Source organism: Periplaneta americana, chromosome 16, assembly GCF_040183065.1.
Source record: "Periplaneta americana isolate PAMFEO1 chromosome 16, P.americana_PAMFEO1_priV1, whole genome shotgun sequence".
Taxonomy (NCBI): Eukaryota; Metazoa; Arthropoda; class Insecta; order Blattodea; family Blattidae; genus Periplaneta; species Periplaneta americana.
In genome coordinates, this window is record NC_091132.1 from 189,480,709 (window position 1) to 189,552,797 (window position 72,089).

At 37.2% G+C, this 72,089-nt stretch overlaps 4 non-coding genes across 4 annotated transcripts; 3 read left to right on the plus strand and 1 right to left on the minus strand.

Annotated features, from left to right (window-relative positions):
* The first annotated feature begins 12,586 nt into the window (after positions 1-12,586).
* LOC138692311 (U1 spliceosomal RNA) lies at positions 12,587-12,748 on the plus strand. The gene has a single exon (XR_011330063.1). It is a non-coding gene; the product is annotated as a U1 spliceosomal RNA (small nuclear RNA).
* Positions 12,749-16,875: 4,127 nt separating this feature from the next.
* Positions 16,876-17,038, minus strand: LOC138692296 (U1 spliceosomal RNA). The gene has a single exon (XR_011330049.1). It is a non-coding gene; the product is annotated as a U1 spliceosomal RNA (small nuclear RNA).
* Positions 17,039-31,918: 14,880 nt separating this feature from the next.
* On the plus strand, positions 31,919-32,080 carry LOC138692304 (U1 spliceosomal RNA). Its single transcript, XR_011330057.1, has one exon. It is a non-coding gene; the product is annotated as a U1 spliceosomal RNA (small nuclear RNA).
* A 10,930-nt stretch (positions 32,081-43,010) lies between these two features.
* LOC138692309 (U1 spliceosomal RNA) lies at positions 43,011-43,173 on the plus strand. The gene has a single exon (XR_011330061.1). It is a non-coding gene; the product is annotated as a U1 spliceosomal RNA (small nuclear RNA).
* Positions 43,174-72,089: the final 28,916 nt, after the last annotated feature.

Consider the following 72,089-nt stretch of genomic DNA (forward strand, 5'->3'; position numbering starts at 1 on the left):
TTATGAACCGACTAAACCGGAAGCAACGTTCTGTTGGTCTCTTTCTGAGCTCTGTTGCCACATAGTGGGGCGAGATTCAAAGCGTGTTCAGCGTTTGTAACCGATATGTTTAAAATAACTACTGTATATACACTGCCGAGCAAAAAAAATAAAACGCAACACTTGAATAAATTTGAAATATCAATACATAATATAAATTATAATATTACTGTGTGCTTCTATGGACCTGTTTATGGTAGGCAATTCATTAATTCATGTTTTGGGAAGGTAAATGGCGGCCGGGGAGCTCAGTTGGTAGAGCAGCTGGCTACGGACTGGAAGGTCCGGGGTTCGATCCCAGGTGGTGACAGGATTTTTTCTCGTTGCCAAACTTCCAGAACGGCCCCGAGGTTCACTCAGCCTCCTATAAAATTGAGTACCGGGTCTTTTCCGGGGGTAAAAGGCGGTCAGAGCGTGGTGCCGACCACACCACCTCAGTCTAGTGCCGAGGTCATGGAAAGCATGGGGCTCTACTTCCATGCCCCCCAAGTGCCTTCATGGCATGTTACGGGGATACCTTTACCTTTACCTTTTGGGAAGGTAAATATACACATTGGGGGATTTGTGACACCCTCTTTTGCATTTCTTGTCCCTCACCCTATGTTTATTGCTATGCCATTAAAATTTACAACCGTAAACACAAGCTGCTAAAACAAAGTTACAACACTATTGTTTTCTTTTTTTGTGCTTAATGGAATTCTGTGATATTGAACTCAGTTTTAAACAATATTTACTAGAGTTAAGATGACGTTAAGCCCCGAGAACGCCGCTAGAGCAGTCATGTTGGAAAAAGATGACCGCAGCTTACGTTATGTGGCTCAGGTGTTGCATACATGGCCCCGTAGCTCTTGAAGAGTATCTGGAGCATATTGGCGGACATTCCTTCTTAAAATGTCCTACAGATGATCAATTGGGTTAAGATTCAGACTACGTGACGGCCATTGCATGAGTTGGATCCCTACTTCATTGAGGTACTGGAGGACATAACGCACCATACGAGGACGTGTATTGTCCTGCAAGAGCACGAAATTGTCACCAATAAATGATGCAAAAGGAAGAATATGTTGCCCAAGGATTTCTTCAATGTAGCGATGGGCAGTAAGAAACCCATCTTCCACAAAACAAGGTTCGTTCGTGCAGTCAAAGTGATGTCTCTCCACACCATCTCTGAACCGCCCTGAAATACTGTCCTTGATGAAAAGTTGGATGGAGAATACCTTTCTCCAGTCCTCCACACTCTTTATCTTCCATCTTGGGATCTGAGGCAGAATCGGGACTCATCGGAGGACAAAACTGTTCCCCACTGTTTGTCAGCCCAATCCTGATGTTCCCTTGAAAATTGTAAGCGAGCTTGACGATGTTGTCTTGTAAGTTCTGGGCCAAGGACAAATCTTCTGGAGATCAGGCCAGCCATCATGTAATCTCCTCCTCACAGTTCGCTCACTGACATTCACATCTCGCACTTGATCTAGTCGATTTCTGGCTTCGACCGCAGTGGTGTGGCGGTTACGCAGCACTTGAAGGCGCAAGAACTGGCCATCTATAGCAAGTTGACCTTTTCCTACCATATCTCGGTCTTCGAGAATATGAACCAAGTTCCTTGTACCTTTGCACTGTACGTGAAACCGTCGACGGAGTTGTATGCAACACCTGAGCCACATAACGTAAACTGCGGTCATCCTCTACCAACGCGACTGCTCTAGCGGCGTTCACGGGGCTTAACGTCATCTTAACTTTCTTACATGTTGTTTAAAACTGAGTTCAATATCACAGAATTCCATTATAAGCAAGAAAAGAAAACTATAGTGTAGTAACTTTGTTTGAGCTGCTTGGGTTTAGGGCTGTAAATTTTATTGGCACAGCAATAAATATACAGTACGGGACAGGAAGTGGCAAAGAGGGTGTCACAAACGACCCAATGGTACACTTTTCTTCCCAAAACATGAATTAACACTTGCCTAACACAAACAGGTCCATAGAAGCACACAGAAATGTTATAATTTGTATTACGGATTGATATTTCAAATTTATTCAAGTGTTGCGCGTTTTTTTTTTTGCTCGGCAGTGTAGTTCTCGATAATACTATCAACAATATTAGTAATTATAATTACTGTTTTTAAGAAAGCACGAGCTAATGACGCTGCAGCGCGCTGTTGCTACTCGTATTGCACGTGGTACTCCAAATCAACTGGGAAGTTTGGCTACACTGTCTCCGTGATTCCGTTGCCAGATTTTCGTTAGCAGATGACATTTTCACGTGAGATCCAATGAAAAGCTCCGTTTTCCTTCCCCCCTCCACCCCCGACGCTCAACGTGTCATCGCTGTACAGGCTACCCCTCTAATCCGCACTTTCCTCTCGCCCTGCCAACTACTTCCTGCTTAGTCGGTTCATAACCTGGCTTTTAGTATAGTGATGTATGAAGTTGTTTTTTTTATTGAAACAGTTCCGGTTCTGGAAAAATTCAGTGTTCCGAAATAACAGTTCCAAAGTATAAACGAGCTGTCTCTTTGACTCTTGCTTCTTTTGAGGAGTCGTGCTTAAGAGCGGTACAGTACCCTCCCTCTTCCCCAAGCAGCTCCCACACAGCGTTGGAGCACTCGTGCTCGGACTCCTCTTAAAATACGTTGTCTGCATGACATACCACACATGCTTCTCAATAGATGACATTGTACAGCTGTCGAAATAAAAAGCGGCTGCTCTCTAGGAACAAAGTTCCCTTCGGGTATTTCCACTACAATTCGGAGACAGGTCATGTTACATGTTTTTGGACCACGTTGCTTGATATCTACAGTTATAATTAGACTTGGTTGACTTGCCACACGCAGCATGCAATCAGGTTGCCGATGTACGGTAGTATAGAAGAGGCGAGCGACCGCCCGGTCTCGTAGTATAAACAGTTCATGTTAAGAGATGTGACCGGTCCAAATAGATAGAGCAGCTACAGCTAATTTATACCTATGTAAGCACTTGTTTTTGCATTACTGTGGTTGTTCAGTGCAGACAAGAATTCAATCAAACATACTACAAAGAGAGTGTTGCTGTTCCAAACAATTGCCCCTGGAATACCCTTACCCCCGCAGCCAGTCTTGACCCGTTGGAAAACGTGGTTGGATGCTGTTAATTATTATGCAGAATATTACGGCAAAATAATGGAGGTAATTGATGTATTGGATAGCATAGACAGTTCCGCTGTTGCAGCAGTAAAATCATTGCCTTCTGAACAGCTATTGGAAGATATTCTGTTCATTGATTCTAATTTTAAAATCGTGTCCAAAAGCATCATCCTGTTAGAATCGTCTAAACTACAACTCTCAGAAGCCCTTAATATAGTGAGTAAAGTATTACAAACCGTTATCCAAAATAACAATTCACTAATTTCAGAAAAAGTAAAATGTAAGTTGAGAAACGTTATTGCTAAAAATTCTGCTGCCTATTCACAACTTCGTATTATAAATTATGTACTATCAGGTCACGACAAGACGTCTGAAGTTTGTATACTAAAAAGTAGTGACTTCCTGTTCTTCAAATATGCATCTATTACATCGTGTGATGTTGAACGTACATTTTCCCCAATATAAAAACTGTTTGAGCGACCATCGGAGGAGGTTCACTTTGCAGTCGCTCAAAATGTACGTAACTCTTCACTGCAATGCATATATTCAAGGATGATTTGAGTGCATTACATTAAATTTTAAGAGTTAATATATCTCACTACAAAATAATTGTGTATTTACATGTTTATACATTTCCTAATTCAATGATCATTCATTATATTTCTTGAGTGCAGGATACAGGTTTTATTGTAACCGCAGTATACTGCTCAGTGTTTACATCAGAGGCATACTCCATCCTTTGCACGTCCCCTTCTCATACAGTCTATACCGCGTGCGTAGTAAACCTTACGATTCTCGTGGCAATTCCACGAAGTCTAGTTATAATTAAAGTATTTTCCGTCTTCTGTCGTAGCGTAATGGTAGTGTTTGGGCTGGTACTCGTGAGGTCGTGCGTTCAAACCCAACCTCGTAGTTTTTATATATTTTTGTTTTTAAGAGAGATAAAATATAATTGCTCCTGTCTCTTTTATGATTGTTTTAGTAATTAACATCAGGTTCATGGATGTATTATGCCATGACTTTATCATTATTTATTATGACATTAAGGCTGCAAATGGATAGGAAGAAGTATTACATTCTCAACAAAAATATATTTCGTGACATAAACAAGACAAACTTACTGGCGTCTGCCTTAGAAAATTCAATCAATTAAAAGTTCAAAATACAAAACAATATTTAGTCCATCTTCCTCACATCTCGATCACATCTTGCAGTCGAGTGGGCATGGAATCGATTAGTCTTTTCAGTTCTCAGCATCGCCATCCTGGACGAGTTTCCATAAATCATCAGGACGTCTTGGAGGGGGATTGGGTCAATTTTTCCGCATATGTTTCTTTACTTGTGCCCCGTAGCTCAGTCGGAAGAACATTGGAAAACGTTGGAATTTAGATGTCAATGTGTAAGGTTCAAATCCTCGTCGCTCCTTTTCATTTTCTTGTGTTACAGGATAATAATAATAATAATAATAATAATAATAATACTTACTTACATACAAATGGCTTTTAAGGAACCCAAAGGTTCATTGCCGCCCTCACATAAGCCCGCCATCGGTCCCTATCCTGTGCAAGATTAATCCAGTCTCTATCATCATACCCCACATCCCTCAAATCCATTTTAATGTTATCCTCCCATCTACGTCGCGGCCTCCCTAAAGTTCTTTTCCCCTCCGGTCTCCCAACTAACACTCTATATGCATTTCTGGATTCGCCCATACGTGCTACATGCCCTGCCCATCTCAAACGTCTGGATTTTAAGTTCCTACTTACGTCAGGTGAAGAATACAATGCGTGCAGTTCTGTGTTGTGTAACTTTCTCCATTCTCCTGTAACTTCATCCCACTTAGCCCCAAATATTTCCTAAGCACCTTATTCTCAAACACCCTTAACCTATGTTCCTCTCTCAGAGTGAGAGTCCAAGTTTCACAACCATACAGAACAACCGGTAATATAACTGTTTTATAAATTCTAACTTTCAGATTTTTGGACAGCAGACTGGATGATAAGAGCTTCTCAACCGAATAATAACACGCATTTCCCATATTTATTCTGCGTTTAATTTTCTCCCGAGTGTCATTTATATTTGTTACTGTTGCTCCAAGATATTTGAATTTTTCCATCTCTTCGAAGGATAAATCTCCAATTTTTATATTTCCATTTCGTACAATATTCTGGTCACGAGACATAATCATATACTTTGTCTTTTCGGGATTTACTTCCGAACCGATCGCTTTACTTGCTTCAAGTAAAATTTCCGTGTTTTCCCTAACCTTTTGTGTATTTTCTCCTAACATATTCACGTCATCCGCATAGACAAGAAGCTGATGTAACCCGTTCAATTCCAAACCCTGTCTGTTATCCTGAACTTTCCTAATGGCATATTCTAGAGCGAAGTTAAAAAGTAAAGGTGATAGTGCATCTCCCTGCTTTAGCCCGCAGTGAATTGGAAAAGCATCAGATAGAAACTGACCTATACGGACTCTGCTGTATGTTTCACTAAGACACATTTTAATTAATCGAACTAAATAATGATAATAATAATAATAATGATAATATTAATAATAATGATAATAATGATAATAATAATAATAATAATAATAATAATAATAATAATAATCCGTGGCGCTACAGCCCACGAAGGGTCAAGACCGACCAGCCGGCTGCTGGCCTCACGGCCACATGTCGAAGCAGAGGTGGACGATCATCCAACCAGAATGGAGGTATCGTGTGGATAGCGCGTTATAGCCGTTATAGCAGGTGTGCGTAACCGGATTTCGCTACCTATCGTAGCTCCCCAAGTGCATCACGATGCTGGGTGGGCACCGGTCCCACACACTGGCCGAAATTTCAGGAGAAAATTTCTTCCCCCTTGAGGACTCGAACCAGCGCGCATTCCGTAATACGAGTCCGAGGCAGGATGCCTTAGACCACGACGCCACGGCGCGGGATACAGGATAGTATAGGCCTAATGTAAAGATTTAAGAAAGAACATTTCATCTAAATGAGAGGACTCAGGGAAGGATGCAAGAATACTTGTTGCTTTGCCGCGCTGAATGGCGATACCAATGCGCTGCCGTAGATATTGACTGCTTCGAGGGTCCCCAGAAATCTGCACTAAACTTCTGCCTATGGTGGAGATGAGAGCTTTGGCTTCACTACACCATGATCCAAACGTTTCAACTGCAAAAGAGATAAAAATATAATTATCTGCAAGATGCAAATCAAGCTTTCAGGTATGACTCCCTGTAAAGTTAATTTGAATAATTTCGAGGGAAAAATTGTTCCGGAGCCGGGTATCGAACCCAGGACCTTTGGTTAAACGTACCGACGCTCTCCCAACTGAGCTACCCGGGAACTCTACCCGACACCCATCGTTGGTACGTTTAACCAAAGGTCCCGGGTTCGATACCCGGCCCCGGAACAATTTTTCTCTCGAAATTATTCAAATTAACTTTACAGGGAGTTATACCTGAAAGCTTGATTTGCATAATACACGTCACTGTACGTAAAGAAAACCACAATTTAAGTCACACAGAGTTAGTGTGCACTCAATGTTGGTTGCTTGACGGTTGACAGCCCACTTTGAGGTCTGTGGATATAGAGGGAAAAATTGGATCGGTGTCGGGTAGAGTTCCCGGGTAGCTCAGTTGGGAGAGCGTTGGTACGTTTAACCAAAGGTCCCGGGTTCGATACCCGGCCCCGGAACAATTTTTCCCTCGAAATTATTCATATCTGCAAGATGTTTATGTTCATGGTGTTTACTGAGAGCGGCACTTTCTGCTGCAGATCCTGGTGTCTTAGAGCTTGAAGACAGATGAGAAGGGGCCTGTGTATCCATACATGTGGAATCCCAAATTAAATATTTACCTACACGCCACGGGACTAGAGTCAGACCATCTGGTCTTTTGCCCTCTGAACGGCTGATCCCGGAAGGTTCTAAGATGGATGGAACCCCTGAGAATGTTAATGCTCTTTAATGATATCATTAATCAATGAATGACCAGAAAGACGGCCCTTATTCATGACTAGAGACGAGAATTTCATGCACTATAAAATCCCAAAATATGTATGCATTCATGCACTATCAAACCATAAAACATGCACGATCAAGCGAAAAATATAGCTATTCAAATATGCTCTATAATTTTTATTCCAAATACCTTACTTTACTTCACTTCTTTTGCACAGTTAACAACGTAACAACATTTCTAAATCAGCATCTGTGAGGTTCCTGCGTTTGTCACTCAATATGTTTTTGTAGGCAAAGAATGATGTCTCTACATCGTAAGAAGTTATGGGTGCAAATTTGAATGAACATATTTGTGACAGTGTCCGGTCAAATTCTTCATTCAAGTTTTCGCAACAGATAACCCTCTTCACCGGGTTCGCATTTATGACCCTCTCCAGTTTGTTTTCCGCCGCTACACCGAGTTCCCCACGGTATAACTGAGGGATATGTGAAATTCTTTGCAGATTGTTTCCTTTTTGGCATTTTTGCAATATGTGAAACACATTTGACATGCTTGTCGACTTGGAATCTTTTAGTAAATTTATCTGAAATTATAATAGACCTTACGGTTACCTAGATACGATTTTAAAACGGGCATCATAATTTAATTAATTAATTTAAACAAGTTTTGTAACTTTTGCAAAGAATCACTGTCATAGAAGATATTCAGAAACTGAATAGCAGTGCTTCTTTACTGCAACAATCGCAGAATATGACAACCCCATCTGATCTAATAAAATCCTATCCTTTAATCCACTGTGCAAAGAGTAAATTTTTGGAACCTTTTTGGAAGCATATTAGAACCACATTAACACATGCAAACAGAATAAATAAACACATTAACCACTTATGAGGTTCACACATGCAAAGACAGTTTAGCGAATGATTGCAATTTTAGAAGAATCTAAATTGCTGCCAGTGCTGGAAAAGGGAGAGAATTTACGACCTCCCTGAAAGAGGGTGCTTTTGACCTAAATTATTTGTTGGCAGTTTCCTTGAACTCTCTGTATTTCTTCTATAGTTCTATACTATTCTCAAAATATCCAACGTAATAAATCCATTTATGACACACAATCTGTAGACGGTCGTGGATAAAATTTTGTAAAAGTGCACTTCCGTCCAGAGAAAGGTCCACCAACATCTTATTGTGGAATCTTAACAATTTATTTCATTCCTCTCTTACTTAGTTTTTTCTTTTCTTTCTTCAATCTGATCCTGAAGCTAAAATAAAGGACATAAAAATCGAGAAATTGAGGTGTCCCTCAAAACCATTTAAACCTGCGTTTAAACTGAATATAATGTACAGGGACATCATTTTGTTTTTACTTGCATTTTTGTTGTCCTCTCGGCTCCACAAGTAAAGAACCCTGGCCTCATACCACTTCTACACAGATGACAGTGTTTGACAGGCCAGTTAGGGGAAGTAAACTTGCTAAAACTTTCAGCTGTTGCCATGTTTGCGCTTGTCTTGACTCTTTAAATGTATTTTCTTTTGCAACTGGTTGGATTCTTTCAAAAATGGAAAATTCACAACACAGCATTCTCGGCGGTCTCCTGGCGGTATCTTTGTCCACAGTTTCACTAATTGGGGGAGCGTGTCAGTCAGATTTATGGCTTCCTGTACCCAACCCTGCAACGAAGGTTCTTTACTTGTGAAACCAAGAGTACCTGCATTTCTGAATGTACTTCACTCTCACCCCTTCACTAATGTCCTTGCTCCCGTCAGACACACAAACTTACGGCCGCTGTTGCATTCGAAGTCTTCAAGCAGTGAAGTAAACACTGCAGTGTATAGTGTGTTTCATAAATATGATTGCGTTTTCTATAGAAGAAAGAACCTATATTAATAATATCGTACTAAAAAATTATATTCAAGAAACGATAAATTCAATTTCAGAGAATATGCTTCAAAATGTTTTTAATAATATGCGTACTGAATTGAAGCCTGCATTGTAATGAACGGCAACCATTTTCAGCAACTTGTTTAAAAATTCAGATTAGCTTTTTTTTTAATTGAGGTGGCTAGAAGCAAAGGAATGCTAGTGACATTTGTAATAACATGAGTTAAGTGCATCCAGTGTAAGCAAAAGTATCTAAAACTTTAGTGGCAAAGGGATATTTTAATCGCATCACACATTAAAATTTAAATAAAGATGTCACCGATTTTACGAACGCTTAAATATTTAAACCCCATTTTCTCAAAAGTAACTTAAGTGCACTTACAGCCCTTTACTTATGTCCCCCTCAATTTAAGTGCACTCTCTATATTGTATGTTAACACCAATAATTAATATGCTAAGTAAAGTAGACATTGCATAACGAACATAGCCGCCTGAAAAGTTGAGTTTTTGAAAAAAAAAAATGTTACTACTCTACTGTATTTTGATAAATTCCGTAAAAGTGATGATCAAACTGAAAATCGTAATATCGTATTTCCCTACAACATAAATGGATACACTACTTTTCTCTCCTCCTATACCTAGTAAAATGATTTGTTTACATATTGCACTAGTAACATCAAACTCCTGTAATGGAAGAGGGCAACAGTGTTTGCGAGTATAGCCAGGTTAATGTTAAAAATGTTGGTAAAAATAAAGTGATGTCCCTGTATATCTTATGCATTATTAAGCTAAAAATGGCTTAAATATGCATTATGCATGTTTTTATCCCCAAAAAGGACAAAACATCCAAATATGCACGGAAAAAAGTACACATATTTGGAACCGGAAAGTAATGAAATGGATAAGTACTAAGTTTGAGCTATGTCCTATGTTCCTATAAAAACATGCATTTGCATGGAATTCTCGTCTCTAGTAATGACACAACTTAAGGTATGGTGGCCCGGTATCACTGAAGCAAGGTCTGATACCAGGCCGATACCCTGCGGTTGAGGAACACTGACTTAGAGAATCCGCCACTTCACAGAAACATATAAGAATTTCCCTGTTTATCGTCCGGGTCAGCTTACTTCATACCGTAAGGGTGAAACCTAACCATTTTTCCCACATTACTCTATATGCTAGTGGATTGTGGTGATTTTCTAGTTTGTAGGTTGAATTTTCTTTTGCCAACTTCGTTTCGAATTTCGATATTGAGAAATACTACAAATAGTAGTGATTTTGTAACTGGTATGTTGGTAGCTGAGACAAAGGTTGTCGGTACTGGAGTTCCACGAAATTAAAATTGTACTACATTTCTTAGTCGGTTACTGGAAGCTAGTGAAATTTGAACATACTAATAATTAATATCAGTATTAACATAATAGTTATTTTATGTGTTGTGTTGTGGTTATAATTCAAGACTACAGTCAGGCAAGTATTCGAAGTGAGTACTGATAATTTCATGTGGTCAAACAAAATACATTTTTAGGTTAGGTCTCGTAAATCAAACCAATGAATTTCATATTGCCAGACAAAATACCTAACATGTTGATCCCTTTTTCGTATAGTTTTCCTACGAAAATATGTTATAAATTATTTAATTATTTAGAATAACCTTCCAACATAAAGATAAAGTACGTTAGGTAAATAAGTCATTCAGTAAGTAGGATCGTGTAATATCTGGTAACAGTTGGCAACACTGACAAGACGGCAATATTTGCTGTTTAGGAACTGTTCCTACGTGACACTCACTATACAATGCGTCGACTTACTTGTAAAACTTTTTTTTGACAAGTGGATCTTTTAACACTAGGCAGGTTGTTACACATTGACTGTTATATCTGCAGTGCTTGGGAAAAGTGACACAAGTCAGTTTCCACAAACCTTTTTTGATAATTTATTGACAACTTACGGAACATCTGCTCGCTTGGAAAAAAATACATAAGTATTCCTCCCATTACAATAATTCATACAGAAAAAAATCAAATCGACATAAACCAGTGTAAGTTGTCAATAAATTATCAAAAAAGGTTTGTGAAAACTGACTTATGTCACTTTTCCCGAGCACTGCAGATATATAAGGTAACGTGTGAAAAATACTTTTAACACTGACATTAAACTGTTTGCGTTGATTGTCAGTTGTCTCGCATCAGATGTCACACAGCAGTAATCGCAACCGATCAATGAACCGGTTCAACAATTGCAGGCCTGCTTTTAAAATTACTGTTTTTGGTTAAGAAATGCAGCTACATAAATTAAATAAAATGTTGCGAGAATTGATAACTGTATGAAGCAATTAAGAATTAAATGTAAACAAAAAGTCAGAGGACACCCGGATTTGAACAAGGTCTCTCGGTCTTCAATCTAAAGCTCTACCGCAGAGCTATGCCGCAGCTTGTTTGTAATGTATCCCACTATTACAATAAGACGAAATATAGCAGTGTTTTGCCTATTTTAGAAAACCTCAGCCTGACAATCAGAATTGAAGAGTCCACTGCAAGAATGATGGATGTCACTTTCTTGTCGAAAATGAACCAAGACTGTCAATGCATAGCTTAAGACATATAGAATGTACATACAGAGTTATGTGGCATTAACACTGATAGTCATTGTCCAGTAATGATCGGAAAATCACAGTTAAGCTTTGAGCGCTAAGCATTTCAAACTTTCAATTGCGTCTCCTGCAAAATGTATTCCAAATGATATCCGTCATTCTTGCAGTGGACTCTTCAATTACAATTACATTTTTCATATCGTGGGAGGACCTTCTGAATTAAAAAAGGATCTTATCTCCAACAAAGATAGCCAATTCCTCATCGCCACGTAAAGAAAATTTGAGTAGCCTACTTTGTAGAAGCAATATCGGTAGTCTAGCACTAGCAGTAGTGGTAGTTTCATTGGCAGCAGCACTAATATAAACAATAGTTGCAGTAACAGTAAGGGCAGCAATAGCAACCATAACAGCAACTAGATTTATTGACATTAACAAATTTAATATTGAGTCCAATGAATTTATTCCCAAAACAGGAAAAACATACACTCTGAATTTTATTGTTTGCATTAGTTGTTGAATATAAGCTCTGAATGTGAGACGAATTAAATTCGGTAAGAGATAGTAGTAGTAGTAGTAGTAGTAGTAGTAGTAGTAGTAACAAGCTAACGTAAATTGTGGTTCTTTTTTTTTTAGCAAGCAGACAGATGATGGTCTGTGCTTGATCACTGGATCAATACCGGTTAAGTCCTCATCCCACAAACTCCAGAACGCAACTTCACATCCGACGGTAGAACTCGAAACTAGGCCGCTAGATGGCAGTTTCTATTTAATTCATGTTACGAATATAGCAGATTAAGTATAATAACTGAGAACTGTATGCAAATTATGTCAAACTACGTTACGTTCATCAAGAACTACATTTCATACAACGCTTGTGTAAGATTTTCGGATTATATTGGACAGTTAATTAAATATCAATGAATTGTGTAAAGAAATCCAGTGAGTAGTTAAACGTAGGGCAGACATAAGAGGGCTGAGTGAGGATAGCTCGGCATACTTACCTGGCGTAGGGGTTACCGTGATCATGAAGGCGGTTCCCCCAGGGTGAGACCCTTCCATTGCACTGCGGTTGGGTTGACCCCTGCGATTGCTCCAAATGTGAGTAACTCGGGCGCGTAATTTTTGGTAGTCGGGACTGAGTTCGCGCTGTCCTGGTGTTAATCTAATAAACCAAGTAGTTGGGTTTGAAGAGATGTAGTAGTGACTGTAATGCATTTGAAGAGTTTTCCGTTGCGAGATAATTCGAAGATTGATAATATGGATTCAAATGGACGTCCACGAAAGAGAAGAGATTCTTGTTCGAGACAAAAACCTCGAGCGAGTTTCTCGCTGCAATCGGTAGCTCAGCGAATTTTTTTGACACATTTATCAAAGATGTTTGACATTTGTACTCTTTATGACGATTGGATGTAGAAAAATATATCACAGGTGGCGAATTGTATTGTTTTTATTTTAAAATGAGGAAAGATGGCTGATAATTGTAGTCAGAAACTTATCGAACTTGTACGATGTCACCCGTAGGCCTATTTATATGATACATGGGATGAAAATCATAAAAACACGAAACTTAAAAGAAGAAATCTGGAGACAAATATCAGATACATAGCAAAGACTCTTCTTATCATATCATGAATGGCAAAAAACTGTGGTCCATTCAACCTGAAATAACGTCTAAACGTATCATCATTCAAATCTAAACCAGTGTCCAAAACTCGCCCTTATTTTCGTAAGATGCAATGTGATTTTCAGATATTTCTGGCTTTAACTTTAGGCCTACCTTTTCTTTTCATGAACAAAATATGTTCATGTAACTCCATTTCCTCATCATCTGAATACTCAGATTGAACATAGTGTTCGTACGTAATTTGTAAAGTACGACAATATACTTACAGGTTATATATTTCAGTACGGCAATATACGTAAATACATAACCTATAATATTTCCCCCAACGAGTCATTACTATAATCATAAAAATGCTTTCTGCATGAAGGCAGTGCATAGATGATCATAGCGAGGTGTGATCTGTGATAGCGAGAACTCGCCAAGTGTGTGGAGGAAGGCTCTTCGCCTCTTTCTCGCAACACATTTCTCGCTAGCGAAAATTCTTCAAGTGTGTTACGGGCCTAAACCTGTTTGTTTTAAAGATGGGACATTACAGGAGCGTTGCGATCGGAAAAACAACTGAATGCTACATAGCGTGGTAGGCCTGTTGCTATGGTAATGGTAAAAACGATTGAGTTGTGAGTGCTTAATAGATCTCTGGGCGAAATTTATTGTGCGCACAAGACTTTTACACCCAGTTAATCTGAAAAAAAAAAGTTATAAGTTCAAGAAATTGAGAATAATTTAAATCATTGTGCTTCTTACTTTCAAGTGAATCATAGTTTGAGATATATAATTTTTCGAACCTGGATGGCAAATTCAGTTTATTTCTAAATAATCTATATTTATGCATCATTTGAGCTCTGTACTTATTTCCTGTGAGAGAAATCAATATTAGTAGCCTCATAAACAGAGACGTCATTTCTTCTTAGCCTGGGGGGACAATACTTTTTATCGCAGATCTATTTCCTCAGAAATTAACTACTGTATTTTCCATACCATAAATTGGGGTAAACTCGACAGCTGATGTAAACTTGGTAATAAAATACGACATTTAACTCATAAGAGATGCGCTGAATATGTTTTGAAGTTCACTTTTTTATTTCCTTCTAAGTACCGGCATTTTTTATTATTTTAAGCTACAATTGTATTATGGTTTGTTATGGTAAGTTTACCGCAATTTGCAACTTATCCTACTTACACGATTCACTTACATGCATTTACTGCTAATATGACGTACGTGCAAACAAATGAATACACGGGTTTGATGAAGAAATTTTAATTTCAGTTAACAAATAAATTGTAGCAATAGGTCGTAGGATTGCTACCATAGATCAATATTGCTAATGCCATTTAACTCATAAGAGATGCGCTGAATATGTTTTGAAGTTCACTTTTTTATTTCCTTTTAAGTACCGGCATTGTAGCAATAGGTCGTAGGATTGCTACCATAGATCAATATTGCTAATGACATTTAACTCATAAGAGATGCGCTGAATATGTTTTGAAGTTCACTTTTTTATTTCCTTTTAAGTACCGGCATTTTTTATTATTTTAAGCTACAATTGTATTATGGTTTGTTATGGTAAGTTTACCGCAATTTGCAATACATGTTCAGTTTCCACAAGTAGGCCTACTTTTAACTTATCCTACTTACACGATTCACTTACATGCATTTACTGCTAATATGACGTACGTGCAAACAAATGAATACACGGGTTTGATGAAGAAATTTTAATTTCAGTTAACAAATAAATTGTAGCAATAGGTCGTAGGATTGCTACCATAGATCAATATTGCTAATGCCAGCACGTTCTTATGAAAAGGGCGTGAGTTAATAACGTTTTAATAATATCTCCTAATGAAATAAATATTTGTAGTGCTGTAAACTGTAGTAACAACAAACTAAAATCTCTCCGAGTCTGTAGTTATTCAGATTCCCTAAAGACCAAGAGAGTTATAAAATCATAACTCATAATCATAACCAACACGGTAGTATCACAGACTAGTATATACAGTCACGAAGCTTGAGTTGTGAGGGACTAGGAACAATAAACTGTGCCGGGACTATTACGTATTGTGTGATGAGGCGATAGTAGCGATCCTAGTGGTTAGAAACTATCTATGGATGCATATTCCCTACGTATCGAGCTTCGTGACTGTATATACTAGACTGTGGTAGTATTAAGTTCTATAAAACACTTATTGGTTATCAGTTACAGTACCTATTCGTATGTCAGAAAGAATAGTTTGAATACATGAGGAAAAAGATGAAGTAATACAGGTTATTTGCCTTTAGGCCTACTTGTCCACCAGGTCTTCTAATTTTTTTTTCTTTCAGGAGTAGAAAATACTGATAAGTTTTAGAAGATTAGATTTAATGAACAAAAATTTCGATTATTTTTATATGTAGGCCTACAATATCACACTTCAGTGGAATGTTACATCCACGTTACTTGGCATCGCCATTACTGGGTGTAAAAGTTTTGTGGGTTACTTACTTACTTACTTACTGGCTTTTAAGGAACGCGGAGGTTCTTTGCCGCCCTCACATAAGCCCGCCATTGGTCCCTATCCTGAGCAAGATTAATCCAGTCTCTACCATCATATCCCACCTCCCTCAAATCCATTTTAATATTATCTTCTCATCTACGTCTCGGCCTCACTAAAGGTCTTTTTTCCTCCGGCCTCCTAACTATCACTCTATATGCATTTCTGGATTCGCCCATACGTGCTACATGCCCTGCTCATCTCAAACGTCTGGATTTAATGTTCCTAATTATGTCAGGTGAAGAATACAATGCGTGCGTGATATGCCATTCCCATCTAACCTAACCTCTTGTACTCCCACGAAGTCTATTCTATATCTAGCTAGTTCTTTTGCTACTAATGTTACCCCTCCTGTTCTATAAAGACTACTTACGTTCCATGTACCAAATAATTTCGGCTTCCCCTTCAAAATTTTCTAGAGCTCCTTCAGTGGAGCAGCGTAACCCGGAGTGAGACTAGTGGTCAACAGGCTTGGAGCTCACATATTTAGTTTTGTACAGCCCCCAACCCCTTGCAAGGACGCGTTCTGCGTACCTTTTAAATTTGTCCTCCCAATTCTCTTTCGATTTTTTTCGATGTACCAAATCTTATAACCTTATTCCTTTGCTGTGGTCGTGCCGAGAAACAGTCCCATTCCGAGACTTATTGTTACGTTTCGTAACAAGCTGTTTTTTACGGTGATGGGTTGTTAGCCCTTCGTCCAACCCCCAAGCTGGAGGACCATCCCTTATCGGCTGTCCACGACTGCTTATTCAATATATTCGCAGCTACCCTCCACATCTGGAGGCCGTCTCTTCTATCAGCAGGTTGTAGGTTTCTAAAATAAAATTAATAAGAACCATATACAGTTACTGTTGGGAGGCCGAGACGTAAATGGAAAGATAATATTAAAATGGATTTGATGGAGGTGGGATATGATGATAGAGAATGGATTAATCTTGCTCAGGATAGGGACCAATGGCGGGCTCATGTGAGGGTTCCTTAGAAGCCAGTAAGTGTACTATAACATTTAAATTCTATTTCAAAACACACAACCACTTTAAAAATTTAAGCGAAATACCTTGCCTATTTCAAGTAACAGACACCTTTCAAATTGCAAGTTCCACTTGATCTATCACTAGAAGTTAATACCGGGACAGCGCGAACGCAGTCCCGACTACCAAAAATTACGCGCCCGAGTTACTCACATTTGGAGCAATCGCAGGGGTCAACCCAACCGCAGTGCAATGGAAGGGTCTCACCCTGGGGGAACCGCCTTCATGATCACGGTAACCCCTACGCCAGGTAAGTATGCCGAGGTATCCTCACTCAGCCCTCTTATGTCTACTCTACGTTCAACTACTCACTGGATGTCTCTTTACAATTCATTAATATTTAATTAACTGTTACAATATGATCGAAAACCCTTATACAAACCTTATATGAAATATAATTTTTCATGAACGTAATGTAGCTTGACATAATCTGCATACAGTTCTCAGTTATTATACTTAAACTGGTATGTTCTTAATATGAATTAAATAGACACTGCCATCTAGCGGCCTAGTTTCGAGTTCTAACGTCAGATGTGAAGCTGCATTCTGGAGTTCGTGTGATGAGGACCTCTCCGGTATTGATCCGGTGATCAGACACAGACCTTCATCTGTCTACTTGCTAAGAAGAACCACGTTACCTACTACTACTACTACTACTACTACTACTACTACTACTACTACTGCTACTACTGTCCAAATTTCACGAGAGGATCCCTGCGAGGGCAGCATGGTCCTTGCGGGGTAAGAGGAAAGAGTAAGCCAGTAAATCGGAGTTCTTGAAGGAGCAGGTGTATGGGGGTGATGTAATTGGCCGGCTGGGACAAACAAGGCTCAGACAATGGCCGGCCGGTTCCGTGTTGGGGGTAGGTTATAAGAGTGGGGGAAAAACTCGCATTCCTTGCTCGGATCTTCTCGTGAAATGCGGACAGTACTAGTATCTCTTCCCGAATTTTATTCGTCTCACATTCAAAGTTTTTAGAGTCCCTTGAGACGAGGCCACTTTTAGAAGCGCCACTATCGCGCTGCCGCTTGTGAATAATGTAATTAAATGGAGGCCTTCACACACAGCCACAACCACAGAATAGTCGCGCTGCAGAAGCTCTGAGTGTTTGGCATCGCCGCTGGTGGCGGCCATTAAAAGTGGTGCTTGTCGCGATACATAGAATTAAATGGTAGCTTTCAGACGTAGCTACAGCAGCCATAGCCAGGACACTATTTTAGTGGCGCGTGAGTGACGCGTTCGTGGCGCTGCTAATGGACGACTAGTGGGCCACCAATTTCCTGCACCTACACTGTCACGACATACAGGCTATGTTATGACAGAATAATATAGAATGGCAATAATAATATAACCATAGACTAGACAACTAAATAACTGGACTAATGCGAATTACGGATATATTATTTATGTAGTAAAATCTCCTTTATTTCACGTTAAAATCAAATAACGTATATAAAATAATGTAAATAAGTTAACTAAGAGATAAAAAAAACTGATCTCAGGTTTGAACCTGGGTTCAATTACACCACGGCCTATGACTTTACCATTACACTACAGACATATTTGTAGTATATTGGTTGTATGATGTGCTATGAATGGTTTTATGTTTGCTACCTATTATGTTTAATTCTGAATTCTTAAATAATAAACAAAAATATGTTTTATGCCATATCGTCCCTCATTTCCGTAATTTTAAATTAATGTTTTTTATCGTCGTGATGTAAATCATCGAACAAGGTATGTAATAGTCCTCGATCCAGTCTTTCCAAAACTAATGGATGAACACAAACTCTTCTTCTGTTTTTACGTCTATCCTTTCTTCGTATGAGCAAATTTGCCAAAAGAATATCTCCTCCGACATCCATGTTCACAGGAAGACTGAAAAATGTTCTACAAAAATTTTGTGTATTATGCAGCTCCACTAAAGTGGCCTCGTCTGCCTCACACCTTCGAGGCATGCTCCTAGTCAGTCTACACACCTCTACTTGTGGTATGTTCTCCCATTCTTCGATAAGAGCATATGCAAGCTGTTGAACAGTCTGAAGTGTTGGACTTATTTGTCTAGCTTATCCCATAAATGCTGAATGGATTTAATGTCCGGATTCATAGCAGGCCAGTCCATGGTTTGAATTTGGAATTCCTGTAGACTGGCCATGGTTGCTGATGCTGTATGCTCTCTTGCATTGTCTTGGTGAAAAACAAATTGGGGCCCATTCCAACAGCAGTGGGTATTAAAATAATGTGTTTAATCTGTAACTACAGTCAGTGTATTGCTATTAGTATCTCTTTGTTGTTACCTATTGCTTTAAAAAGGACGTGTTTAATTTGTAATTTAAGTCATTTTTTATACTATTCCTTTACTGTACTGTTTACACTTGTTTTTAAATCTTTTTTATTGCCCCTTCAAGAATTTCGTTATTCGTTAGTTGTAAGTCATTATTTGTGTTACTATTTTCATTATTGTACTTGTTCCTGAATCATGTATGTAACTTGTAACCGAAAATCATTGCTTGTAATATCTCTTTATTACTTTTAACTGTTTCATTGTTCATGAATTAAATATTAATTTGAAAGTGAAAGTCAAACTTTGTTTTATTAAATCTACTATTGATTATCTTTTTAGGCCGTGTATTTACTCTGAAACGGTTAGACATTCTTGTATATCTTTTACATTGATTATTCCTCAAACATCTCATTGATCTTTAATAGGAGCCATTCTTTCACTAATGTGCATGCTTCTACATAATTCATGTGAATTGTAACTGTGACCACTATTTTATATTATCACTTTACTGTTGTTTAGTGGTTATAAAATATGTATTTTGATGCCAACTATAACCCTAATATACCTCAGGGTGAAATAGGGTTTATTAAATTGGATAATAAAAAAACAGCAGTGGGTATAACATGGCCTCTATAGTACAATCTCAACAATGTATAATTTGACATCTTCAAGTGAAACCCCGTAAAACACACCAACTTCTGGAATCTCTCTCTTTCTTTCTTCTCTCTCCCTCGCTCATCGTCATTCAGTCACCAATCACCACGTAAATATCTGAGAGGGTGTCGCGACCAATAGAAGAACCACTCTCCAGTATTACCACAATAACGGATTCCTCATTTTTGCCTCGACTGTCGGCTAGGAAGGTTCCATTATGCTAGCATTGCAGGCAACTAGTCAACCTTTTAATGCTTTTGTTAGCAGGTTTGACAAACTGTGAGTGGACCTGCAAGTACATAGTGCATAGTGCTCTCTCCCTTCCCCCCCGTGCTTTCTCACTTGCTCCTCCCCAAGACAGCCAGCGCTCACGTAGTAACTCGGTCAGGGTTTCAGTTCGATTTGTCAGTCTATACCTGGAAGCATTAAGTCTGTTTCCCATAGCCACAAGGTCCGTTCGAGCATCTATAGTGATGCCATCCCACACTATGACTGACTCATGTCCAAATCTGTCCCTTTCCTGGACTGCTGCTCTGTATAACGGTCACCATGGCGACGATACACACACAGACGTCCAAAGCCTGCAAATCTGGGAAGGATTTGTTTCAAGTAAAGGAAACCAAGAAAAAAAGATGAGAACGATAAAATGGATAGAAAACTCAAGAGAGAAGAAAGTAAATTGAGAACAAAGAAGCTTGAACAACCAGCTGATAATAAAAAGAAATAAGGACTTCCACTTGTGCTTATCACTGATATCTCCGCAATTCAAGAGGAAATGAACAGTAACTTTGAAGAGGAACATCAATAGCCGTCAACCTCAAAATCATGCATTGGTACCCAAGGCAGTTCAAAACCTACATCACATGTTAAAGAAGGAATGTGCTTTGTATGCACGAAAAACATTATAAATACGAATCTCGAGTGTTCAATTCTAACAAATATGATATCGTCGTTGTTCCTGTATTAACTCCTATGTGCAAAATATAAAATCTTTCAGGAGGAAGGAAAAACACATTTATTTATCCTATGGCAGCCGTACATAGGAGATGTGAATTCTTACATTTTCGAAGCAAAGATATATAATTACATATAGGACATTTTATTATTTGCTGTATCACTATATAAGCTATTTAATAGAGAAAAAATCTAAAAATCGATAAATATGTCACATAACAGTTACTGCAGGAACAACGACGATATTTTATGTCTGTCTTAAATGTATGAATTATGCAGACAGCAAACCTGATTATTGGCATATATCTGAAGATTAAGATTATGCTAGATCAGCTATGCCAATAACTATAGTGCCAACAACTATTTTTTAATCTAGTAGGTTATTTTACGACGCTTTATCAACATCGTAGGTTATTTAGCGTCTGAATGAGATGAAGGTGGTAATGGCAATGAAATGCGTCCAGGGTCCAGCACCGATAGTTACCCAGCATTTGCTCATATTGGGTTGAGGGAAAACACCGAAAAAAACCTCAACCAGGTAACTTGACCCAACCGGAAATCGAACCCGGGCCACCTGTTTTCTCGGCCAGACGCGCTAACCGTTACTCCAAAGGTGTGGACGCCAACAACTATATATGTAGGTGCCAATCACTGATATATATATATATATATATATATTGTTTTTTTTTTTTTTTCAGATTCTGTGTCCCGGCATACATAATAAATTCAATATGTTTAATGAAAATGTTTCAAACCTATCATAATAATCCCTGAACTATTCCCTACACAGCCACCGGCGTGGCTCAGTCGGTTAAGGCGCTTGCCTGGCGGTCTGAAGTTGCGTTCGGGCGCGGGTTCGATCCCCGCTTGGGCTGATTACCTGGTTGGGTTTTTTCCGAGGTTTTCCCCAACCGTAATGTGAATGCAAGGTAATCTATGGCGAATCCTCGGCCTCATCTCGCTATCACCAATCTCATCGACGCTAAATAACCTAGTAGTTGATACAGCGTCGTTAAATAACCAAAAAAAAATTCCCTACATATTCAATAATTAAAATGAAAAAAAAATTACATCAATGAATAAGGATAACAAATAAAAGCTTATTCAAAATATCTTAACGGTGCCAACGACTGTACAGTTCACCCTATATCGTTTTGCTTGCCTACTTTTTTCGACCTCAATGACAGCATTATCTTCTCAGGGGTGTAACGACTGGAAAAACCTTAGTACTCGTCTAAATTCCATAAAAACAGTCCAGATTATTCAGATTTAATTCAAGATTTCGGTTCAATGAAAAATAGAAAAATGAAACGAGTTTTGATTTCTTGTAGAAACATTTCAGTTCATTTAAAAATATATTTAACCTACGGTAATAGATTACTGTGATTTGTCAGTGTGTAAGAAGTTTTTTTGTAAGACTAAAAATAAAAGCATGGTCAGAATTCAGCTACATAATAATTATGGTGAGTAGTTTAATTACTATTACTTCTATTATTATTATTATTATTATTATTATTATTATTATTATTATTATTATTATTATTATTATTATTATTATTGTCATTATATTGATATACGACCTTGAATACAGGTTTCCTAGGGCCTCGCAAATCCTAGCGCCGGTACTGGCTAAGACTGAATGTCGTATATTGCTTACACCAAGTCGAAATGTTGTACTATTAGTAGGATTCCCAGACATATTGGAAAAAAAATACGGGATACTTATCAGTTATCACTGAGTAAGTTAGTATGCACACCCATCAAATATTCCAATCTTTCAAAGTGTGTGTAGTAAAGTTTACTACACAAACACTTTACTAATTAAGGGTAAGTAAACAAATGGTAAACAAAATTGTTAGGGAGCATATTTGCATTAAGTTTAAGCGTCTTTATGTAAGTTGCTTTCAAATTGTTTTTACTTTCAGAAATAGTCAGAAAATACACTAAGTTACTCACATGACAATGTTCTTATCAATCAATCCGCCTTGGCCTTGCAATATTTCTCTAAAAAATGAATTTCACTTAATAATTGTTTATTTTGAAGAATCATGTCATGAAAAGCAACACAGTCCTAACTTACGAATGATTTTACTGTTTTTATAGACAATTTATTTTTCTCATCAGTCCATAGAGCGTTCACGCGAGAAAATAATCTTTCGACACACGCATTTGTTTCAGGGATACACATAATGAACTCCAGTACCCTCTTCAAATTTGAGAGTTCTCCTTCAGCACTTTTAAAAAGATCCACCCAGACTTCATCTAAACCAGGGCCGGGCATGAGAGCGGCTCCATTTAGTCGGCCAGAGCTGCTCTCGCTCCGCAAGGCACTTCAATTCCAAGCCAGAGCAGAACGCTCACGCAGTGGCGGACTCGCATTACAGCTACCTTCCCTGCATTAATGTAACAAGAGCCACGGTTGTTCTAGTCATTCAGTCTGTCAGTACATAATAGTTTATAAGGATATTACATCAAATCATTGTACAGTACAGACTTTATAACACTCTTATTAATTTAATGAAATAAACTTCGCTCTATGCACACACACAAAACATTAGGCTTATTTACATAACCCATACGCACATACTGCAATATCCTCACCACGGTTCTACGAGACAGGCGTATGGCTTCCACTTCCCCTACTTGCTGTGGACAGAGTTCATCTGCCAATATAATTAAACATCGCTTGATGAAGTTACCTTCGTTGAATGTTTTCAATTCCTTTGCAATTTCGTGGCAAATTTTGTAGCTAATTCTAATAGCCGATTCAGTAAGTGCATTATTGTCATCCTGTTAATATATATTATAATATAATATAATATAATATAATATAATATAATATAATATAATATGACCATAAATTAATACAACTTAAAGAAAACGTTTCTCAGGTACATTATATTAGAGTATCTATTTGATATTTACATTGCATTATAAGTTATTATACATTTAGTAATATATAATTTTAAATTATACAAGTATTATGATATATCATAGTATAGTATATTACAGTTCATGATATATCATATTATATATCATGGCGTTCATTACCAACATATTTGTCATATCCAGTAGCATGTTGTAAAGAATAATATCGTTAGATATTGAACTTCTTAATCATTTGGAGTGTTTTATGCCAAATTAAACACTTTGCTAATCCACTGCTCTCTACCAAAAAGAACTCCTCCTCCCATGATACATTAAAAGCATTGGGAATAGCGGGCCGCTTTAGTGTATGAGCGGAAACTCCGTCTTCAAAGTTCGCCATCATACTGCAGAGTCACCACAGCACCGACACTGAATGACGTACAGTATGCATACGTCACAGCGCTCGCAAGACCCGCTCATTAAAGCACACAGCGCTCATTTCTCAGAATCACGTGATGTGCCCAGCCCTGCTCTAAACGTTTGGTGTTGCCATCACTCGCCTTCAGAAATTAATAACTCACAATAATATTGTTTGATAATAGTCCGTCTACAGTCACCTGCAATGATGAAGTGCGATGTTTAATTTGTAATACAGAATAGACATTGTAACTGTTCCGTTTTTTCTCAGTTTAGAACTCTAAAATACGGGACGGAAAGCTGTCCCGAAGACTTTTCTTGGTACAACTGGACGATCCCGTATTTTACGGGACGTTTGGGAACCCTAACTATTAGGCATTTTATTTTTTAATAAATAATAGTTTACACATACAAATAATTAGTTACCATAATTGAAGACCACGCAAAAGAGTAAGAACAGTTGCGACCACGAATTTTTCGAACCTGGAGCAGTGAGAAGAAAACGTAAATAGAGGAAGCGAGAATAAAGACCGGATGACACAGCAAGATGCGAACTTAAGGGCGAGAGGAATGCAAAGATCAACAGAGAGTAATCAGCTGAAGCTGAAGGTCGATGAACGGGCGGAATTGAGGAGGAAAACCGGCATAAGGAGAAGAACCTTGAGTCAGCAAGATCTTGGAAGGAATAAGTAATGATATGGATGGAGATGTGTGGTGGTCAAGTGCAGTGTGTAAATGATGAAGAAGGGATATAATAACGTCGTAGCCATATGCGGATTTAGGGGGGTGGGGTGCATGGGAGGGCACTGCCCCCCCAAAACTTGTCTCAACTCTTTTTTTTCTTAACGTTAGAAAATATTGATCTTTTTTTTTGCGTTTGTTTATGATTAGGCCTGAGTTTTTGTGCTTAAATTGATGAATTAATATCTTCAGATCATGTATCTGGACCACAGCATTTATTTTAAATTTCTGAGAGGGTTTGGAATTGAACGGGTTACATCAGCTGCTCGTCTATGCGGATGACGTGAATATGTTAGGAGAAAATCCACAAACGATTAGGGAAAACACGGGAATTTTACTGGAAGCAAGTAAAGAGATAGGTTTGGAAGTAAATCCCGAAAAGACAAAGTATATGATTATGTCTCGTGACGAGAATATTGTAGGAAATGGAAATATAAAAATTGGAAATTTAACTTTTGAAGAGGTGGAGAAGTTCAAATATCTGGGAGCAACAGTGACAAATATAAATGATACTCGGGAGGAAACTAAGCACAGAATAAATATGGGAAATGCCTGTTATTATTCGGTTGAGAAACTTTTATCATCCAGTCTGCTGTCGAAAAATCTGAAAGTTAGAATTTATAAAACAGTTATATTACAGGTTGTTCTTTATGGTTGTGAAACTTGGACTCTCACTTTGAGAGAGTAACATAGGTTAAGTTTCTTTGAGAATAAGGTGCTTAAGAAGATATTTGGGGCTAAGAGGGATGAAGTTACAGGAGAATGGAGAAAGTTACACAACACAGAACTGCACGCATTGTATTCTTCACCTGACATAATTAGGAACATTAAATCCAGACGTTTGAGATGGGCAGGACATGTAGCACGTATGGGCGAATCCAGAAATTCATATAGAGTGTTAGTTGGGAGGCCGGAGGGAAAAAGACCTTTGGGGAGGCCGAGACGTAGATGGGAAGATAATATTAAAATGGATTTGAGGGAGGTGGGATATGATGATAGAGACTGGATTAATCTTGCTCAGGATAGGGACCAATGGCGGGCTTATGTGAGGGCGGCAATGAACCTCCGGGTTCCTTAAAAGCCAGTAAGTAAGTAAGTATAAGAATTTCTACTGTATACCTCAATTGAGGAATGGAAACACTGTAATGTTTCTTTTGTAACAGCCTGTACTCTTGTGTTAGAAGCCTGCAGGTGTTCAGGCCGCGACTTGTAGATGTATGACTAACATTCTGCACAACAATGCAGAAAAAAGAAAAGTGAACCCGGTATAATGTGTAAAGACGAGATTAAATAAAGTAATTAGAGTTTATGATATCTTCATGAAGGTAAACTTCATATAAAAAGTTTCTGTTAGCACTGTTACGTATTTTATTGATGTGTGCATGTGTTTCTGTACGAGAGAGAAAAAAGAGAGGGATTGTTTTAAGTTATGACGTATTATAATTTGTAGTAAACCTACAAATTCAAGCCCTGTACAACTCGGTCCGAAACATCGCGGATATGGATGTAACACTGAAAGAAACATGCCTCCGAAAATACCTTTATTAAATGATCATATTTCGATATACTGTACCACCACAACTGTGGTACCACGGTCAAGCTATAACGGGGGAGGAGTGAAATAAATGATGTCTCCCATAACCCCGTTATATGGGAATTCTATGATTTGCTTTGCCCCTCCGCCTATGGTCATATCGATTAAGTATTGCTCGGAAGGAATAACTTCAGCGTGGCTGACGAGAAAGACTTTAATATGTGACGTGTTACATTAGAAGATGACAGTTACGGGTGTGTGATTGTAAAGTAGGAATATAGGAGGGGTTTTTCAATTTCATGTTGTAGTATGCCGATAAGCTGTTAATATTTGACTATAATTATTTATTTGCTGTGCCACCTTTGCTTATCATAAAAGTTAATAATTAACATTTGTATCATCTTCAGACGTAGAGTATTAAATGAACATTTATGTTGAAAACCTTGCCTTATGGTATGGAACTTATTATGATGGTTTTCGGATCATGTTAGTGTTAGTTAGTTAGAGCAATTCACACTAACATGATCCGAAAACCATCATAATAAGTTCCATACCATAAGGCAAGGTTTTCAGCATAAATGTTCATTTAATACTCTACATCTGAAGATGATACAAATGTATCGAAAACGTTAATGTTAATTATTAACTTTTAAGATAAGCAAAGGTGGCACAGCAAATAAATAATTATAGTCAAAGGAGGGGTTTTATTAACGGATTAAAATGATGAAATAATGAAGGTTATCGTGATTAATAAGATAGTTACTGACAAATAGAAGACCGAATACTAAGATTATTGAAATTTACTATTACAAACATTGGTGGAGAAAAGAGGTAGACCTAGAAATTATACCAACGAAAGATCAGAAGTGTATTATGCATTGCTTAAAGAGGGCCGGTATGAGGCAGGTACGCATCAGGGCTATAGCCCTGGGTACGCATAGGAAACCTAGAAAGAAGCCGTTGTGGCATACCATTAATAAGACAATAAATATGAATTTAATACACTTTTATATAACTTACCATTTATCCCAAACTGTATATTTTATGTAGTTTATATTTAATTGCTTATTACGAATATGATAAAACCAACCAACGTTTTACCTCTCAGCCTTAAAAAGAACCTGATCCAAACTTTAGTGATGCCCCACTTAGATCATTGCGATTCTCTATTCACGAATCTAAATACTGATCTTGCCCATAGACTACAGCGTGTTCACAATATCTGCGTTCGTTTCGTTTGTAACATTAGAAAATTCGATCATGTAACACCGTCACTAGAATTGTCTTGGAGTTCACTTAAAGAAAGAAGATTCTTCAACTCTCTCTTATTACTATTTAAAATCATCCACACCTCCACACCCTCTTACCTAGCATCTCGTTTTGTTTACCTTTCACTACCTCGAACCCGGAACATGTACCTTCTCTCTATTCCTCTGCACAGAACATCCTTCTACTCATCATCTTTCAGCATATCTATTCCTCGCCTCTGGAACTCTCTCCCTGACCATGTCAGAGACTGTCGGACAATATCAAAATTCAAATTTAAATTTAAAAATCACATTCTACTCGTAGTTCATGGAATTGCTTGTTGGTTGCGCAACTTCGGGTTAACCCATGACAAATAATAAATATTGTAACTATGCTGTTGTAAAATTGACAATATATAATGCATTTATTATTATTATTATTATTATTATTATTATTATTATTATTGTTATTATTATTTTTATTAATATTATTATTATCAGTTATCAGTATCATCATTGCTATCTCTGCTTTTCTTTCTTTTTTTTTTCTTGTATTAGCTCGATGAGAGCTCTATAGTGTTCTTTTGACCCTGTTGACCCTTATAGGGCTTTAATTTAATTTGTATTATTTTCATCAGCGTCTGTATTTCTTTTTTGTATTTATATATGCTATCTGGTAGGATGGAAGAGAAGCCTTATGCCTTAATCCTGTCAGATTAAATAAATAGATAGATAAGTAGATAGATAAATAGATAAATAAATAGATAAATAGGTAAATAAATAAATATATAAATAGATAAGTAAATAGATAAATAGATAAATAAATAAATAAAAGCTCTTTATATACATACTTAAAGTGGGATCAACTTTTGTATCCGTGTGTTGTAGAAGTCTGTTGCCAGGGATCAGAACCAGTAAGTGACAGCCGTCTGTACCGGTTGATCCTATGGTATGACAAATGCCTCAATTCCTGTGGGTAATATGTTGTAAAATAACTAAAATTTTCTGTATCTGTTCCAATAAGTCTTTCCATGAAAATGGCCCAAGGCAAACTTACTTTCTCGACGTTCCTCGTAATTGCGTTCGAGTAGCCAAAATTTGTTCTAGTACTTGTTTTAACATTATTAACATGGTGGAACAAAAAGAATTAACTTTTTTATCTGCCTCCATGAGAATGTTTGCTGTAAGAATAAAAAGTAAACAATTATTGAATGCACTATTACAATGACGAAAAAACTATAACATTTGAACAGCAGATAAAAAGGTAAATAGCTATCATATGAAATAATTGAAAAACTATGACTCAACACTAATCAATTAATGAAAATAATATTATAATGACTGGAACTAAGTATCTTGTAATTTGTGAACAAAACAAGCAAGGAGCAATAATTATTGTAATCTGAAATCAGTAAGTAAAATAATTATAGCAATTAGGGCCTACCCCAAGTATTGCAAGGTGGAAATCACAAATAATTAATTATTATTATTGAGTTTAACTGTTTTTTAATTGATTAAAGATGAGTCTATGGTCCAATTCAACTTTAATTTAAACTTTATTAGAAGTTGACTGTATGGAATGTTACTCTTGTAAGTCTGGGAATGCGACCCTTGATCCTCGCACAGCTGACTGCATGATAACCGTAAATATCAGCAATTCCCCCGCAAATACATTGGTGTGGCTGGCAGATTTTAATTAATTATTAATTAATTAATTAGTGTGATTTTTACAATATAAACATTTCGTAAATGTTTTTTTTAATTCTTTCCAAGACATGGCCTAAAATCTGTGAACTTAATCACATACCAAGAATATCCTACGGACATTATAAATCACGTGTCATTTTTTATATTCAATCTTATCAACAATGTAATTGGTTAGTACTTGAATATTTGAAGCTTATTTTATTTAGCTTTGATGAGATTTCAAGTTTCTTCATACCAGAGGATTATTATTTGTGTCTTTATTCTTTTCCAATCTTCTTCTTGTTCTTACAACTCCTGTTCTTTGTTTTTTTTTTAAGTTGCTTAATGCTTAGATGTAGGCCTAATACAATGGACTCCTTTGTGCAAGAAATATTGGTAATGACACGTATAAAATAAATTCTGAGCTTTCAACAAGTAAACGGATGTTGTGTCTCTTCATTACTGGACAATAACGGAACGTCTCTCACCACTTCCAACTCCACCGCATCTTTGAATGTACAGACAGAACTAGTAAGTTCGCCTCCGGCCGCAAGATGGCAGAGTATGTTTAATTTATATTTACACAAACGTTTAATTGTAATAACCGTGAATTGTAAGCGAAGTGTGACAAGATGTGCTACACTCATGAAGAATTTCATTTCATACCGCACTTATTATACTAATTTTATATTAGATATCTGACACTTTTTGTGACACTTAATTACATATCAGTGAATTGTGGAAAGACATCCAGTGAGCAGTAACACGTAGTACAGACATAAGAGGGCTGACTGCGTATACAAAAAGAACAAAAAGAATTAACTTTTTTATCTGCCTCCATGAGAATGTTTGCTGTAAGAATAAAAAGTAAACAATTATTGAATGCACTATTACAATGACGAAAAAACTATAACATTTGAACAGCAGATAAAAAGGTAAATAGCTATCATATGAAATAATTGAAAAACTATGACTCAACACTAATCAATTAATGAAAATAATATTATAATGACTGGAACTAAGTATCTTGTAATTTGTGAACAAAACAAGCAAGGAGCAATAATTATTGTAATCTGAAATCAGTAAGTAAAATAATTATAGCAATTAGGGCCTACCCCAAGTATTGCAAGGTGGAAATCACAAATAATTAATTATTATTATTGAGTTTAACTGTTTTTTAATTGATTAAAGATGAGTCTATGGTCCAATTCAACTTTAATTTAAACTTTATTAGAAGTTGACTGTATGGAATGTTACTCTTGTAAGTCTAATTATTTAAATTTTTAAATATTTTCACCGTTACAATTACACATATATAAAAAATAAATATAAACATTTACATAGAGATAAAAAATTTTACAGGAGAAAAAGTTCGTCCAAAGGGCTGGACTCTGGAAGAGTACCCAAAACGCTCATTGCAGTTCCGCGTTGAATAGCAATACTTAAGCGTTGACGCAAATAAGTAGTGCAACGGCGATCACCAGTAATGGAGATCAAAATTTGGCCGATTTGAGATACCAAAACTTTAGCGTCATGACTCTAAGGAGCGAAGGTCTCCACAGCAAATGGGACAAAGATATAATTGTCTAAAAGATGAGCATATTTATTGACTTTCTTCTTTACGGCTAATTCAGCAGCAGATGCTGCGCGTCTGGAGGTATTCGGCAAGTGAGATGGAGCTAGAGTGTCAACGCAAGTGGAGTCCCAAATTAAAGACTTTCCTCTAGACCATGGAATTAAGGTCAGACCATCGGGTCGTTTACCATCTGCGCGACTAATACCTGGTGGTTCCAAAAGAGACGGGATGCCACAAGAAGTCAGAGATCTTTTAATGATATCATTGAGTGATGTAAGTCTGGGAATGCGACCCTTGATCCTCGCACAGCTGACTGCATGATAACCGTAAATATCAGCAATTCCCCCGCAAATACATTGGTGTGGCTGGCAGATTTTAATTAATTATTAATTAATTAATTAGTGTGATTTTTACAATATAAACATTTCGTAAATGTTTTTTTTAATTCTTTCCAAGACATGGCCTAAAATCTGTGAACTTAATCACATACCAAGAATATCCTACGGACATTATAAATCACGTGTCATTTTTTATATTCAATCTTATCAACAATGTAATTGGTTAGTACTTGAATATTTGAAGCTTATTTTATTTAGCTTTGATGAGATTTCAAGTTTCTTCATACCAGAGGATTATTATTTGTGTCTTTATTCTTTTCCAATCTTCTTCTTGTTCTTACAACTCCTGTTCTTTGTTTTTTTTTTAAGTTGCTTAATGCTTAGATGTAGGCCTAATACAATGGACTCCTTTGTGCAAGAAATATTGGTAATGACACGTATAAAATAAATTCTGAGCTTTCAACAAGTAAACGGATGTTGTGTCTCTTCATTACTGGACAATAACGGAACGTCTCTCACCACTTCCAACTCCACCGCATCTTTGAATGTACAGACAGAACTAGTAAGTTCGCCTCCGGCCGCAAGATGGCAGAGTATGTTTAATTTATATTTACACAAACGTTTAATTGTAATAACCGTGAATTGTAAGCGAAGTGTGACAAGATGTGCTACACTCATGAAGAATTTCATTTCATACCGCACTTATTATACTAATTTTATATTAGATATCTGACACTTTTTGTGACACTTAATTACATATCAGTGAATTGTGGAAAGACATCCAGTGAGCAGTAACACGTAGTACAGACATAAGAGGGCTGAGTGAGGATACCTCGGCATACTTACCTGGCGTAGGGGTTACCGTGATCACGAAGGCGGTTCCCCCAGGGTGAGACCCTTCCATTGCACTGCGGTTGGGTTGACCCCTGCGATTGCTCCAAATGTGAGTAACTCGGGCGCGTAATTTTTGGTAGTCGGGACTGCGTTCGCGCTGTCCCGGAATTAGTTGTCGGAGCGTATGGTGGTGAGTAGCGTTGGGCGAAATAGTTCATTGTCAAGAGCTAGTTCGTTCGTTCCCGCACATGAACTTGATTCGTTCAAATGAACTAGTTCGTTCATTTTACAAATGAACTAATAGGAACTAAGTAGTTAAATAACGCACATTCGTGCGCACTTCGTTGCCAGTATCACTAAGTAGTGAATGAAATCGTCAACAGATGGCATAGCAATGTGTTCTGACCTAAAGCTATAGTGAGTAGAATAGCGAACATAACCTTCTTTCTCTCATTTCCTCCCTGTCCCTTCATATAAAGCGGACAACTAGGACAAAAAAAAGTCTCCTTGAAACACAACTTCTCCCTTCCTTATTGCAGATAAATAACATACCAACCGACCTTTTCTTGCAAGATAATATTTTAATCGATTATTTTATGAAATATTAAGACAGAACATCTACACAGTGTTGCCAGTTCACTGCTGATTCTGACAGATTTGAATTTCATAAAAGCTGGAAAATAGCTTGTATGCAGTGAATTGTAATTGTATACGTTAATTCATGCACAAAATAGGTATTTGTCCCATATGTGTTAAAATAGAAGAGGGATTCATCTGCTGGCTGAATGCTGTGTGAATTATGTCAAAGTTCTAAGTTTTTTTACAATACATATTGACTCAAGTGGATTAATTCTTCACAGTAAACATAGTTATAAAATTAAATACACAACATTATTTCCTGGCAGATTTTCGCATCAGTTTAGGAGATTCTATAGTAGAGAGATTATAGTAGTTAGTCGGAACCTATCTGGTAGAGTTGGCTGCAATGCATCTACAGCACACCACACAACTGACACAGCACAGCCCGAATGAACGAATCGTGTGTGAACTTGGTGAAGAGAAGTGTGAACGGTATCATTGAGCGCTATTAAAGTTATAAAACACGAATGTGCGCATTTCCCCAATTTATTATAAAAAAATTCTGTTAATCACTCAGTATGCAAGCGCAAAACAACTCAAAGTTGCTTTACACGTATGTATTCAACTACAGTTGGTAATTCAGTCCATTCAGTATTCGTTCGTTCGTTCAATTGTGCGGCACACGTGAACTGTATGTGAACTATTAGTTCAAAAATAATGAACGAACTATGAGCAGTTCGTTTGAACGAGTCGTTCAAATGAACTAGTTCGTTCATGAACGACCCATCGCTAGTGGTGAGGTTTGTTTGGATTTAGTATTTGGGGTTAGGGTGATTGGGAATGAGGTATGTATGTCGAAAAAAGCGAAGGAGAATTGTGAGGAAGATTTAAGAGGTACGCAAAACGCGTCCTTGCAAGGGGTTGGGGGCTCCAAGCCTGTTGGCAACTAGTCTCACTCCGGATTACGCTGCTCCCCTGAAGGAGTTCTAGAAAATTTTGAAGGGGAAGCCGAAATTGGACGTAACCTCTTAGGTATCACATACGCGAGGGGGGCTGAGATTGATCAATTGATCACGGAACGGGACGAGGAGGAGTTGGCTGGTGTTTGCCGTTAGGATGGCAAGACGCCGTCATCTGTTGTTCAAGGTATGTATGTTAAGTTTGGTTTGTTTTTATGTCAATTTTTATCTTTAGGTTGATATTGAAGTAAAACCTGTGGGAGACTATTATGTGGTATTCTTCTTTGATTTTTGAGTTCTGTTGTTTACATTATATATTTTTAGTTGTGTTCTGATTTCTTCGTTATGTTTTCTATCTATCCGGTACGGAATGTAAGAATTTCATTTTCGGCCGTCTCTATCTTTATTCTGTCTGATACGAATATTAAGTGTACAGTTCGTTAACATGCAGCGTATTCGAATCTCACCGGACCGGTGGACAACAATGACGTCACGCTGCAGCGGAAAAGAAAAAAACTGCTGGAAGGATCGATGGCTGTCATGGTGACTGTGTAAGTTGTTGTCTGTGCTACGATAGCAAAATTTTGCGAAATTTCCGTACTGTCATCTCGTTCAAAGAAAAGAGAACATAAACAATTTATTTCTTGAACCGGTAGTAATAACTGGTCCGTTGACATGTTCGCTCATAAGCCATTAACATATTGTTTTTACGTTGTGCTCATTACAAACAATACAGCAGAACACACCGCCATGACACAACAGTGCACGATGTCATTCGTCTGCTAATTCCCGCCCTATACAGGAACCAATCAGATTCACTGATGACGGCTGATGGAGACTGCCACCACCTCTGCAAGCTGATGGCACCGGTGGGACACCGGTGGAGCATCAATGACGTCATCGGTGGAATTCGTAACACCGTGATACCATTGGATTGCTCACTGGTGAGATTCGGAATACGCTTATTGTTACTGCCATTGTCAGCTCAGGATGTCTCTTGATGATTGGCAGTAAGGAAATGTCCCCTGACCGCGTTACGGGCGCAGCGCAGGGTAAGGTCGATGAAGGGGCTGCCTTCTTAACCCCTTCATGCCTGATGTACATTATAGTGTACGAGTACATTCTTTCTTTTTTGAAATATCTTCGATACTTTTAAATATTTCAATGTGATATAAATGGAGAATATTATTTTTAAAACATTCCTATACCTGAATTAAATATAAAATTTAAAATTTTGGGTCCCAGGGGTCAAAATTGTCCCCAAATTTTGATAGGCTTCATCTCAAATTAAATAAATATGTACTAGTCATTAAAATTTAACAAGGATATTGCCGGAGAATCTTTAGTGTATTGTAAATATTCATAATTTAAATACAAAGTTGACTAAGAAAAGACACAAAATTTAATTGGTTATATTCCAGTAGCTAATGATTTCATTTGAAAGTTTATTTCACAGGTAAATTTCACAGTCCTTGTAGACCGGGAAAGTACTGTAATATTTAATTTTTTTACCGTTTATTAAACATTTTTTTTTTTTGTAAGGCAGTGCAAAATCGATCGTTTATGCCTTACGAATTTAGTAGGCCAAGTCGTTTGTTGTGCTATCATCATTTGTTTTCTTCCGTTTTGAGTTCTCATTTTGTGAATAATGGGTCGCTTAAGGAACGAAGACAAGATTTTCATTAAACATTTGTACCAATATGATAATTTACCTGCCAGTCAGAATTGTAAGGAACTACGTTTAGCGTGAATGTTCTGTTTCAAGTGTACAACGATTAATTAGCAAGATACGGGCATGATATCCCTCCTGAGAGATTATCGCGTGAAAGATCGCATTTCTCAGATTCTCTGATGGTTTCCGCTGGAGTTTCAAACGAGATCTTAATCCTATGGACTATTTTGTATGGAGTCAACCACAAAAAACAGTTTACTACAAAACAAGAATTCGTAATATTGAACGCTTTCTTGAATGTTGGGACCGGCTTGATCAAAGACAGATATCCAGTGCTATTGGACAATGGAGAAGACGCCTACAAATGGTTGTGCGGGCAAAGGGCGATCACACAGAGCATCATTTTTAATTTTGATTATTTGAAAGAAACATTATTTAATTGATTAAATGACGATCTTACTCATGTTAATTATGTAAGCATGTGTGGCTTACAGCTGTTGTGACACAACGGGCAGCGAAGTTGAGATAGCGCCGAGATCTAGTGGGCTCTGAGGATGGTGTCAAGTAGCACCGAAACAGCTGTGAGCCACGCATGCTTACATAATTAACACGAGTAAGATCGCCATTTAATCAATTATTTATATTCAAGTGTTAAAAGTAGTGTACGAAAGATTCAACATGGATTAAGTATTATTAATTTTACCAAAATTCAGTTTCTGCATTTTGAAGTAATAAATTGTCTTCAAAAACCACATTTTTGGCGTCATTGTGTATTGAACTCCATAAGATTTTAATTAATCCTCAGAAAAACATAATAAAAAGTCCTGCTCATCTTTAAAGTCTACTCTTTCCAACAGTGTATTCATTATAAATTAATGTTATGTATTTCCGAAAATAGAGTATTTCTAGTTTTGTGTCTTTTTTGGCCCACTGTGTATGTGTATCACTATTGTATAGATTAAGGCTGGTTGAGTGAAAGAGAAGACCTTGTGGCCTTAACTCTGCCAGCGAAAATAAAACATTCTATTTTATTCTATAATTTGAATTACAAGATAAGGAAATATCGTGACAATTAGATTCAGCACTTGAATGCGAAGCCGCACAATAGTAATACACGTTACAAGAGTGGTATGTTGACGTTTTCATGTTCGAGGAAAAGACTGAAAAAGCGAAGCGCAATTGAGCTTTTTTAATTTCCGAGAACATGAAAACAAACATACCGCTCGTGTATCGTACATTATTTTGTGCGAAGATCGTTTATTACATACCTGAAAGACGAATTTCTAATTAGTTGCAATTAAATCTCCATGTTGGTTTCTGTTTAATGACGGCAACTTCGGAAAACCAAAATATCTTTCTTCAACATTGTTGCTATAAAATGTTTTCTGTGTTTACTATACTCCAGCAGGCCGTGATATACGTCTGTCTTCCCCCCCCCCCCAGTCTATAAATGCGAACTTAAAACAAACGGTAAGATTATGTAATGATTTATTTTTCATTTTAATATTTTAACAATATTATTTATATAACATATTGCAGTAATAACATCGGCATCTGGAATCTTGTTGATTTTTTCACGGCTTCCTTAATGTTACTTGTATCAGGAATGCAATAAGTTTCGTGGAGTAGTAGACTTTACTTAATTTTTGCAGATATTTAAAAACAATAATTAACATTGCAATTTAGGTGAAATTGCAGTGGTAAGTTTCCAATTTATAATTATTACTATGTTAAACGTCTCTAAAAATAATATGTTAAAAGCGTAAAGCAGTAAAATGAATGTCGCGCTTAAGCGGTAAGAAGAGGGAAATTGTTATGTGTGTTACGTTGGGAATACTGAATGTGGTATTTCACACTTACCGCGTATTGGTTCTGTGCGGAAAAAAAAAAAACAAATACGCACGATCTCGCACAAAATAATATTTCAATATAAAACAAAAGGAATACGAGGCATAGGAAGATCAAAAGGACGATGGAAGGGCCAACTGTGTCTACGAGTTGTAAATTACGACTCGCCGCAGTAACACCTTTCCAGATCGGAAACTTCATATTAAGACTCCATACGCTGTTACTCGCAGCTGCTTACGAAATTTCAACTGCGACGTAGACGTCAAATAAGGAAAATACGATTTGACAATATAGAACCAAATAGCCAAAATTTTAATGGTACTATAGTACATTTAGAAAATGTAAAGAACGAACATTGTACAGGGACATCATTTTATTTTTACTAACTTACTTACTTACTTACTTACTTACAAATGGCTTTTAAGGAACCCGAAGGTTCATTGCCGCCCTCACATAAGCCCGCCAGCGGTCCCTATCCTGTGCAAGATTAATCCAGTCTCTATCATCATACCCCACCTCCCTCAAATCCATTTTAACATTATCCTCCCATCTACGTCTCGACCTCCCTAAAGATCTTTTCCCCTTAGGTCTCCCAACTAACACTCTATATGCATTTCTGGATTCGCCCATACGTGCTACATGCCCTGCCCATCTCAAACGTCTGGATTTAATGTTCCTAATTATGGCAGGTGAAGAATACAATGCGTGCAGTTCTGTGTTGTGTAACTTTCTCCATTCTCCTGTAACTTCATCCCCCTTAGCCCCAAATATTTTCCTCAGCACCTTATTCTCAAACACCCTTAACCTATGTTCCTCTCTCAGAGTGAGAGTCCAAGTTTCACAACCATACAGAACAACCGGTAATATAACTGTTCTATAAATTCTAACTTTCAGATTTTTCGACAGCAGACTGGATGATAAGAGCTTCTCAACCGAATAATAACATGCATTTCCCATATTTATTCTGCGTTTAATTTCCTCCCGAGTGTCATTTATATTAGTTACTGTTGCTCCAAGATATTTGAATTTTTCCACCTCTTCGAAGGATAAATCTCCAATTTTTATATTTCCATTTCGTACAATATTCTGGTCACGAGACATAATCATATACTTTGTCTTTTCGGGATTTACTTCCAAACCGATCGCTTTACTTGCTTCAAGTAAAATTTCCGTGTTTTCCCTAATCGTTTGTGTATTTTCTCCTAACATATTCACGTCATCCGCATAGACAAAAAGCTGATGTAACCCGTTCAATTCCAAACCCTGCCTGTTATCCTGAACTTTCCTAATGGCATATTCTAGAGCGAAGTTAAAAAGTAAAGGTGATAGTGCATCTCCCTGCTTTAGCCCGCAGTGAATTGGAAAAGCATAAGATAGAAACTGACCTATACGGACTCTGCTGTAAGTTTCACTGAGACACATTTTAATTAATCGAACTAGTTTCTTGGGCATACCAAATTCAATAAGAATATCATATAATGCTTCCCTCTTCACCGAGTCATATGCCTTTTTGAAATCTATGAATAACTTATGCACTGTACCCATATACTCCCATTTTTTCTCCATTATCTGTCGAATACAAAAAATCTGATCAATAGTCGATCTATTACGCCGAAAACCGCACTGATGATCCCCAATAATTTCATCTACGTACGGAGTTAATCTTCTCAAAAGAATATTGGACAAAATTTCGTACGACGTCAACAAAAGTGATATTCCTCGAAAGTTACCACAGTTGGTTTTATCCCCCTTTTTAAAAAACATTTTTAATATTAACCTGGCTATACCTTTGTATCAACGCCGTTTGCTACACCCTTCCACGACTGGAGTTCGAAGATACTGGCGTAATATACAAACAAATCACTTTACTAGGTATGGGAGGGAAGAAAATTAGTTCATCCATTTACGTAAACTAGAAAATATTGCGCTTTTGAGTTTGATAATTTTCATTAGGTTTTTGTTTAATCATAATACAGTATAGTATTAACAATGAGTGTTTTTACTCATGAACTGAGCTGTCCATGTGGACGTATTCATTATGCAGTGCATATTATACTGTCTACAGCACATTAGCGTACAATATAGAGAATAAAGTTAAGTTGAAAAATAATCATAATATGGATATTTAAACACATTTTTTAAAATGGTGGCCGTTCATTTCGATACAGGCTTCAGTTCTAATGTGCATATCATCGCACTATAGACTATTGTACCTAATTCCAATTACCAATTTCGTCCTTCGTAACTAATAACTCATGTTGAAATAATTCTGTACCTATTCTATAAAAGAATACCTTACGTACTGTAAATTCAGTCTTCACTTCTGCCCGATCCGAAAAGATAAAATTACTCAGACATACTATCTACTGTCCGTCCAAGTGATTATGTCGTAGGGTCGTAGAAAGGGAGGAAATCACGTGTCAGTTAAGTACTTAACGTGGCCCTTTCATTTAAGTTGTTTTAAACAGTTGTATAATATTACGTAGACGTCCAATTCCTAACAGAAATTAATGTTCTCACAAAAGAGGTAAGACGACAACCCAGCCACTAGCTGGCGAATAAAAGCTGGTGGGGCAAACCGGGATACGACGTAGGCAAATGGACGACAGTACCTGTGCGAAAATGATTCAATATTGAAAGCTCTTTCGTCACTGGAAAACGCGAACATATTTTGGAACGTACTGTTTACTATGACCGTAAGTCTACTATGACTGTATATGCGGTCTTGGATCTGTGTGCAGGACGATTGAACTTCATTAGTAGAAGAGGTGGGAGTGAAGTACATTCAAAAACTCAGGTACAATAAAAATTGAAGTAAAAATAAAATAATGTCCCTGTATAACACAACATAACCTGTTTTAATGCTCTTTCGACTTATATTTTACTCTGTAATTTTAACCTGTTCAAACTTTCTTTATCTTGTATGCACATATCATTTTAAACATTGTTTATCTTGTACAAATAACTATAACTTTTACGATACCACAAGTGTTCAAGTATATTTTAAATTTGTCAGACCTGAAGATGCTATTATAAAAAAGAAAGTAAAAGTTAGTCTAATACTATAAATGTGAAAACATGCAAACATATTTGATAAGTTAACGACGGAATTATACAAAATAGAAATAAATGACTAGAATGATTGTTATTTACGACATTGCAAGATAGAAATTAATTTTGAAGTTATATTTTTCATTCTATTTGTACACTTTTTTGTTTTAGGAACCAACTTAGGGTTATGGCATTTTCAGGGCTTGTTAACGCATACTTTATAGTCTTAATGATATTAGTTACTTTAAATTATCTAAAAATTGTCTGATTTGCGTTCATTTTTCTCTGAACGACAAATCGCACTCCTAGGAAAATAGTGTCGTAACTCGAAAATTTTTATTTGTAAAGATATGTTATTTCCTACTAAATTTTATTGCCGCAGAAATATTTTACAGTCCATGAGGATTTACTTGTCTAGTCCCTTTTAGAAAGAGAGAGAATGTTCACCATCTCTCTCTACCCTCATTTATGATGGTCGACACTCCTTCAAACGACCACGAGTTACCAGTGGCGGCATTCTCTTCCTCTTCAAATTCTGACTCCACTCCGCCAGAAAGTTCGTCCATGTCCGTGTCGTCCAAATTGATTACGAACGAATAATAAATTTCCATCTACAAGTCCATCCTTCGCCCAATAAAATTTGTCAACCTTTTCTATGCGTTCACAGGCCTTCCTCAAATTTTCTTTCGTCACTTTTGCAAGTGCGTTCATTTTTAATCTGTTACACACGTTTTTTAAGAGTTCTGTTCGGGCGTTTCTTTCCTGGAGTTCGCAGCACACTTCCACTTCCGCTTCCGCTTTCTAGCGCTTCCTTTTGGTTTGTTTTTTTTTTTTTCTATTTTAATCCTGTTAACACCACGAGATGATATATGTGTCGCTGCAGCAGTACTTTCGATAAAACTCGGCACAGATATTGTCTGTTTCCCGCATTTCAGTGCCTCATATTCTCCAGTAAAGAATTTATGTGCATTAATAACCATGTTCATACCGTCCGACTTCAAGGCTTACCCGCGTTTTCCCATATTGCCTACCATTATTATTAAATACAAGAGCACAACACTCATTACAATATTTAAGGTAACAGTGAAACCATGTATCTCCGAAAACATTTTAATTTGTGAATCATATTATATTAAATTGGTACAACAAGATACAAACTCGTCCACACCTGTGGAGTAACGGTCAGCGCGTCTGGCCGCGAAACCAGGTGGCCAGGGTTCGAATCCCGGTCGGGGCAAGTTACCTGGTTTTCCTCAGCCCAATACGAGCAAATGCTGGGTAACTTTCGGTGGTGGACCCCGGACTCATTTCACCGGCATTATCACTTTCATTTCATTCAGACGCTAAATAATCTGAGATGTTGATACAGCGTCGTAAAATAACCCAATAAAAAAAAAAGATACAAACTCACTTCACTATTTACAAAATACTACTAACTAATGAACTCGAACAATCCCGAGACGCCACTGAGAGAGATCCACTAATTGGGTTTGCAAAAGTGTGAAGGGAGAAGGGAGGAGAAAGGGCATTCCAAGAATTGTACAAAAGGAAACCTCTTGCCCGTCACATCTGGTGGCAGTCGGTAGACAAGGACCTCAGACAAGGACAGTAGAAATCACGCCAACTTAATCCTCATGCACTGTAGTAAATACCTACCAAAATCTTTGATAATGCATTTTTTTTTTTTTTAATTTCATACATCTAACCAGTAAAAGAGCGCTGGAAATTATTTACCAATGTAATGTGATTTTCAACATAGGACAGTATTTTGCTGGTGGTGCGAAATATTAATTTGAGCGCTTCTATAAAAATAAAAAACACATATTAAAATGATAAAGGTATTATAACGGTTTTACTTTAGTATTGAAATTTCATTACGAACAGAACTGCAGAAAATTCATGAAGTCGGCCAATGTACAGTGATGTAATAATAATCTAAAAAAACTATAACATTAAAAAAATAATAATTTATAGCTTACAGCATAATAATAATAATAATAATAATAATAATAATAATAATAATAATAATAATAATAATAATAATAATAATAAAACATAAACCTAATCGATATGAATATCATACTGGAAGACAAAAGTTTACTTTTCCATTAATTGAGCTTAAATGTCATACAAGTGCAGCATTTAAACATGGTGCTACTTTCGTCTCAAGACTTTATAATAAAATTAGAAACCATTTTCCAAATTTGAAATATTTTAAAATGGAACCTTTTAAAAAAGAAATTTATAAAATCATTCATGATATATAATATTAACAAATGTGTGTATTTTTTTACCTTTTACGTCTGTCGACTATAGTCATGTCTTTATTGAATATCACTGGCTTCTGTCTGAGTGGCATTTATATTAAATGTGTTTTTTTCTCTTTCTTCTTTTCTTTTTTCTTTTTTTGCTCTTGTATGTTATTTATTGGTTTGAATTAAGTTAATTACCGTACTTAGTAAACTGTCTTTGTAAATTTTATATTATATTATTGGCGAAGACCACACGAGCCTGGCTCTTACATTAGTGGCTAGAAACATTTTTGTTTTATAATTTTAATTTGTACTCACTAGCTAGCTAGTTAAATAATAATAATGACCAACGTAACATAAATTTAACAGGTTTTCAGCAGACAAAGTGCTCTGTCTCTTTTTATTACATTACTGGATCAATACCACTTAGGAACTCCAGAACTAGCTTCTCATCTAACGGTTGAACTCGAAACAAGGTACGCATTTGGCCGCTAGGTGGCAGTGTCTACTTAATTTATATTTAACATAAAAGTTTAATTACAATATCTGAGAAGCGTACGAAAATAATGACAAAATACATTGTATTCATGAAGGGCTACATTTTATAAAATTCTTCTATAAGATTTTCGGATTATATTGTAACCGTGAATTAAATATGAATAAATTGGATAAACACATCCAGTGAGCGGTTACACATAAGGTAGACATAAGAGGGCTGAGTGAGGATACCTCGGCATACTTACCTGGCGTAGGGGTTACCGTGATCATGAAGGCGGTTCCCCCAGGGTGAGACCCTTCTATTGCACTGCGGTTGGGTTGACCCCTGCGATTGCTCCAAATGTGAGTAACTCGGGCGCGTAATTTTTGGTAGTCGGGACTGCGTTCGCGCTGTCCCGGTATTATTTTGGCAGCCTTTAGAAGTGAATTGCGTAGAACACGAAATTGTATAATGGCATAGATAGTAGTAGGTAATTTGCTTGTAAATTATGTGTCTTTGTTGGCTGTCAGCCGCGTTAATTCCAAATTGTGTCCACAAGCGTAGATCATATATGTAACCAGATAGGTCATTGTTATGTTTATGTCGATTTGATTTTTTCTGTATGAATTATTGTAATGGGAGAAATACTGTCATCCTCTGAGGAGTTTAGTGCTGAGAGGAATGCGGTTCCGACTAGCCTAGCACGGTACTGGAGTGGGAGGGAACAGTGACAGCGGCAGTCTGGAAGGAAGTACAATCACACTGAAAACATTCGCCCAATTTACGAGGGCAGTATGCCTATTAGTTTTCTAACGTATGCAATAAAATAAATAAAAAGAAAAATCATAATAAAACTACAATAATATAAATGAAAAGAAGAATCATACTATAAAATTTAGTGATTAGTAGAATTGAATTAAATTTATAAAGTAATCAATTTAAATATACTGTACTGCTGAACTCACTTGAGAAGTAAAACTACTTCATTTGTATTTTAAGATATCACCAACAAATGATTTTCGCATGACATAGGAATCTGTTTTTCATGATACCAATCACACATATTCTAAAATTCCAATAGAATAAAAGCAAAAACTTTTCCATAGCATGTTTCCTTAAAAATGACTTGTAACGATGAGATATTTAACATGAGTAATTCATATAATATTAACATAGCTAACATCAGGGAGATGTTTGAGCAAAAATTGCAACAATATATTTAATATATTTATAACAAAACCATATAGGCCTAGGTAAACAATATGTACCGGTATATGAAATATTCACACACTACTACAAACTGAAGACTGCATATTTTTGGACGATTAATACTTCCCACTCCGCTCGGCTTGGCTCAAGGGGAGTAGAATAGAAGAGAGGGGCTCAAGAGGCGGATTAAGTGTAATCTGTCAAGAAGCTTCTTTTTACCAGCAGTGGAGCGCCACATGCACAAAAAATGGCGGTATTTTCAAACGACTTCCTGCACCGGAATTTCAAAATACTTCTTTGCACATCCCCGTTACATTCATATTAACATGAATGTTTGAAATGTAACCATCCCTATTACAATTCCTTTTTTTTTTTTTTTTTTGTTTTAAGATCTTTAGCCAGAAACCTTTTTTTGTAAATTACAATACCATAAATGTTTTCAGAACGAGATATCTCATGAAGTAGAGTAGTAGAGGTAGGAAATGGACTGTGAAATTGGAAATGATTTAGACATGACCAAGCAAATCTGTTATGTTGGAATGTATCAGATTTATTTATTAACAATATTTCATTTTGTACATAAACACAAAGATCTTTATTGAAATTAACTGTTTGATGTTTTACTGTAATAGAGAAAAGATCGTGAGCTCACGATAGGTACTCTATATATATATATATATATATATATATATATATAATATTAACAACATAGTAGTAAATGTTACACAAAGAAAAAAATCATACCTAAACATTCTTAACACTCTACATATTTATTAATGAAGTAATCTCTGCTCTTTGAAGTCAGCTAACCGCTTAATTTTCTGATATTTTCTGATATACTACCATTAGTTATTATTGTGTTGTAAGGAAAATAATTTCAAATCACCCTTAGTAGAAATTGGAGTCTACAATGCTGTGTTCTTATTGTCTCCAAATAAGTAGCTATAATGTGTAAAGTCTTCTGGTTACATTGAAGGCATTCATGCACAAATATTTTTTTTAAGATTAACACTTAATGACATTATGTCAGTTTGTTCATGAACTTCTACATTACATTTTGGACTATATGTGGGGAATATTGGAAAATATTGTATTCACTAGTGTAATTTTGTGTTCAAACATTACGAACATTAGTGTTGTAGTTAGTTAATTTAAGTTCCATTTATCTGAGAAACACAAATATAACAAACTGAAGAAATAAAATAATACACAGTACATGATAAACATAAAATTAAAACAATAAAAATTAATATTTAATTACATTATGCCAGTTTGTCTGTAAACTTCAACATGAAATTTTAAGCTGCCTGTGGGGAATATTAGAGAGTAGAGTAAGAGAGTTAATGGGTTTATTGCCAAAAACTCAGCATTTGTTGATTTCAGTTAAGTTGTACAGGTTTAAGAATTGCAACGTATATGTAGCACCTACTACTGTATTTATTTCCTCAATGGCATAATTTGTCATTTAATATGAAAATATTCTAAATGCTAGTGCAGAATACAATAACTTTATATTCCAACATTGCGATTATGGTAAATAGAGTCTACAGTACATTTCACAGGCTTTGTTGAAATATGCCAACAACATCGGTCCTGTGTTTGATATTATGATGTTATTTCATGAAAAAAAAAATATATTATTGCCTTGAGTTACTTCGTATTGTAGTTAATTTAGGTTCCTTTTGTTTGAGAAAAATACCAAATCATAACAAGAAACATAATGTAACAAAAATACAAGAACAATACAAAATAGCAATAAATAGCAACTAAAATTAAACATGCAAAATCTTAAATCAAAAATACACAAAGAAAACATACTCATTTGGCCACAATACCACAGTATCAGTAAATGTGCACATCACTTTTCTGCATCCAGTTTCACAAGCACATTAGGTGCAAAACTTCTCACATCTGCAGTTCTCGTTGACATGAAGAAGAGGAGTGCCAGCGAAGATAAAGTTGTATTTGAAAAGTAATGTTAATATTATTTTACATATACAATCCTGCAGACAATCCTCTGGTTCATGATTTGTACAGGAATGTCCCTGGTTAACAGAATTCAAATGTAAAGCCCTTAATATCTACTTACACAGTACAAGTGAAACAGAATTGTTAGAAAATTATTGAGTATTCCTTGTAAAGCCACTCTTCTACAAAAGTTTGCCTTATATACAAATGATGTTGGGTTTTGTGAGAAAATACTGGATAAGCTAAAATATGCTTGTGACAAAATGAATGACATAGATGAGCTGTGCTGTCTCATATGCGATGAAATACCACTAAAATCAGCTTGGCTTGTAACAATAATGATGATTTTGTTGATGGGTTTCAAAGATTTGAAAAACACTTGTCAGGTAAACCTGCAAATCAGATGCTTGTGTCTATGGTGAGTGGTCTATGTCTTTATTACAAGCAGGTAATGAATTACTTCTCAGCAAATTCTGCTACTCCTGGTATATGTTCAATAGTGCAACACGGACATTAAGCCATTTAGTTGCTGCAGACATTTATTGCTTGTCAACACTGCTTTTAAAGATATTTCATCCTACATAAGGCAACCTACTCTGTCAGTGTGAGTCATCTTACTACAGGCATTCCTTAGTCTGTCGAATAATTTGTCACTAAAACCAACATCAGTGGTATACTTTCGCAAAACTCTAAGCAATGTAGCCTTAGAAGGGAAATTTAATAACTTCCTAATCATTCTATAGGCACTTGGGCTCTGTAAATAAATATTAAGAGCCTTTGCTTTCAATTCCGGTGACCACCGAACTCTCTGCACATACCTTGCATTTGAGGAGACACAATTTTTTTACCAATTCATATAATGGCCCGGGAACCTTCTTCCTTAAAGTTGCAAGGGCAATGTCAATCTTCAGATCTCTCTGTTTGGTCTTGAGGACTCTTCCTCTCAGATGATGCAGTTGTACTCAAAGACTGCAAATTTTCCTCCTCTTCAGTGTTACTATCGGTGTGGCCGTGGTTTGCATTCTTGGGGGCTCCCCAGCCTCTTCTCACTGCCTCTCCTCTCTTGGGGGGGTCACCAACCTCTTTGGCGGGGGTCCTCTGTTTATTCCCGTACAAAATAAAACAACCAAAAGGTTAAAATTATGAACTGACAGCAAGAGTAAGTAGTCCTGTACCACCAAGGATAGAGGTTACAATTGAAGCGTTGGGCCGAATAATGGTTTATGTTACAATTTTTGCCATTATACTTTATCTTAGAATGTTATCAAGTTATTTCGTTTCAGGAACAGATTTGCGGAAATTCTTTCAAGATGTGCTCACAGCTTGCTCTTGATGTCAGAAAGGAACTGTTTAAAATGTGTTACTCTCTTATAGTCAACATTTAAAAACTGTTTGTCATTGTCTTCATTATTATTCTGTTCATAATGTCATAAACTTCTCCGATGTGTAATATGACTTTCAGTAACATACAATCTATACTTTGCTTAGTGTACAAAACATATTGATGGAATAACGGTGTATGTTGCCCGTCCACTAGTAAATTATTTATGAGTGGAATGACGATGTAACATTTTCGTTCCTCCTGCCCAGTTAGCAGATTGCAATACAGACCATTATTCGCCCCAAAGCTTTAATTATGGGATCTACTTAGCCTGATACTTCACTATTTGTGTGAATGGCTTTTCTTTATGTATTCATTCACAATTTGCAATTACGACAGAATTTATAGGTATAGATATGAAGCACTGAAATTGCATAATATAAAAGGCTTGCAGTTACTTAAGTAAGTTACCTTGACCATTGGAGATAGCTTCAACTTTGCAAGGTATGGCTCCCGAAAGCTGTTGTGCAGTTTGTTGGGCTCTTTAACCATCAGATCTTATATGCCCAATGCTTCTAGGCATGCCTTGCATCTGAAAAAAATTGAAATAAAATGTAAAATAAATATAAATTATGAGCACAGGAAAACCATTTCATGGCACTTAATAAAAGCACTTTGAGAACCAAGAAAAATTAAAATAAACTCCTCCAGTCAGCTTCACGTTAAAATACTAATTATCTCATCTTTTCTATTGTAGGCCTAATTTTGGTCCAGGAAAAAATTCGTATTTAAAGACAACATTTGTAAAAATACAATGTAGGCGAAACAAAAAATAAAATAAAATATAGGTGGATAAAATATGTCATAAAATGGTTTAAGTATAAGCTACATCATCATAGCTCACTGCAGCTGTTCCCTGGCACTTTATAGGCTATTAGAGTGATTTTATAAAGTGCCACGAAGTCACGTTCCTGTGCTTAAGGTAATTTCATACACATATACAGTATAGCCTATATAACATTTAATTATATCATAAGTAGACTTGTATTATTATTATTATTATTATTATTATTATTATTGCAATTTATTATTATAAATATTACTATTATTTTTATAATAAATGTTATAAATATGTAAAAGTCTCAAGTAATAATACCACGCGGGGAATATTCAAGGAAAGGGTCTATTACTCTATTTTTTTCTATTGGAATATTGAAACTCCGGTACCAAGCTGCACACGACACGACGTGGTTTGCTGCAATTTTATTGGTTATATTCAGTGTTTGAAATAACTTTTTTTCTCCCGTGTGTGGTGCGCAAAACAGCAAAGTTTCTCCTGCACTGTATAAAAAGCTTCGAAAATAAAAACAAAAAATGCATCTTATATATATATATATATATATATATATATATATATATATATATTCTATCAATAAAAATAATAATAAAAGTCTGTTAATATGTAACTAGATGTTACAAATTCTGTATATGTGTGTATGAATTAATATCTGATAACCTAACCTATATAATTTAAAATGATGCACGTGGCTAGCAAAATTTACAAGTATATCAAATTAGTTATAAGTGATAACATTGCTATATATTGTAAACGAAAACTCACCTCTCACTATCCCAGGTATTTTGAAGAAACATTTCAAGTGGTGACTACTCTTCTTACTTCCGCAGTATGGATATTCGCATTTAATTCGTCCGGCCATCCTTCCCTCGCCTAGGTAAGAAAATTCAATATGTCTTCTTCTTCAGTTCTTGAAATACGGCAAGAAATTGTTCCAGGACTAACAACTTAAACCAAGAGCACGCAAGTTCATTCTCCATTTCCAAGAGTCTAAAATCAGTGACGGAATGTTGGTAAGAGGCGATGTTAGCGCTCATCGTGGCAGTGCCATAGAATTAACAGCGATTAACAGGGAATAGATACGATTGACCCCCTCTCTTCTATTTCTACTCCTCTTGTTAAAAGGCTACTGTGTCATAAATTCAATATAAAAAAGCTCCTAGTTTAATATCGTAGTGCTTGATACTATTGAACATATTTAAATACTTAAAAATTCCTAACAGTATTGTTAAAAGTATAATAAATTGAAAAAATCTAATGTAGTATTGCTTTAATCTAATGTAGTATTGTTCCCCATCCGCACTTCACCGAGACGGACAAGGGAATGGGTGACGGATTCTGACGGATTTCCAGGTGTTCTACTGACGCAGAGCCTTCTTTAGTTATAAGCCGGGGCCATACGTCGGCAACACTGTAATTATCTGTCACCCGGAGGCTGACCGTACAGTACACGTGTTTGTGCTAATGCCGATTTCCAATGTAAATTAATGTTACAATATAAGTGTGTGTCGATGGAATTATGTTTGCGGTCGTACCAAACGTTAATTGTTGATGTATTATAAACTAAATGCGTGTTGGTGACAAAAAAAAAAAAAAAAAAAAACAAGACAATAAATGAAAATAAAATGGTTGCAGTCTTTGGGATTTTTTAAGGTTATGGATGACAAAGTATTGACTATTCTATTAAACATTGTATAACCACATTTTTATATTCTTATTTGTGATTTGTGTGTATCAGAATTCTAGTCAAATTGTTGGGTCTCGCCTGCTATATCAATAAAGTTACGCCGTTGGTTTTCAAAGTCATTGTAAACAGCTGTTTTGTGATCCCATAAATGTTGCAGTTTTGTTGAAGATTCGGAATGCCTGCTATACGTCAGAACTATCTATAATTTGTACATGCATATAATCACTTTGTTGGTTTGGTCAATGTTACTTATGTCCCGCTCACTATAGAGACATAGGCCAATTTTACACATATTTAGTATAACTTGTTGTTTCTTTGACAGGTTACGTTTGGTTAGTTTAGGTTTTTGTTATAGCCTACCTTGCATATACGATTATAGCGCAACATTGGCAGTGATAAAAGTGAAATATTCGTTCAGTGGGAGTTGGATACTCCACATTCACCCACTTGGTATTTACAGGATTTAAAGTCCACAGAGTTTACGTTAATTGATACATACATGTACTTAATAGATAATGTTGCGTTTTGTTACGTATTATGTTGAAGGGATGTGTTTTCATTTTTTCATAGATTATTTTACTTGGCTTAACTGTATTTACATCCTCATACTTTTATTATAATAGGAATGTCAATAGTTTCTTCTGTTTACATTTTATTTTAGGCCTATTTGCATAATTCACATTCTTAGCTTGTTTTCTGTAGTTATATTTATTTAAAATTATATTTTAAAAAGTGTATAACAAATAATTTAGGATAACAGTATTGTTATGGTGACTGGCCAGGTTCAAACTAAAACTGGCTTCCTGGACATCTGAAATATTTATAGAAAAGCACGACATAATCACATGAAATTAAAATGCATATGATATCCTATACCTTTCATGTCAGAGGTGAAACAACATTAAGCGGCAAAACATTGTCAATTTACTAGCCACATAATGGTTAATTGATTGGAATAGGATATGCGAAAGTACGTCATTATTTTATTTATTTTTGGTACAAGTAACATTTCTTTAAGTATTTATTTATTTTCCCTTGTACCATCAATAAAACAACAAGTATGTTTTTATTTTTTTTAATTATAAGTGTAGTTGCTACGACACATAGGCACACAGCACTTTCTAGGCATCTGAAATATTTGTAGAAAAACACGATAGATAATCGCAGAAGATAATATTAAAATATATCCTAAACCTTTCACAGATGAAACACCATTAAGTCGCAAAATATTGTCAATTTGCTAGCCACAAATTTGTTAACTGAATGGAACTTAAGAATACTGCGTAGGAACTTACGTCTTTATTGCATTATTGATTTTATTATTTTCGGTGCAAGGAATATCTTTTTTATTTATTTATTTACCTTCGTACTGTCAATAAAAACATGTTTTATTGTAATTATTTTAAGTTGCAGCCTTTGTATGTAAGTAGCCTACTTACGCCGTATTCTGAAGTATAGCTAATTGATTGCAATAAAACACTATTTTCGAACCCGTAATAATTTACATCATTACTCTGAATCTTGATCTTACCTTTGTGCATGAAGTAATATTGAAAAAATACGCGTTACGTATAACGAAAGCAATGAGCAAACGCAATATCACTCTAAAATTTCCCGCCTCCACTCTGCGTTGCCAAACCTACCCATGCCCCGGCTTGTAACTAAAGGCTCTGACTGACGGGAATATAATTTATGTGTTGGCAACACTGGTATAGAAGCCTTGAGCGTTGGCAGCATTGTAGCGTTAGTAGCTAAACATTAGTTTCGTGTGATTGGGGAGTAATGTAATTTTCAAATTATTATCCGTTCTGAATTAGAATTAGCGGTTTTTTTCTTTTCGTGTGGCATATTTTATAATACATTTCAGTCCGTAAATAAAAAAAAATGATGTAATTGTTTTCTCATTATACATTGATTACGGTGAGATTGCAGAAATAATTTGTGAAATCGTTTTGTGTTAGTACTTTTAGTGTACTTCGTGTTTGCCTAACCTTCCAAGTAAGTTTAGTATTTGGATATTCGTTCTTAACATGATAACATTAATGATTATTGCCAATTCCAGCCAGAATATTTCGTGGGGTAATAAGATAGAAGTATACGAAATAATGTTCAGTGTGCATTGCAGTGGTACGATAAAGATGCATCTGTTTCTGGATAAATACATTCGGATTCCAACCTTGTGCACACAAAATAAATTATTGGCACTGAAAAGTGCCTTTTCGTAAGCATGATGATGCGCATTCGTCAAACGCAGACAAATCTGCTCTTTTTTAGTATTTTAAGATACAGGCCTAATTGTTAGTGAGGAGTCCGTATACTGAAATTTTCCCCGGATAAATTTCAGAACACAGATACCTTCGCTCTTTTCAGTGCCAATAATTTATTTTGTGTGCACAAGGTTGGAATTTTGAAGTAAGCGGGAAAGGAAGGCATCCATGTTCTGAAATTTATCCATTTATCCTCTTGCCCAATAATAATTCCACTCCGGGGTCATGAATTGCGATTAGGCAAGTTAACGCCGAGCCTCCATAGTACATGTGAATTAGCCACGCAGTGTCAATCATAATCGTATTTATCCCTCTGGGACAAGGTTGAGTATCCACCGGCTACTGAACGAATATTGCATATTTTTATTACTGCCAATGTGGAGGTATAAACCAGTTTTCAATACTTTTATTTCAACACATTTCAATTGTCACGAGTAGCATGGATAGTAATACTTGTCCACACCTGTGGAGTAACGGTTAGCGCGTCTGGCCGCGAAACCAGGTGGTCCGGGTTCGATTCCTGGTCGGGGCAAGTTATCTGGTTGAGGTTTTTTCCGGGGTTTTCCCTCAACCCAATATGGGCAAATGCTGGGTAACTTTCGGTGTTGGACCTCGGACTCATTTCACTGGCATTATCCACCTTCATCTCATTCAGACGCTAAATAACCTAAGCTGTTGATAAAGCGTCGTAAAATAACCCACTAAAATAATAATAAAAAAAAATAGTAATACTTGCAAACGAAATGAGGTCAATGTTACTTATGTCCCGCCCACTATAGAGACGTAGGCCAATTTTACACGTATTTAGTATAACTTGTTGCTTCTTTGACAGGTTAGGTTTGGTTAGTTTAGGTTTTTGTTATAGCCTGCCTTGCATATACGATTATAGCGCAACATTGGCAGTGATAAAAGTGAAATATTCGTTCAGTGGGCGTTGGATACTCTACATTCACCATTATTACTATGTTGGCGATACTGAAAGGTACGTATTTAGGGCGGATTGGGTGGGATTACAGCTCTCCCAAAGATCATATCGATTTCAACTAATCAATATTATAAATCCAAGGCATTTTCAAGGTATTTTAGCAAGTTCCTATAGTGCCTCTGATATAAGTAACCTTCACTTCACTCTGTAAATGAATTACGTATAAGCGAAAGGTCGCTAGTGACTTCTGAATATAGTAAAGTGTGCGTCAGAAAGAACGGATGGATTTCACAGGGCAAGAAAATTGTAAGGTTTCATCAAATCAAAAATGTATTGTTATCAACAGATTCACCAATATATGCAGTTTATTTATGGTATACAACATCATCCATATGATGTCCTTGGCTTTCGATATAGGCATCGAGGCGTTTTCTGAAATTCGCCGTAACTTTCACATTCATAGTTGGTGGGATTGCCGCAATTTCTTCACGAATCGCCGTCTTCAGTTCGTCCAGTGTATGTGGTTACTTACGTCTTCAAAGAAAGAACCCCTCAGGGCGCGAGATCTTACCGTAACCTCGGACAATCTCAGTGCAATAGCATGTTTGCGGGCTGATGGTTGAGGTGGCCGGACAACCTACTGACTGTCTCCACATTTGCAGGTGTACACGTGCTCCGTGTTCGTCCATGTGATTTCTTCTTTAATGTTGAATCTGTGGTACGAAATGAAGCCACCCACCGCAAAATTGTATTCCGAGTTGGAATCCTAGCGCGACGTCCGATATCGAAATGAGTCCTGATTGACGATCACAGACTCTTCATTTTTCAAAAATGTCTCTGCGATGAAAGCACATTGTACACCAGACCAACACCGTGTTCTCAACTGAAACTGCATTCTCTCGCTGATCCAACAGTCGTGGTCCCCCTCACTCTATCCCTCCCCTCGCTGCGTATCGATAGTTTGAAATCCATCCCTTCTTTCTGACGCACACTGTATTTGAAGGTTTCACTTTGGATTTTGAGCAGGGTTCTTGCTTTCTGGTGTGCAGAATGGTGAAACCTAACCCCATTACTGAACTTAAGCAGCGAGTGAAGACGCTAGAAGGACATGTGCGATTATTGCTGCCACACCTTGAGGAGAGCAGGATGTTCAAGGAGAGAATGGTCTCGCGGTCCCTGCAATGCCTGGAGACAAGGAAGGAAAATAAAGAGGTAGAGGGCAGCAAAGAGCTGGAGGAGATGAAGGTGAGATTAAAGTCTAAAGTGGGACTTAACTATGAATAATTTTGATATATTTTTTCTGAACATTGTTAACTAGTGTATTTGTTTTATATCTGACACAATGGCTACTTGCAATAACACAACACAAGGATGCAATAATGTATTAATACAACAATTCACAAATTATGACAGGGAAAAAGGAAAAAATCCAGAGATTTCTGTAATACCACTCTTTCTATTTATCTTGTAAAATATCACCACCTCAGATATTGTCATCTTTCACATGGCTACTACTGTCTAATAACACAGGCTTGCAAAATTAAGGGTCATAAACATTTTGTCTAACATTAAATCCAGACTTTGAGATGGGCAGGGCATGTAGCACGTATGTAATCCAGAAATGCATATAGAGTGTTAGATGGGAGGCCGGAGGGAAAAAGACCTTTGGGGAGGCTGAGACGTAGATGGGAAGGTAATATTAAAAAGGATTTGAGGGAGGTGGGATATGATGGTAAAGACTGGATTAATCTTGCTCAGGATAGGGACCAATGGCGGGCTTATGTGAGGGCGGCAATGAACCTGCGGGTTCCTTAAAAGCCAGTAAGTAATAAGTTGTTGTTTTCTAATGCCAGGCGTTTGACAATAAAGTCATTTGACCTCTTGCACTCCAATATTTTTCAAGGATATTATCATGGCCAGCCACTGAAGCACAGATTTTGAGATGTTCTGAACCATTTCTTGGTTTGAGTTGCACAATGGGCAGTTAGGGGACTGATATATTCCAATTCTATGCAGGTGTTTAGCCAAACAGTCATGGCCTGTTGCCAATCTAAATGCAGCTACAGACGATTTTCGTGGTAAATCGGGAATTAACTGTGGATTATGATGCAGAGAGTTCCATTTTTTCCCTTGAGATTGTGCTATCAAATTTTGTTTGTTGAAGTCTAAGTATGTAGATTTAATAAATCTTTTCACAGAGTAATACGTAGATTTAGTAACAGGTCTGTAAGTAGCAGTGCTGCCCTTCTTTGCTAAAGCATCCGCATTCTCGTTTCCCAGGATTCCACAATGGGATGGTATCCATTGGAATACAATTCTTTTATTGAGTGATAATAATTGAGAGAGCATTTTAATTATTTCCGCTGTTTGAGATGAAGGTGTGTGTCTAGAGACTATTGATAGAATAGCTGCTTTGGAGTCTGACAATGTAACTGCATTCCTAAATTTACTGATGTGGCAGAGAAGATTCCTGAGACTTTCACTTATTGCAACGATTTCTCCATCAAAACTTGTTGTTCGATATCCAAGAGATCTATAAAGTGAGAAGAGACAGCACGTAACACCTGCACCTGCACCTTGTTCTCTGGAGATCAAGGATCCGTCGGTGTATAAATGAAGCCAGTTTTGTGGAGGGTACCTAATATTTCTCTCTAAAGACAATTGTTTCAGTATTTCAGTGCTTACTTCTGATTTCAGTATTTCTTCTGTTAAATTTAGATTATATTCTATATTTAATAGAGTTAAAGGGTTTGGTTTAATTTGTAAGTTTTCTTTTAAATTCGGGATATTGATTTTCTGCTTTAATTCTTGAATCATGGATATGAAACTTTTTTGAGTTTTCAATCTACAGAGAGGACTGTATGAATGCCAATTGTTTCCTGGTAAGTAATAAGTAAACATTTTTCTAAAAATGTATGCTACATTTATGGTTTCTTGGGGTGCTGAATCCAAAACTGAGCTCAGATTTTCTCTATCACGTACCATTTTTCCGCAGCACGCATTGGTACTTTTAGCAATGTGAGTGTACATAGGTTATTGAATTTAATATGGAAAAGTGATGAAGTGGAATATGTTCTGTGGCAAATATTAAAGGTATGTTTTACAAAAACTATTAGATTGTCTTCATTAACAACTCACATTTAGCCAAATGCTTTATACATTCAAATTCAAATTTATTTAAATTTACATTTGAAATGAATACATATGTATGGATACCCGAAATGAGCATATGCTTGTGCTCGGGTACAGTCCAGTAGTCTGCATAAATTTTACAGGGATCAAATAATAATGCTGATGATAGAAATAATAGTAACAATAATAATAAGAATAATAATAACAATAATAATAATAATAGCATAATCGTGACAAATGATACAAATATTGTAATACAAAATAATTGATTAATAATAATAATAATATTAATAATAATAATAATAATAATAATAATAATAATAATAATAGTGATAAAACAAAAAATATTTACAATAATAAAATAAATACTAAGATGGATAAAATAAAATTTAAAACCAGTAGCGAGAGTTAACACAACTTAAATAAGCATATAATAACCGGAAAAAATGACGAACTCGAAAATCAACAGAAAAGTTAGTTGTATCGCAGACGACAGCAACCACCATACTGACATTGTGTTGTGCATTAATGGTAGTAGGGGGGAGCCGAAAGTCTACGTAACTGCCATTCTCTTCGAATCTTCTCGTACAATCATGGGAAGTTAATGCTGAAAAAACAAAATGTCTACAAGTCAAACTGTTCATTATTAGCAGGATAAATACAAATAATACTGAAATATATTCATCAAGTCTCCAGAGGCGGCTCCTCAGGGCAGGCAGGGTAGGCTAAGCCTACCTCAACACATTTAGAAAAACCTGAAAGTGGATATTTATTAACTACCCGAACACATTTGGAAAACCTTATATAATTATATACTCTTGTCTAGGTGCTTAGAAATTCTTCAATTAACTATGAATGGGATTTTTTTAGGGTTAGTTGGACGTTGCTTACTACTGGCAGTTCGATTTATGCGACAAGAATACACTGGACAGATCACGATGCGTCAGAACTGTCAGAAGGTAGGCAGAAGCAAAGTTAGCCGACCTTCCACGTAACTTCAAAGCTGGCCCTGGAGTAAGCATTAAAAGAGATCGCTATTCTAAATGCTTTCTTAGCGCATGCGTTCTATGCTGAAGCCAGCGCGCTAGAATTCTGCCTGCCCTAACGAGAACCCACGAGCATTATCGAACACCTACGATTTGCGAAATTTCTGTTTTAAAGTTTCACGAGTTGGAACGTAGATTGTTACGAGTAGTATAACAGTTTTTAAACAGTGTGTTTTAAAAGATGTTTTTTTTAACAGTGTATTTTAGAAAATGTGATTTTTGCAAGTACGTACTGTATATTAATGTTACGTATATTTGGTGATTTATAGTTAATGTAAGTGATAACAATAATGTTATATTATGACTGATATAATAAGTAAACTGTTACGTTGTCCATTTTCGCGTCGTAATGACATTGAAAAGAGAAGTATTTTGGACAATGGACGACCCACTCTTGCATTAAGCTCTACTGTTCATAAAGTCAGTGCTAAAGGTGCAAGAAAATTTAATCCTTCATGGTATGAAACACTATGAAATGGAAATATAAAAATTGGAGGTTTATCTTTCGATAAGGTGGAAAAATTCAAATATCTTGGAGCAACAGTAACATATATAAATGATACTCGGGAGGAAATTAAACACAGAATAAATATGGGAAATGCCTGTTATTATTCGATTGAGAAGCTTTTGTCATCCAGTCGGCTGTCAAAAAATCTGAAATTTAGAATTTATAAAACAGTTATATTACCGGTTGTTCTGTATGATAGTGAAACTTGGACTCTCACTTTGAGAGAGGAACATAGGTTAAGGGTGTTTGAGAATAAGGTTCTTAGGAAAATATTTGGGACTAAGAGGGATGAAGTTACAGGAGAATGGAGAAAGTTACATAACGCAGAACTGCACGCATTGTATTCTTCACCTGACATAATTAGGAACATTAAATCCAGACGTTTGAAATGGGCAGGGCATGTAGCACGTATGGGCGAATCCAGAAATGCATATAGTGTGTTAGTTGGGAGGCCGGAGGAAAAAAGACATTTGGGGAGGTCGAGACGTAGATGGGAGGATATATTAAAATGGATTTTAGGGAGGTGGGATATGATGATAGAGACTGGATTAATCTTGCACAATGTAGGGACCGATGGCGGGCTTACGTGAGGGCGGCAATGAACCTGCGGATTCTTTAAAAGCCATTTGTAAGTAAGTATGGTATGAAACACATAAATGGCTAACAGGAAGTGAAGTTAAAGCTAATCTGTAGGTGGTCACGTTTGTTATTGTAATCTAAAGAAGGTACTTGGAATCAGATCATATTTGTAACTCGGTAAGTCTAAAGAGACTTGAAAAGAATTTGAATCCAATTTCGGAAATGTTGTCTGAACAACAAGGGTTGCAAGACAACAGTATTACAATAAACTAGAAAAAACCGACAAATTATGAGACGGCTCATTGATGTAACAGTATTGTTATGTAAGCAAGAGTTAAATTTTCGGGGGGCATGATGAAAGCGAGCTGTCATTGAATCGCGGGAATTACATAAAAATGTTCTGTAAATTTTGCCTACCCTGGACATTTGACTACGAGCTGCCACTGCAAGTCTCAGTTATAGATCTCCCCTTTTGTGCAAGAGGTGTCATATCAAAATATTTTATGAATGGCGGGGAAAATATAAATTTCAAGAACTCTCTAGTGACAAGAGATAGTGTCAAGTACAATCAAGTGTATCTGTGGTGATGCTAAGAAATCATTTATTGGAGCTATACACTGTTATTAATTAAGAAAATGATCTATTTGTATTTATTAGAATGTTTTATCTTATAGGTTACATGCATCAGATAAATACAATAAAAAGTAGTAACATATAATGCTAGTAACACTTAAAAAATAATAATAAAATTTATCAAATATCATACAAACATTTTCACTTTATTTTTAAACTTAAGAATGTGTAAGTTGCTTAGGTCTGGATTATTTTTCAATACTGAATTGTATAGTCTTGGTCCATAATTCCTACTGTGTCTTAATCCAGCTGTAGTTTTGCATTCGTTGCTTTCCTCCTGTGTGAGGTTCAACAGATATTCTTTGTAGCCAATGTTTTTGTTCCCATTGACTGCTTCTTGCTCTGCTGTCCCATTCACAAAGGACCAAGAAGCATGCTCGACTCTCTCAGATCTCCACATATCATTATCTTCATGTTTTATCTTTGTAAGAACCAATTCAGGATTCTTATAAGTTTCTTTAAGGTGTACCGAATGACAATAGGTAAGAATGCATACTTTTTTCCATTGTGCGAAAGCACTCATCACTGCCTTCAGACTTCTTCTGGAGGAATCAATAAGAGTTTCCATTCATCCACTTGGTACTGAACATTAAACTTTTGTATCAAACGAAGAATATCACTGCAGTATACTAAGGCACCATCTTATGAAGAGCAGGGCGTAAATTCGTCTTCTTTACTGCTATACCAATGAAGAAATGTTTCTGGTGACAGCAAATTTATTTATTTTAATCTGAAGCGTAAGAGCATCTCAACTTTTTCCTTGGGTAACCCTAAATCTCATTAAATCATTGAGTTCAGATTGGTAAACTTTTCAGGTCTTTCACTCTCTACATCACACAGCCTTCTAGATTATGTTTCTGATCCTCATCAACTGGTTATACCTGTTTTTTGAAAGATGGGACATGACAGTTACGCGGCCGAGCTTGGAACTACAGTGCTATGTTGCCAGTATGGACTACAACGCTGCCAGCTGATGGAAGCTAGCAATTGACGTTAAAACATTGACAATTGACGTGAAAATAAAAAAAAAAAAAAAAAAAAAAATCGACAGAGAATCAAAGATGAAACGTATCAATGCTAACATTGTGCGCACAATAAATGTCGCCAAGAGAGCTATGAAGCACTCGCCACGTGGGAACGGTAAGTTTGGCAACTCAACTGTTGTTACCATAGCAACAGACCTACCACTCTATGTGACATGAAGTTGTTTTTCCAATCGCAATGCTCTTGTCATGTCCCATCTTTAAAAAAAAACAGGAATAGTACAAAATTTTATGTTAGAGCACTGGATTATGGGTACAGAAAAATCACTAGTATATTAATAATATAGAACACAAAATATACTTTTGTGTAAAAATGGTGCGTGAGGTGCCAGTTTCTATGTAATTTCTGGCTTCAGCACACAAATGATTGGAACTTCTACCCACCGGACTGTTCAAAATTTAAACTTTTGTCTGTCCAGGAATGTTGGAATTGTGTCTCTATCTTTTGTAGTTTGGAAGAAATAAATATTTGAAATCTGCTCCTTTTTGAATAGCCCTGTATAATATGTATCCACAAAAGTCTTGAAAATACGAATATGGATTATGTTTGATGGTGTACTATGAGGGGCATTCAAATGAAAATGAGTCAGATGCCAAAAAGTATAATAGAACATTTATTACCTCAAAAGTAATCTCCAAAACTGTTTATACATTTATCTCAATTAATATCACTCAATGAAAGAATTGTATTCCAATGGCTACCATCCCATTGTGGAATCCTGGGAAACGAGAATGTGGATGCACTAGCAAAGAAGGGCAGCACTGCTACTTACAGACCTGTTACTAAATCTACATATTACTCTGTGAAAAGATTTATTAAATCTACGTACTTAGGTTTCACAAACAAAATTTGATAGCACGATCTCAAGGGAAAAAATGGAACTCTGTGCATCAAAATCCACAGTTAATTCCCGATTTACCACAAAAATCGTCTGTAGCTGCATTTAGATTGGCAACAGGCCATGATTGTTTGGCCAAGCATCTGCATAGAATTGGAATATATCAGTCCCCTAATTGCCCCTTGTGCAACTCAAATCAAGAAATGGATTTGGAACACCTCAAAATCTGTGCTTCAGTGGCTGACCATGATAATATCTTTGAAAAATATTGGAGTGCAAGAGGTCAAATGACTTTGTCAAACGCCTGACAATAGAAAACAACAACACTATATATCTCACTGAGAGACAAGATGATCAATCCCATGCTTGAAAAAGCTTGTGGACTGTCTACCGAACCAGTTCTTTACCCAGTCATACATGTCTTCGTCCGATGCAAAATGAAGTCCACGAATGTCTTTCTTCAACCCCCAAAAATGTGAAAATCACAGTTTCTGTAAAGTTTCTTCATAATGCTGTGGTAACTCCTCTATATGAAATAATTTGTTTTAACATTAACGACAAAATATTTTTTATGCCATTTAGACTGATACCCTTTCATAATACATTTACTCAGAAAACAAATTAAGTTGAAACTTGTAGGGAATATGCTGCGTGGTCACTCCAACGTTTAAAGACAAGTACATCATCCTCAGTAATACGTAGTATTAAAACAGTAAATAGTGTTTGTACTCACCCGGCTGCTTACTGTCTACGAGTCACTGAGTTCATTGCTTGGCTATAGTTGCATCGCCGAGATATGGGCACACAAAGAAGACCAATAACGTATTGCACAGTGCGTACAAATGTATTAAATGACCTTTGATTGGCTAATAGTTTTTAGCTCCATTTATGAACAACGAAGGGACTCCACTGTATTTAACAATAACAAAATAAAGTCGTGTTTGAAAGCAGAATCATTCTGGGGAAGTTTATTAAAAACAGGGGACATTCTGGGGACAAATGTATGAATTCGGAAACTGTCCCCGGGAAATCTGGTAACCTTAGTCTATACTAAAAGCCAGGTTATGAACCGACTAAACAGGAAGTAGTTGGTTGAGTGAGAGGAAAGTGCAGGTTACAGGGCTAGCTGTACAGTGATGACACGTTGAGTGTTGGGGGGCGAAGGGGAGAAGGAGAACGGAGCTTTTCATTGGACCTCGCGTGAAAATGTCGTCTGCTATGAGGATCTGGCAATAGGATCACGGAGATGTGTAGCCAAACTTCCTAGTTCTTTTGCAATGCCACGTGCATTACGAGTCGCATTTTGTACCAGCGTCATTAGCTCGTGCTTTCTTAAAAACAGTAATTTTAATTACTAATATTGTTGATAGTGTTATCGAGAACTACATACAGTAGTACTTGAATAGAATAATGAATTATCCCGAGTACTACGATCCAAATGGAAGCGGATTTTTAAGTCTGGAGAGGGAGAGAAATGATTTTGTCTATATATACAGTAAGCATTACCAACAAAAAGGTGTAAATGGAAGCATCACATCAGTAAAAGAAGCAGTGTGGCAAACGGCTGAGGCGTACTCTACAGTGCTTTGCATTGAAGAAATTGTTACAGAACAGAAACTAACAACACGTAGGAAAAAGAGGCCATATGAGCGCAAATTTACCCGCTTGGATAAGTATGACAATTTTACCACAGATGCAATTAGGAAGAAAGTGCATGGTCTGTACAAGGAAAATGATCTACCCACTCTAAAAAAAGGTACTGAGATTAATATACAAGGAAGAAGATCTGCCAACATTTTCAAACATAACCCTAAGGCGACTTCTTGCGGACATGGGGTTCAAATATTTGAAACAAAAGCGCGAATCCTTGTTCATTGATAGAAAAGTTATTGTTGCTAGGCTTCACAGATATTGTATTTTAAGAAAAATACGAGGATTTCGGGCTCAAGTAACAGGCACTTGCATAGCACAACTCACTACCAAACCTCTTCTGAACACTGTGAGACATTCCCAACTATAATATATTTTGACATATTTAGTTAACAGTATATTATTATTATTATTATTATTATTATTATTATTATTATTATCTTCTTCTTCTTCTGCCTGACAAGTGTTAGACCACAAGGCCTGTTACGGTCTCACATAAAATTTTCACGCCATCTCTTAGCAGGACGACCCACAGATCTTTGGCCATGTAGTACATAATTATAAATTGCCTTTGGGAGTCTACTATTACTCATTCTTTCCAAATGATGTTTCCAATTAGATTGATATTGAACAATGTAATCTAAAACTGGTTGAGTTTTTAGTTCCTTTAAAATTTCACAATTTCTTTTCAGATCCCATTTAGTATAGCCCACTGTTCTTCACATTTCACAAGCCGTTATTCTGCTTTTATCTGCTTTCCTCAGTGTCCATGCTTTGCTGCCATAGCTGAGCATCGGTTGTGCCAATGTGTTGTAGAGACGTATGCGGGTGTGTTTCTGAACCAAGGATGGTTTCATCACACTATTTATAATGCCCATAGCTCTTGTGTATTTATTAATTTTCTGTGATATGTCCAATTCTTCAAAAATGGAAAGATTGTAACCTAAATATGGGAAACTATTACATCTTTCTAATATTTTATTATCGAAACAAATTTTACTTTGTATTGGGTATTTCCCACAGAATGCCATAATTTTTGTTTTATCTGTTGAAATTTCCATATTATGTATGTGGCTGCTACTTGCTGAAAATTATATATTGACCTTTGGAGGTCATCTTCTGAAAGTGCTAATAATACCAAATCATCTGCAAAGAGAATTGAATCCAATTGAATGTATCTGTTAATTTGTATATATCCATGGCGAGTTTGCTTCCACTCTTTAATTATTTTTATTATTATTATTATTATTATTATTATTATTATTATTATTATTATTATTATTATAACAACAACCTGGCTTTTAGTGTAGATGTATCAATCTCCTGGATTGGATAGGATCCTGGCAAGAGAAATATAGTCTAATCACGCGAAGTGTCTGGGTGATAATGAGTCAATTGATTCAGATGAAGTGGGAGTGGGTCTTATGGGAAAGCCTCTATCGCAATATTAAACATTGGTAGCTACTGTCCCTATTCCTGATGCTGTACCCCAGGCCATCAGCTGTTTCCTGCATGAAACCTGTTGCTTCAAGTTAAGACTATCACTAACTACATGAGGTGTTTCTAATTCAAATCTTATTTTATTACAGAGTTACATGGAAGAGCTAGCAAACCTTAGGCAAGAACTACGGACTGCGCGTGAGATGCGGCACCAGCAGGAAGCAGTAAGTCATGTGCTGTTACCATGGTTACAATTACGAGAGGGTTTTCCGAGCTCAACTCCTTCATTGCATATTTTGTAATAAACTGCACTTATTGTTAGCTGAGCCACTGCGTGCTTTTATTGCTGCTTGACAAGGACAGACTGCTGCAAATTATATGCATGAATTGTGTAGTGTGTTTGGTGACAGAATAATTAGTCGAGGATTGTGGCCACCTCGTTCCCCTGACCTATCTCCATGCGATTTTTATTTATAGGGAACGTTAAAGAATAAAGTGTATGCATCAAATCCGCACACGTTACAAGAATTGAAGGACAACATCACGAGAGAAATAGAGGCAATCAGTCAACATGAACTTTTGCAAGTGAACCAGAATTTTTTTCGGAGATACAGGGAATGTGTTCGAGTTGAAGGTCATCACTTTCAACATCTGTTGTGATGCAGGTAAGCCTAATGTTAGTGGAGTAGTTAGTGTTCTGTACCCATGACTTGCCGGTCGTTTACGTGTAACTCTGGCGGCAGGCGTGCCAATCTTCTCCCAGTCCAAGGCCGCTGCGGAACAGTCCGGCTGAGCTACGAACACACTGTATATGTAACACACACACGCATGCCCTTTTGATTAAAATAACACTCAACAATGCAGCGCATTTACAGAAGACGAACCTAGCATGGCATATTATATTGCAGTTGAGGCTAGCTCCACGTCCTACTGAGTTATAGCAAATCGATAGCCCCTCCTCCCTGCCTTCCCCCAAACTTGCAAGTGCCGCTGCCTAGCGAGGCCATCGCGTGTCACTACGAGGATTTTGCGACAAGCTTCTCGCAGTAGAATGACTGCCAACAGTCAATTTATATATGGAAGGATCGGAGTGAAACCAGTGTTACGGTACATCATTATTACGAACTTACACTGTTACTATATATAATAACTCAAATTTTTTCGGTAGGCTAAGCCTCAAAAGCCTTCTTAAGAGCTTCGCCAGGCATTTGAGATAGTTGTAACAGTAGTAATGATGTGGAATCAATTAGATCTAGTTTAGTTCATCCCAGTGACGTAAATAGGGCGACAGATGATAGTGATCCTATTTCTGACGATCATACAAGATGGGTAATAAATTAATCCCTTTGTGATCATATTGCTAAATGAGGCTAAGTTCTTGAAGATATCGGTCGTCCAGTTCAAAAGTGCGACAACTAAAAAATTGCCATTTTTTAGTTATTTATACTACTGAAAGCCCCTTTCGGAGCTCTTTCCGATTCAATATTGAGATAAGTCATATTTACAACCAAAAAGAAAAAAAAAAACTAAATAAACTGCTTTAGAAATAATTATAACTCAATTTGCAGAATTAGCGGCACCACTTAACAAGCTTAGGAAAAAAGGAGTCCCTTTTGTGTGGGGTGAGAGAACTCGACGCAGTTACGATATCAAGAGAGAAACGGGCAGTCTTCCGTCTCGGCTGAGATAGTCGTCAACTCATCGTATTACGTGCTCGCGGTGGTCGGGTGACCCCGCTGATTTGTATAGCTACGACTTTCGTCTGTGTGGTATAATTCACCGGTGGAGCATCGTTTGGATATCATCGCTTTACAGACTAAGGGATGGTCTGTTCCATTCTTAACAGCGCGCTGGCCAGCATTCCTAATTTTCATATTCTACACTACGAGGGATCGTTAACGTCCATAAACCTACAGGGAAGTTCTCTGATGTCGCTACGCCATTAATGTACACAGCGGCTCACTAGTTATGGTGTGCTTCCCAAGGATTTGACTTTAATTCAGCTAAAGGTTGGAGACTACAACTTTATATGACTTATTAGATCCCGAGTCTATTTGGACTGTATTGTCAATGAGTGTTTAATTTACTCTGTGATACATCGCCATTCTTACTTTCATTTTGATGGTAGACATTAACTTTCTCTCTTTCATTCTCTCACTACTTAATATTGTTATTAGATTTATAATTCTTTGTTTTTTCTATTTTTATATTAACTTATCTCTCTCAGTTTGTTTATATTAAATTGTTATAATTATTATGTCTTTAGCTTTATATTTTTGTGAAAGGCAGCCAAAAATACCTAAAGCTACGATTCTTTTCCCTTTCCTGGGTATTACTCAGGCACTCTGATACAGCAGTGATACAATAATGAACTGGAAGATTGTGATATACTCGTCCTGAATACTGACTCATTTCTAATTGTCGTGGTTATGAACCAGAACTCTGTTCCTTTCTAAGTGATTTATTTGGAACTTTCAACTGTAGATATCTCAAAGCTTGTTTTTTTTTAGTTGTCGCACTTTTGAACCAGATGATCGATATGGACAGTGATTTAAAAAATTTACGCACGCAATACATTGAGTTTTCGAAGTATGCTTAAGTAAAACTTTGTTCTACAGAACCATGAGGAATGGCGAGAAACAGCAAAGACAATGTCAGTTCTCTTCATTTAACATCTTACGGCCATTGAGTTTTTAATATTTAAAACCCAAATAAATTCTTTACCATGGTGTGCAGAAAAGAACACTGCCATGGAAGTGACTGCATCTCTTAGCCTTTTTAAATTTAGGATCCTCTTTCCGTTGTAGTATAAATATACATGCCAGTCTTCAGACAGGTGACTAACCAATAACGACACTAATAGCAACTAAGTCTTAACAGTACAACTAGGCAACATTACTTAAGCGTGAATGGCAAGTGTTGTTCTGGGCAGCTAGAAAGCCTTAAGGTACGGTCACACAACGCTACTTTTGCAGTGCAACTTTTGTACTGCAGCTACAAAAGTTGCGTGTCGTGTTCACACATAAGCCGAAAGTAGCGTGCCACACGCTACTTTTCGTGCTGCGCAACCCGAGTGCTGCAAAAGTTGCAACTGGAGGTTGCGAGTCTGTTCACACACAAGGCGCTACTTTTGCAGCTGCAGTCATGCTGCAGGTTTCCATCTTCGTGTTGACTTCTCAATATACATTTTGTGGTTATGTTCGCATTATTAAGAAACTCATGCGAAAGCTTACTTATCTATTATTTGCTTTTCTGTCGTATCTAGTATTCAGAAATTGACATTATTTTTACTATAAAGCTTTTAAAAACGCCTATATACTTAAATGATAACCAACAGTACATTCACATAATCAGTGTTGGCAACCGTCCTGTTTGGAATTACGCTACGGAAAATTTAAAAAATGAATTATATCGTCGGCAATTATGCTCAGACTGTGTTGTGTATTTAATAACTGTTACAAATAATTTATTTTAATCACATTTAACATTAAAATATATCCAAACAATAAAAGTATCATTGGCACATTTGGGTGGTAACACTGGTTGCAACCGCAGCAAAAGTTTCAACAAAACCGATATAAAAAATGCTGTGGCTGCAACCCTGAGAACCCTGTTCACACGTCGCTACTTTTAAGCTGCGCGCAGCATGGAAAAGTAGCGGGCAGCAGGTTCGGCAGCCGCTACTTTTCGGGTTGCACCGTTGTTCACACGTCGCAGTACAAGAGTTGCGCAGTTTTTTGTACTGCAGCGCTGCAAAAGTAGCAACGTGTGACAGTACCTTTATCCTCCATGAACTAAGTTGCATGAAGATGGATATAATACTACTACTACTACCACCACTACTACTACTGCTGCTGCTGTTGTCACTGTCACTGCTACTACTACCAACACCACTTCCACCAGCATGACCACAACCACCACTGCCGCCCTCTGCTGCCACCACTACCACCGGCATGATTACTGACAATTTTACTGCCCCTAATAACAGCTAGTAACACTTATGCTGGGTTGCAAGAAACCTGTTCCATAAATTGCTATTCTCTCGTTAAGTAATGGACCTTTAAACTATTCCAGTCTTTAAAGTATAGGTCGTTGCGAATGTGATATTTAACGATCTGTTAGCTATTCCATCTTTAAACAGAAAAGATTCAAAACGACAGAGCCATTGTAGCCAGCGCAAATAATTCCCTTTTTATACGTGCGTGTCGCTATGTTAATACAGTATTGTGTTTTTGGATAGTCATTGTTTTCAAACTTTGCACATAGAAGTCAGGCATCAAATACTGACCCAGGCCAACATGCAACAATTCTTGGTACCGATTGATAGAGAAGTAACCCTTCCTGTTTCGGTACGTCTCATTCAAGTGTCCACTAGGGCTTTGAATTTTCATATGGCTACAGTCTATGCACCACTAATGTTGGGAAAATGGCAAATTGAGAAGAAATCCTATTTTACTGTTTGTACAGAATTTCCTTGAGGCATAGTAATCTATTGTTCTCTTATTCTTGCAGTGCAGTCACACATCTTATTATTCTACAAACTGTAGATTTATAAACATGAATATGATCCACTATCACATTCTGAAACGCTCCTATTGTGTAATAGCGCAAGGCAATCAAAACTTGCTGATACTGTCTTACTGCGTACGATTTATTTTCCAATATGATGCCCTATTTCGTGCAAGAGAATGTGTCTTTCGATAATCTAAATCTAACCTTAAAATCATTATTATCATATTCTTCTAGAGGATTCGATCGTCTCTCAGTATTCTTGATCTTGATAGATGTTGTACCATATCAGATAACCTCTACGTCAGACGATTCTATAATAATACCGGTAATAAAATTGTTTTATTCACAAAACTTTTCCTATACACACACATGAATCTCGAGTTCATTGTGATATGTATATTACATTTTACTTATCTGTTTCTAATGATAACATATCCACGAAATTACTTAATACTGTCAGATACAAAACAAGCAATATATGTACAATATGGCGGCTAATGATTCATTAACAGTTTACAGCCCCGATTTTCGACCTATAGTTTACAGAGTGCTTTAACGAACCAATAGCTTTAAAGGTCGTTCTTGCAACGCTTACTGACGCTAAATGGACAGTTATAGGACCAATAGCATTTAACGAACCTATAAATGCTTTCTTGCAACCTAGCATTAGATTGACTATCATAGGAGCTATGGCTTGATAAATGTTAACAAAGCGGGAAAATTATATCTCCTCCCTCTCATTCCAGTATTCTCTCTCCCTCCCTCCCTCTCCCCTCCACCTCTCCCTTCCCTCCTCCCCTTCTCTCTCGAACGTGATGTCACTCTGTCCCATATGCCAGCGATATTACAATGCCTTAGCGATCTTCTATTGGTTCTTGTTATATGCAGGAGAATAGTCACCTTCATACAGCTTAGTTGAAGTGTCACTTAGATAACTAATCTTATTGTTTTTTGTGTTCGCTTTAAGTTAAAACATTAAAAAGTGTTACGATTTTTAAAAAAGATGGTATTCTTCATGACAGACAGACCCTGTTTCAACATTGGTGTGGTGTCATCCCTCCCCTCACCATAAGAGCACCAAACCCCCAATGCCGAAAGCATTTACCGAAAATCAAGACCAGCTGGAGCCACAGTAATTCGAAGGATGGTGACACCATACAAATCTTGAAACAGTGCCCGTCTGTCATAAGGTACATTACCTTCCTTGAAAATTGGACATTTTTTAACATAGAATACAACTCCATCCCGCCACCCCTTTCTAAACGACTAATCCAAAACTATTATATAAACATCTGGAATGCTACATACATACATACATACATACAGAGGTAGCACTACATACCAAACAGTATATTCCATCCATTATACACAGGCTCTCAATATCCCTAAGGCCAAACTATATCCTCACTCAATTCCTGACAAACCACAGATGCTTCAAATCATACCTGCACAGAATTAACAAATCACCGTCTCCATTATGCAGCTGCCCCGAGAAAACACCTCAGACAGCAATACATTTACTGACGGAATGCACACACTTTTCAACAGACCGGCCTTCAATACTGTCGAAGCAAAATCTGCACCAGATGATGACACACATAAACACAGTAAGAGTGACAAGTTTCATCAACAACATCTACTGTTCTCTTCAAGAATAGCATCCCAAATATAAGTGTATAATAGTGTAAATATCCTATGTATAACAGTGTAAATATCCTGTGATATGCCTATGGCAAAACACAGGTTGTATACTCTAAACAAGCAAATAATAATAAAAAAAAAACGTTTGAACTAATCTTCCTTTGACCCAGATTGTTTTTGCTGCAGGATTCAGGAGCTGCATTTGTGTGGCTTCTGCGTGAGATCGGGGCTGACTTGGGGAGGACAGACAGCTCGAGGACAACAGGAAGGCCACCAGGATGCGTGCAGGGCGCTGCTGGCTGCTGGGGTGCAGCCATATTTGAAAACACGACCATTTGGTCAGACTACACTCCATGAGACTGCATACCGTGGGTGCCGTGAAGTGTGTCAGTCGCTGCTGTCAGGTGAGGCACATCCAAATGAGCCTGATGGATACCAGTGGATTCCACTGCACCGTGCAGCATGGTGGGACCATGCCCCAGTGATGCAGCTGTTGCAGCATGGTGCTCAGCGGGGGCTGAGTGATCAGCTTGGACGGACAGCCATAGGTCTGGCCCTTGAGTGCGAGCACACAGAAGTTGTGGCCATACTGTAGTCCTGAGTCTGCCACAAGAGCACTCCATGAGGTTGCATACCATGGGTGCCATGAAGTGTGTCAGTTGCTGCTGTCAGCTGAGTTGCAGCCCAATAAGGCTGATGGATACCAGTGGACTCCACTGCACTGTGCAGCATGATGGGGCCATGCCCCAGTGGTGCAGCTGTTGCAGCATGGTGTTCAGCGGGAGCTGAGGGATCAGCTTGGACGGACAACCATAGATCTTGCGCTTGAGTGTGAGCAAACAGAAGTTGTGGCCATGCTGTAGTCCTGAATCTGCCACAAGAGCACTCCATGAGGTTGCTTACCATGGGTGCGAGGTTGCTTACCATGGGTGCCGTGAAATGTGTCAGTTGCTGCTGTCAGCTGAGGTGCAGTCCAATGAGCCTGATGGATACCAGTGGACTCCACTGCACCATGCAGCATGGTGGGGCCATGCCCCAGTGGTGCAGCTGTTGTTGCAGCATGGTGCTCAACAGGGACTGAGTGATCAGCTTGGATGGACAACCATAGATCTGGCGCTTGAGTGCGAGCAAACAGAAGTTGTGGCCATGCTGTAGTCCTGAGTCTGCCACAAGAGCTGCATACCATGGGTGCCGTGAAGTGTGTCAGTCGCTGCTATCAGCTGAGGTGCCGCCCAATGAGCCTGATGGATACCGGTGGACTCTACTGCACCGTGCAGCATGGTGGGGCCATGCCCCAGTGGTGCAGCTGTTGTTGCAGCATGGTGCTCAACTGGGGCTGAGGGATCAGCTTGGATGGACAGCCCTAGATCTTGCGCTTGACTGTGAGCAAACAAGTTGTGGCTATGCTGTAGTCCTGAGTCTGCCACAAGAGCACTCCATAAGGTTGCTTACCAAGGGTGCCGTGAAGTGTGTCAGTCGCTGCTGTCAGGTGAGGCGCATCCAAATGAGCCTGATGGATACCCGTGGACTCCACTGCACCGTGCAACATGGTGGGGCCATGCCCCAGTGGTGCAGCTGTTGCAGCATGGTGCTTAGCTGAGGGATCAGCTTGGACGGACAGCCCTAGATTTGGTGCTTGAGTGCGAGCACACAGAAGTTGTGGCCATGCTGTAGTCCTGAGTCTGCCACAAGAGCACTCCATGAGGTTGCTTACCATGGGTGCCGTGAAGTGTGTCAGTCGCTGCTGTCAGCTGAGGCACAGCCCAATGAGGCTGATGGATACCAGTGGACTCCACTGCACCGTGCAGCATGGTGGGGCCATGCCCCAGTGGTGCAGCTGTTGTTGCAACATGGTGCTCAACGTGGGCTGAGGGATCAGCTTGGACGGACAGCCCTAGACCTGGCGCTTGAGTGCGAGCAAACAGAAGTTGTGGCCATGCTGTAGTCCTGAGTCTGCCACAAGAGCACTCCATGAGGTTGCTTACCATGGGTGCTGTGAAGTGTGTCAGTTGCTGCTGTCAGCTGAGGCACAGCCCAATGAGGCTGATGGATACCAGTGGACTCCACTGCACCTTGCAGC